Source organism: Odocoileus virginianus, chromosome 1 (assembly GCF_023699985.2).
Source record: "Odocoileus virginianus isolate 20LAN1187 ecotype Illinois chromosome 1, Ovbor_1.2, whole genome shotgun sequence".
Lineage (NCBI taxonomy): Eukaryota > Metazoa > Chordata > Mammalia > Artiodactyla > Cervidae > Odocoileus > Odocoileus virginianus.
This window is the reverse complement of record NC_069674.1, coordinates 27,517,251-27,589,339: the sequence shown is the minus strand read 5'-3', so window position 1 is coordinate 27,589,339 and position 72,089 is coordinate 27,517,251. Positions and strand designations below refer to the sequence as shown.

Here is a 72,089-nt window from a genome sequence, read left to right as displayed (position 1 = left end):
TAATGCCTTTTATGTAGCAGTCTTGCTGTGGCTAGATAAGAGAGGACTGATAGTGGCATATTTGGGGGATGGCAGACAGAAAGTAGTGTGTGGAGCTTGATCATTGCTGATGGGTAAAGGTTGATATGCTGACTTCAAAAAATAGAGTGAAGTTGTTTCTGGTATGTTTCAGAGCATACCAGAATGCTCTGAATGGTTTTAACACTTATTTCACATGTTCTCTGTTACTTAAAGAAAAAAAGAAAATATTTTCATTCCACTATTGCTTATCTTTTCCTCTATTCTTCTTAAATTATTATAGATTTTCAGTCTTGCTATTTATAAATTTAAAAATTGTTTGAGAAAATATCTTGGTTCTTCTTCAGTTATATACTTTCACTATATGTTTTAGAACCTATTTGATAATTTTATGAGAAATAGGATTATGCACCATATTTATCCTTTTCTTATATTCTTTATAAGATATATGAATTTTCTGTTTCCATTGAATTTAAACTTTCATGTGGAAGAGAATAAACATTCAAATTGGGTTTGAGAGGTAAACACTGGTTTGATCAAAAATAAATATGCCAATGATGAAAATAAAATGTTTCAATTCATATTTAATTTAAAATGCCTTTATATTTTCTTTTATTTTCATGTGTAAAAATTTCATATTTTTAAAATAAAAACTGGGCAAATTTGAGTTTAATTTTCTTCAGCTTCATCCCAGTGATGAGGTACAGAAATGATTAAAACTAGTGGCAGAAACTAACACCATATTGTAATGCAAATATCCTCCAATTGGAAAAAAAAAAGCTACTATGTATAAAATGAATAAGCAACAAAGATATATTGTACAGCACAAGAAAATATAAACTTTATTTTAAAATATTGTACAAAAAAGATCTTCACCACCCAGATAATCACGAAGGTGTGATCACTCGCAGTCACCTACAGCCGGACATCCTGAAATGTGAAGTCAGGTGGGCCTTAGGAAGCATCACTATGAACAAAGCTAGTGGAGACAATGGAATTCCAGTTGAGCTATTTCAAATTCTAAAAGATGCTGTTGTGAAACTGCTGCACTCAATATGCCAGCAAATTTCGAAAACTCAGCAGTGGCCACAGGACTGGAAAAGGTCAGTTTTCATTACAATCCCAAAGAAAGGTAATGCCAAAGAATGCTCAAACTACCACACAATTGCACTCATCTCACACACTAGTAAAGTTATGCTCAAAATTCTCCAAGCAAGGCCTCAGCAATATGTGAACCGTGAACTTCCAGATGTTCAAGCTGGTTTTAGAAAAGGCAGAGGAACCAGAGATCAAATTGCCAACATCTGCTGGATCATTGAAAAAGCAAGAGAGTTCAAGAAAAACATCTATTTCTGCTTTATTGAGTATGCCAAAGCCTTTGACTCTGTGGATCACAATAAACTGTGGAAAATTCTGAAAGAGATGGGAATGCCAGACCACCTAAGCTGCCTCTTGAGAAACCTGTATGCAGGCCAGGAAGCAACAGTTAGAACTGGACATGGAACAACAGACTGGCTCCAAATAGGAAAAGGAGTAGGTCAAAGCTGTATATTGTCACCCTGCTTATTTAACGTATATGCAGAGTACATCATGAGAAATGCTGGGCTGGAAGAAGCACAAGCTGGAATTAAGGTTGCCAGGAGAAATACCAATAACCTCAGATATGCAGATGACACCACCCTTATGGCAGAAAGTGAAAAAGAACTAAAGAGCCTCATGATGAAAGTGAAAGAAGGAGTGAAAAAGTTGGCTTAAAGCTCAACATTCAGAAAACTAAGATCATGGCGTCTGGCTCCATCACCTCATGGCAAATAGATGGGGAAACAGTGGAAACAGTGGCTGACTATTTTTCTGGGCTCCAAAATCACTGCAGATGGTGATTGCAGCCATGAAATTAAAAGACACTTACTCCTTGGAAGGAAAGTTATGACCAACCTAGATAGCATATTAAAAAGCAGAGACATTACTTTGCCAACAAAAGTCTGTCTAGTCAAGGCTATGGTTTTTCCAGTAGTTGTGTATGGATGTGAGAGTTGGACTGTGAAGAAAGCTGAATGCCGAATTGATGCTTTTGAACTGTGGTGTTGGAGAAGACTCTTGAGAGTCCCTTGGACTGCAAGGAGATCCTGAATGAGATCAATCCTGGTTGTTCATTGGAGGGACTGATGTTGAAGCTGAAACTCCAATACTTTGGCCACCTGATGTGGAGAGCTGACTCATTGGAAAAGACCCTGATGCTGGGAAAGATTGAGGGCAGGAGGAGAAGGGGACAACAGAGGATGGGATGGTTAGATGGTGTCACCAACACAATGGACATGGGTTTGGGTGGACTCCAGAAGTTGGTGATGGACAGGGAGGCCTGGCATGCTGCAATTCATGGGGTTGCAGAGTCCGACACAACTGAGTGACTCAACTGAACTGAAATCAACTTTACTTCAATTAAAAAAAAAAAGTAAAAAGAAGAAAAGGAATAATGGACTGTAAACAATAAGTAAACTTTTTAAAATTCAATTTTATTTGACTTTTTAAAATAGAATGAAAAGTGATGTCAAGCAGTTAAAAAAACTAATGAAATTTATATATTAATTTAAGACATCTATCATAACTGAAAGTCTGAAATTTAAAGTTAAATAAAGGTAAGATGTCCATTACAAAAAAAATAAATAAAAAACTCCTTATTCATTAGAAGAATACTTTCCTGAATATACTCCTTTAAAAAAAATTTAGGGAAATGTTAATTTGAAATGAGTAGAAAGGATGAGCAAATATTCAGAATCTCTTTAAAATAAGCATATTGTTATGGTTTTAAGATGACTTAACTATTAGAGGATTTATTTACTATTTGTAAATAGTCTTTCTGAATTAAGTATGTTTTATATCATTTCTGCTTACATGCATGTATAAGTAAACAAACACACAGACACATACTGCATGGAGGACTAAAAGTAACTAGAAAACATGTCAACATCCTTCAGTTTGTAACATCTCAGAGTCAAATGCTTTAATATTAAAAATGTATGAGGATTTGATGCAGATTTAAATGAAGTATCAAGCTGTATGAAACTTTATCTAGTCTTTGGCTTATTTGGCTACTAAGCCAGTGTAAGAAAAAGAAATGAAAGGGAATAAAGAGAGAGAAATGATATATTAATAGAAAGGAAAGGGAAGGAAAAAAGGGAAAAGAAATGATAGTCTAGCAAAGGAAATGAATTGGTAAAGAGAATGTAAGTCACTGAGATAAGACTAAAGATTTAGAAATTTGAGGTATATATATGTATTACATATTGGTATATTTTGTGTTGCTATATATTTTGCCTTTTATTTATATGTTTAACATGCATTGTTCATTTTTATGAATTGTATTCAATAATAAATAGGATGAAAGATTATTCATAGCATTTCTCATACCTATTTAAAATTTAGTTCTAGCAACTAAACACAAGGTGGACTTCTACATCAACTACAGAAGTACGTGAGGATAATTCCGTCTCAAAGTGTACATCTTCCAAAGTAAATAAGATGCAGTTCAGTTCTGTTTAGTCGTTCAGTGCTGTCCAACTCTTTGCGACCCCATGGACTGCAGCATGCCAGGCTTCCCTGTCCATCACCAACTCCTGGAGCTTGCTTAAACTCATGTCCATCCCATCAGTGATGCCATCAAACCATCTCATCCTCTGTCACCTCCTTCTCCTGTCTTCAGTCTTTCCCAGCAGCAGAGTCTTTTCCAATGATTCAGTTCTTTGCATCAGGTGACCAAAGTTTTGGAACTTCAGCTTCAGCATCAGTCCTTCCAGTGAATATTCAGGACTGATTTCCTTTAGAATTGACTGATTTGATCTGCAGTAGCAAATATCAAAATAAAGGCAAAGAGAGATTGTCTGCATGTAGAAAATAAGGTTACAAGTATAATGTAACCACTGTATGTTCTGTAAGGAATCCTTTATTATTGAAGTCAAATCCCCCTAAGGATTATCTCTGTGTCCCCCTAAAGTAAGAAACATAAAAGTTCATATTCTTAAGGGAACAAAGATTCTAACTTAAATTGCTGGACTTGCTTCAGTAGTTTTCTTTATATCTTTTGCATTTGTGAAAGTCAGTTCTGGTGCCTCTGAAGTAATCACACAAGGAAAAGTCTCATCTGTTTGTAGTCAGCCACAATTCAAGGAGACACTTTGTATAATCTTATTTCAGGATGGCAGAGTTTCCACATAACATATTTCAGAAAATGTCCTAAAAGGCAGCTTAGCAATAGCCACCAGCAGCAAGTCAATACAACAGTCAGCAAAGAAAGCACAAGCTGTCGGATAGAATTCTTGTTTGATAGAGAGATTTGGAAAGCTTTTGTCTTGTTTCTCTAGAGTAAACTTTTTTACTTAGTTTTATTCATTCAGGTGTCACCAGAAATGCCATGGTAAACTTTCTCAGTACTCTGAGATCAGAGAATATAACTTCAGAGAATACATAATCAAATTATATGTAGTTATTGCTAGAATAATTTTGTTTCAATATGATTATATAATTCTGAATCAGGTATCAATATATGTGATCATACAACCTTAGCTTATTATACCCTCTTAAATATAAATTCAGGCTTCCCAGTTGGTGCTAGTGGTAAAGAACCTGCCTGCCAGTGCAGGAGACGGGAGATGTGGATTCAATTCCTCCGTTGGGAAGATCCCCTGGAGGAGGGATAGGCAACCCACTCCAATATTTTTGCCTGGAGAATCCCAGGGACAGAGGAGCCTGGCGGGCTACAGTCCACAGGGATGCACAGAATCGGACATGACTGAAGTGACTTAGCATGCAAGCAATGTAAACTGATTAAATAGAAACACTGAGTAAAAATAGTAAGTCAGATAAAGAAGCCCTATAAGTAATTGGGTTCTTCAGTAAACTTGAGTTCCTAACATTTGGACAATAATAAAAATACCTTCTAAATAAATTATTTTATTTTAATTTCCTTGCATATAATTATCTACATAATGTTTAATGGTCCTATTTATGAGAGTATGCTTACTATGTTGATTTTATTTTACAAAACACATTGAAAGCATCTTTTAATTGAAATAAAGTTCTAGTTGATATTTAATATACTCTGTGGTTAAATTTAGAAGATGGAATGGAACTGTTTTATAATATTTGGTACTGGATAGCACTTACATTCAATTCAGTTCAGTTCACTTGCTCAGTACTGTCCGACTCTGTGACCCCATGGACTGCAGCATGCCAGGCTTCCCTGTACATCACCAACTCCCAGAGCCTACACAAACTCATGTCCATCACATTGGTGATGCCATCCAGCCATCTCATACCCTGTGGTCCCCTTCTCCTCCCGCCTTCAATCTTTCCCAGCATCAGGGTCTTTTCCAATGAGTCAGTGGCCAAAGTACTGGAGTTCAGCTTCAGCATCAGTCCTTCCAATGGACACCCAGGACTGATCTCCTTTAGGATGGACTGGTTGGATCTCCTTGCAGTCCAGGGGGCTCTCAAAGGTCTTCTCCAACACCACAGTTCAAAAGCATCAATTCTTCAGCGCTCAGCTTTCCTTATAGTCCAACCATCACATCCATACATGACTACTGGAAAAACCATAGCTTTGACCAAATGGACCTTTGTTGGTAAAGTAATGTCTCTGTTTTTTAATATGCTGTCTAGGTTACATTAAAGGATAATGATTTTAATTATTTTATTTATAATAGCATATATTCTCTCCTCGTGTAATTTTCTGCTTTTAGAATTTCTGATTGCACTATGATATGTTGTACTAGTCACAGAGTTTATGATGAGCTTCTATGCTATTTAGCATCCTAGGGTAAAATAATTTATCCATAATGAATAGCTAAATATTTAAATGCTATTCAACTGTCAATGGGTTTTATGCACAGCTCTGTAGTGTTGCTGTGGTTCAGGGCAATGCATCATTGCCTATTCTCTCACTGCCCAGAGTACCGTAAGATGTTAGGCTTTCAATTAATTTCATAATTTTACTGATCTCAAACAAATTTCATTTGTTAATTTTCCTGCTTAGGGTAATTGAGAAGAGTATTTGTATTAAGTTAAAATTGTTTAACTACTCTGTTCTCGAATAAAAGAAAAAAATTTTGGAACAGTTGAGATTTGTGTTTACGTCTTTAGATGATGTGGCTCCAAGAAAGAGTGGAATCAGTGGTGTGGGTGTTGGGTGGATGGGAGGGAAGAATGGTCAGTCAGCAATAGCATTGAAAATTATACACGTGTCCAATTTAAGAATATGTCAGATACAGTTATCCAGTTCGGAGTACAGAAAAATAATCACTTGTATCTTCATTTGAATGTCAGTGATTTTCCACTGAATACATTAATAGATGTTGAGCACATCTCAGGATTCTGGTGCCTTAAGTTAATAAAGCAATGACATTTTCTCAAGGTGTAGCTGTGTTCCATTGAATAACACAGGCATGCTAGATGGTGACACTTTCAGAGAAATCTACTGCATTGGTCATTTTATGTTTTTTAATACCTCAATCATGAATTCAAAGTAGCATTTTAATTGTACTGTACACCCCGTGTGTGTGCTCAGTCGCTCAGTCCTGTCTGACTCTCTTGCGACCACATGGACTGTGGCCTGCAAGTCTCCTCTGTCCATGGGATTCTCCAGGCAAGGAGAGTGGAGCTGGTTGCCATTTCCTTCTCCAGGGGGTTTTCTGGACCCAGGGATCAAACCTAGGGCTCCTGCATTGGTAGGCAGATTCTTTGCCACTGAGCCACCTGGGAATACAACTTGAGAACATTTAAAGATGTGTATATGAAGTGTTTATGATGTATATTAAGAGAGCTGGGAAGTGGCAATGTGAAGACAGTATAAAGCCTGAAAATACTCAGGGGATACTTGAGAGTTTTGTATGATATGATGAGTAGCCACTTAGGCAAGCTTGGAAGCTATCACCCTGCTTACTTACATTTAAATACTAATGAAATCCTATCAATTTAAATTCACTCTGGGATTGCAAATGTGAAAAAAAATCCCTATGTGCAGTTTAGAAAATTACTGAAATGGATTTTGAAAGAATTCCATCTTGGGGTTTTTAAGGAATCATAAAATATTCTTAGTTCTTTCCTGGTTTTGATGTAATTTATCCCTAATGAATCTCTATAGACCATGGACCATTCATAGGCGTAAAAGGGCACACACTCTCAACAGTGATTCACTTGTTATTGTTGTTTAGTTGCTCAGTCGTGTCCAACTCTTTGCGACTCCATGGACTGCAGTATGCCAGGCTACCCTGTCCTTGACCATCTCTGGGAGTTTGCTCAGACTCATGGCAATTGTGTCTGTGTTGCCATCCAACCATCTCATCCTCTGTTGCCCCCTTCTCCTCATGCCTTCAGATCCTTTGTAACATCAATGTCTTTTCCAGTGAGTTGGCTCTTCTCATCAGGTGGCCAAAGTATTGAAGCTTCAGCTTCAGCATCAGTCATTCCAATGAATATTCAAGGTTGATTTCCTTTAGGATTGACTGGTTTGATCTCTTTTCAGTTCAAGAGTCTTCTCCAGCACCACAGTTCAGAAGCATCAGTTCTTTGGTGCTCAGCCTTCCTTCTGGTCCAACTCTCACATCCGTACAGGACTACTGGAAAAACCATAGCTTTGACTGTACGGAATTTTGTTGGCAAAGTGATGTCTCTGATTTTTAATATTCTCTCTAGGTTTGTAATTCAGTGGTTTGTTTAAAATGAAGTTTCACTCACTGAATGCCAGTCTTAGCACTTCCCTCTCCCCATCACTCCATGAATATTCAGCCAAAGGCAGCAAGGTAAAACACAAGAGTTACTTCACAATCAAACAAGGGGGAAAATTATATTCTTCAACTTGTGAAATTTTAAAAGCTTAGGAGAGAAAGGGGAATTATATAAGCATATGGGGCACAAAGAAAGTTTCTAAAACAGACTACTTCTACTGCCACTGTTCTCAGCAAATAATTAACTATTACATTAAAATGGTGTTTGTAAAAATCTGTATATGATATACTATTTGATGTTTTACAAATGCTTTTTCCTGGTAAGGATATTCTTTTATGAATTAAAAATAAACTTCCTAAAATGTAAAAATTTTTACTATGGAAAATTGTATACAAAGGTAGTGAGTAAAACAAAATAATCTACCATGTAACCATATCCAGTGTAAACAATTATTGTGCAATGGACAATCCTATTGCATTGACACCCTACTCAATAAAACCTTTGGAACATTGGAAATAAAGGACTGTTATCATATAAATTTAATCCTAAATGCTTCAGTGTTTATCTCTAAAAGACACAGATTCTTTTTTCTTAACTAATACCAAATTCCTCAGAAAGTAAGAATAATCCTTTAATGTCGTTAAATATTCAGTCAGTGTTGGCAGGTCCCCAGTTGTCCTAAAGAGATTTTTGTCCTGCTTTATTGTTGGATTTTAGTGTCTTGACTTATATAAGGCTTACATATTGTTACGTCTAACTTTTTTAACATTTAGTTTCTCTCTCTCCCATTTGAGAGTAAGTTAAAACACGATGCTCCATTCCTACTTCTTAGTTCCACTTCTTAGTATCCTCTAAGAGTATACTTCCTTAGAGCCAAACAGTGTAATTTAAAAAAAAAAAAAAAGGAAGAAAGAATATCACTATTGAGAGAATACTGTGATGTAATGTATCCAAACTCAATATCAATAACAGTCTTTTCTTTATATGAATACCAAAATTTGGTTCAGAATCAAATCCAGCAGAACATACTGCATCTAGTTTTCATAGCCTTCATTCTTTTTTAATTTGGAGTATTCTTTCTTTGTCCATGATGCATTTGTAACTTGGAAAAGGACAGACTAGGTTTTACTCTTTTTTTTTTTTTGGTAAAAAATTACTGTTTTGGTTTGTGTGATGTTTCCTACTAAATAGAAAAAATTCATTCTTAGTAGAAATACAGAGATGATGTTTTATGCTTTCTTAGTGCATCATTTTGGAAAAGAAGATTTTTGAATTGTCTCCTGACTTATTATAACTTTGATCACTTGGTTAACATGGTGTCTGACATTCTTTCCATTATAGCATTACTGTTTTTCACTTTTCAATCAAAGCCTTCAAGAAAAGGCACTTGAGACTATGCAAGATGTTTCAGATCAAACATACCTCACCAGATTTATTATCATTAGTGATTCTTGTGTGAATCAATTATTATTGTGATGGTTTAAAAATGGTGTTTTTCTTGTTCTTCACTTCTTCACAAAGAGTGAAGCTTGTTGTCGTTCAGTCACTCAGTCGTATCTGACTCTGTGACCCCATGGACTGCAGCATGCTAGGCTTCCCTGTCCTTCACCATCTCCTGGAGCTTACTCAAACTCAAGTCCATCAAATCGGTGATGCCATCCAACCATCTCATCCTTTGTCATCCCCTTCTCCTCCTGCCTTCCATCTTTCCCAGCAGTGAAGTTCTCTTTGTGACCCCATGGACTATATAGTCCACAGAATTCTCCAGGCCAGAATACTGGAGTGGGTAGCCTTTCCCTTCTCCAGGGGATCTTCCCAACCCAGGGATCAAACCCAGGTCTCCAGCATTGCAGGCAGATTCCTTCCCAGCTAAGCCACAAGGGAAGCCCCAGTGAAGTTAAAGATGCTGATCATCAGTATCTTCGACATTGGTTGACATTTTATTACAAGTAAGAACTTATATTCCACATCCCTGAGTAATTTACAAACAATTTTTAGTTTTTTTGAATTTCCCTTTTCTTTATATTGAAATAGACATCTCAATATACTTAATTATTAGTAACCTTAAATACAGAGAAACTATCTCAAACCTGCTAGCCAACATGACTCAGAATCAAAAACAAAACCAATCTACTGTTGAGAGTTCAATATTTGTTTATATAATGTTTTCCTTTTTTCTTTGGTCCACAGGTGATTTGCAGTCAAAATACATTGTTCATAAGTAATTTGAGTTTCTGAAGTCTATCGTTTTTCACCTTCTTGAGGACTTTGTTCTTGCAGTTATACTTTTGTATTTGTATTTATCCATTTTACCTTGTCCATTTCCATCAGCATACAAGGTCACTTTATTTCTCTCTAATCTTAAAAATGAAAAATAGCAACAATTTTATTTCTTCCCTTCCAATTCAGATGTCTTTGTTTCTTATCACTATGGCTCATATTCTATTCAATACTACGTTAAATAAAAATTGAGAGAGTAGGCATAATTTTCTTGTTCCTGATTTTATCAGGAAAGCTTTCAGCTCTTAAACATTGAGTGTGATGTTAGCTATGGATTTGTCATATATGGTTTTTATTATGCTGACATATGCTCCTTCCATAAGAACTTTTATGGGAGTTTTTACTGTGAATGGATGCTGAATTTTATCAAATGATTTTTCTGTGTTTATTTAGATGATCATGTGATTTTTATCTTTCCTGTTGTTAGTATGGTATATTACATTAATTTGTGGATGTTTAACCATCCTTGCAACTCTGGAATAAATCCTCCTTGACTATGATGTATGATCCTTTTAATCTGGTGTTGAATTTGGTTTGCTAATATTTGTTGATGATTTTTACATTTACATTAATCAGAGCTATTAGCTTTTAATTACCTATTTTTGTAGTGTCTTTGTCTGGTTTTGATATCGGACTAATGATGGACTCATAGAATTAATTTGAGAGTATTCCTTGATTCTTCTTTTTTTACTGTATCATTATGACAGTTAAACATTACTGTATCTAAATGTCAGTGCTCACCTGAAAACCTTGCATGTAATGTTTTTTTTCCTGTTTATGTGCCAATTTGCTTCTTATTTTAGTGAACTGTAGTCTTTGATGCTTTCTTTATGAATGATCTAGGACATTATTCAAGTAAATTTTTAGGAATGAAATATTTGAAACGTATGTGTGACCATTGTTCCTCCAAATTAATGAAGTCAGTTGGATTGGGTTTGTAAGAAATTCCTCCACATCTTCCAGTACTTTATTACTCTCTTAGGAAGGCAAAAAAGTATAAGAATTCTTAGTGTCCATCACCATCTTTTTTCAGTCTGTACATTGTTTAGCAAATATCTTTCTCAGTCATGGTCAGCATTATTTCTACTTATTTTATTTCAACACTAATTGAGGCCAGTCAGTGATCCCATCTGAAATTCTGATTTAGTCATTTTAGTCAGTTTCTAATTGTTGAGTTGGAAGCATACTTGATTCTACTTTATTTTCCAAAGCTCTACCTTTACATTTTTTTTTTTAATCTTAAGTTTAAATTGGAACTGTATTTGGAGGTCTGTATTATGGTTATTTTACTTCCCATAAGCCTGCAAACAATTGATATAAAATAGGCTGTATACACACATACCAAATTGACTATTTAATTGAAATGAACACATTTTTTTTTAAAAGAGAAGAAAAACAATTCTTGTTAGAAAAAAAATCAGTCAAATATACATATTTTTTGCTTCTTCAAAAAAGTCACTTTGCAGCCTACCAGGGTTTTAATCTCAATGTAACTGAAATGGTTAGTCTATATTGTAAATAGGCATGTCTTATTTCTTTATACATCTGTATCCTTGTAGTTTTATGTTTTGGTTTTCTTTATAGCCTTATTTGTTCTAGGTCCATTATAAAGTTGTCTTACTTTGTTTTACCATTATAGAGAAATGCAGCTACTCTTCTCTACAGTTAGCTTTTTTTTTTTCCCCAATCTGCCAGCACAGAGGCTTACATTCTTCAGGAAACATTGTTAGAAGCAGATATATAATTATAAAAGAAATGCCAACAAACTCATAAATGTGTGAAGTTCCGAGATGGCCAGAAACACAAAGGTCAAAGGAATGGCCTTCAAGAAGGTTCATTTGCAAATATTGACAGGTGTCCTTTCAAAACTGATTTCTTAATTCATTCATAGAGATGAAAATAGGTGATATTCATGAGGCAACAGTATCAGTATCCAAACCATTACACCCTAGAAAAGAAAGAAATTTTCTTGGGATATGGGTATGCAAAAAAAAAAAAAAATAGAAGGTACAGGATCTGTGTCAAGAAAATATTTAAACTCTGTAAGCCTCTTTTTTTGTAATTAATACATAGGTCAAAAATGAGATAATGTGAAACCATTAAACAGATACACATTAGAACAGTTGATAGAATGCAGTCAACAAGCAAATATTTTCACTTAACTTTTAATCTTCAACACATCAAGCCTGGACTCAGGCACTATTTTGAACATTTCAGATTTGTATATATTATAGATGTTTGATAAAAACCTAGATGATAGGATACACTGATCTGTAATATTAATTTTAGATAACCTTGAATTTCTCCACTTAATGTTAGAGGATCTAATTTTGAGAATTTTGGAGAAAGAAAAAATACTTTCAAAAATGCAATAATTTAAAATTCCTGAAGAAATGTTATGGAAGAATCGTCGTTTTAATGAAACTCAGTTGCTTTTAATATTTGAAATCATTTGTTTGATGCTTCCATAAGCCATTTACTAAACACTTAAGCAAATTTGACCTTAGAAAGAAGGGCTATAAGATTGGAAATAAGGGAACAGTTTTAAAGACATCAACAATATATTAGAAAGATTTTATTAAAATCAAATTTTAAACATTCAAATATCTGTATCCCAAACACCTGAACACACATGTTGCTTTTAACTCTCAGATACTGGAGATGGTTGCTAGATATTTATTTAAAAGAATTCAAAGGTAAAAATATGGCTGAATGAATGTCAGCCTGTAACTTGAATGCTGCTGGCCATGCCACATCTAATTCTAATTCTCTCTTTCAGGGAGAGAGCTGAGTACTGTGAAGCAGGTTCATCAGTGTCCATCTTTGATGTTTGCAATATGATATAGTATCGATTAAGAAATCCTCATGTCAGGCCACAGGAGGGGAAAAGAGAGCTTCTGACTCAAGTCCAGGACAAATACATATTTAAATGAAGCACCTAGAAGTCTGAGCTGAGAATTAATTTTAAACCCAAAATGAAACAAACTTAGAAAACGCCACTGTGTTTTTATGGTTTTCTTTGCCAGGCATGTGAATTAGAGGAATTGTTGTTTAAGTATCATTGTCCTCAACTTTCTCAAAGAATGAAGCTTCAGGTTCCTAGTCCAACTGGAGGGCTTGTCCCCCAGTGTCTCCTGAGTTTTATAAACCATGTGACTAGCTCTCATGAGACGCACTTATGAGTCCTGCCAGTGACCTGGGAAGGGGATTAAGTCTGTGCCACGGCTTCCCTGATGGCTCAATGAGTAAAGAATCCTCTTGCAGTGCAAGAGACATAGCAGACCTAAATTCAATCCCTGGATAAAAAGATTTCTTGGAGGATGAAATGGCTACCCACTCCAGTATTCTTGCCTGAAAAAAAATCCCATGATCATAGGGATCTGGCAGGCTGCAGCTCATGAGGTTGCAAAGAGTTGGACACAACTGAGTGACTAAACACACAACACAGTAACATAGAAAGGTGGCCCAGCTTTGCATGTTGGGTGGGGTTGAGGTGTGGTTGCAGGATGGATATGCGCATTTGACCTGATGGCCTGGGGAAGACAATGGCAGACTACTCAACCCCCCTCAGACACTGGCTGCTATACTCTGGCCTTTGACAATGTTATTGTTTTTATTATTACATTACATAAAGTGAAATCTGGAAACTTAAATTCTAGATTTTACTTTATGTTAAATTTCTAACTTTTCCATTACAACAATAAAATAAGATAAACCTAGCATGCCCATATAAACACATTTATGTATTATTCAATAGAAATTCAAAGTACACTCTTCTTTTGAAGCTCAAAAGCTTTATCAGCTTTGTTTTTTAGAAAGGAACTTAAGGTTTCCAGATTGTTAAAATAGTTTGAGAGCAGCCTAAACATCACCTTGGAGATTTTAACACCATGTCATAGCAAGAAATGAAAAGTAGAGTGCTTAGTGAAGAGGCATACGTCCTGTCAACTCAGAAAGTGCTTCTTCTGAAACACCAGGCTTCAAGGAAGCATTTCCAAATGGGTTTGAGGAAAAAAATCTTCCTGGGAATGTACTTGGGTAAATAAGCAAAGGCTATTTCAGTCAAAATCTTCTCTGAGAAATGTTCCTTTTTTCCACTCTCTCAAAGAGATTTTTTTAATGCACCTTCCCTATTTGCATTTTTAGATACAAGAAAGAAAATAGGAGTAAATTGACATACCTAGTTTGAAAAGAAGTTGCAAACACATAGTGACATCTCAAGTTAGATTTTGAAGAAGAAAAATGCAGGTTTAATTGTTTACCAAGGTCTTCCAGATTAGGTGCTTTTATTTTAATTTGGAGAGTTCCAGAATGAATTTTATACTCTTTTATCGAATGAAATTCCTATGTGTAAAAATATGAAATACATTTGTCCTAGTCAATGATTAACTTTCTTAATCTTTTTAAGTTATGGCTCATAAATTATAGCTTTTTGTTGATGAAATTGTGCTACAATCCCTATGTTAACATTTTCATAAGGCAACTTTGTCTACCCGTCTCCCAATTCTACCATCTTTTGGAAACTGTAGACAATAAAATTACAAACAAATTAATATGAAATATTATACCAGGCAAAAGTGTGTGCTGCAAATAGAATACAGCAGGATAAAGGCTGAGAAAGGGTTGGGCTGGGGGTGTGAATGTGCTTCATTAGTTATGGTGTCAGAGAAGACTTTTACGATTTTGGTGGCTGTTATAGACTGAATGTGGGTGCCCCCCCCAAAATTCATTGAAATCTAATCCACAGTGTGATAGGATAGGAGGTGGGGGTCTTTCGGTGGTAATTAGGTCATGAAGATCGAACTTTCATAAGCAGGATTAGGACCCTTAGGGGGCAATTAGGTCATGAAGACGAAGCTCTCATAAATAGAATTAGTACCCTTAGAAAGGGGCTTCAGTGGTAAAGAATCCACCTGCAGTTGCAGGAGACACAAGAGATGAGGGTTCGACTTCTGGGTCAGGATGATCCCCTGGAGAAAGAAATGGCAATTGACTCAGCATTCTTGCCTGGGAAGTCCCATGGAGAGAGGAGCCGGGTGGACAGTCCATTGTGTTGCAAAGAGTCAGACACTGCTTAGCAACTGAGCGCAGCGCAGAGCACCCTTAAACAAGGGACCGCAGTGAGCTCCTTGTTCACCTCTGTCTCATGAAGACATAGTGAAAAGCCTGCTGAAAGAACCAGGAGGCAGATCCTCACCACACTCCGCAGCTGCTGTTGCCTTGATCTTAGGCTTCAAAAAGTCTCCAGGACTGTGAGAAATAAGTTTCTGTTGTGTACTAATCGCCTACTCTGTGGTAATTTTGTTACAGCAATCCAAATGAACTAAGACAGTGGTATTTTTATATCTGTTACAAATATTTTCTCCCACTCTGCTTTTTTTCTTTCACTTTATCAGGAACTTTTATATAAATATACATTATCATTTGGATATTGTTTAAAAATCTGTATCAGCTTTTATAGATTTGTTGTAAAGAATTTCTATGCCTCAATGCTGTTTTGAAAAATGTAAACCATACATATATTCTACTCTTTATATTTACATTTTTTGTGAATGGTAAAAAGAGATGGAACTTTATTTTTTTTAGAATAGATCATTTTTTCCAGCTTATTTTTTAATTAGTCCACATTTCCCCACATATTTTAAATTCTAACTTAACCATATTAATTCCTATTTGCACATCCATCAGTAATATATTCAGTTTTTCAAACTGAGAATGAGGAATGGGAAGATATTGAATATGAAAAGTAGCCCAAAGTTTTCTGGATCCTGTTGTTGTTTGAGGCCATGCAGTGTCATCAAAACTCTTTATTAAGTAGGGTCTTTCTTAAGGTGTACCTATGAGGCTTATAAATACTGAAAAAAAAATGTTTTCTATTACTTAAATATGGAGCAATTTGACCATTAGAGCAAAGTATTTGTCTATGGTTTACTTTGTAATTATAAAATAAGATATTCCCATTTTTATTATATTTATTAGTATGTGGGAGTTAGTCTGATTATGTAGTGTAAGTCATTGCTAGTAATTACTCCCCTCAGCCCTACCTTCCACAAAAACAAAAGAATGATATTTCTGTACAACTAATAATATCTGTTCATTTAATTCAGTAGTAATCACTACTCTATATATAAAGTAGAGTTGAGTATTATAATGTCTCTTTTAAAATTAAGATTTGGGAAAAATGACATTTGTAGAGCCAATATGTTCCTTTAAAAAAATATCTTCCTAGTTGACAACGTAAATTTTGTAATTAACATATACTTTTTGTCCTTTGTACACAAGAAAGCACTGAACCAAATGAGTAGTCTAATTTTAAAAACTGTATTTGACTCATAGCTGGATACCCCCTTAATTCACACTCATATTCCCCATGATAATAAATTCTTTTGCTCTGGTGTTTTTGCTCTATTGCATGTATTCTAAGGGAACTGCCTCAATTTTTCTGTGAAACAAATCTAAATAAAGTTATATTTATGATATATAAATATATCATACACAAAGCTTAAATACAAATAGCACAATAGAAATAACTATGAATTATATTACCATGAAGTATATTAATGGTAAAAGAAATAAAATGAAGCCAAGGATAAAATACATGCCATAAGGTTCTACACACTTTTTAGAATGGGACCACAAATTTGCTCTGAACTTTCTGAGAATCACTAGCAAGGGAAAAATCTTCTCAGTTATATTACTCAGAGTGCCCAGAGTTAAGATGAAGTTTGGGAAGTCTATCCCCATTTCTAAGACCTCAGTAAATCTTATCCCAGGAATCCTCCTAAGGACCATACACTGTGATGTATAGAATACTTATCAATATGTCTACAGTAAACAACTCTAATTTCTCCTCTTTGGAAAATAACCACAGAGCAGAGATTTAACATTGCTAATTCAGGAAATTCTGTATGTTACACAGTAAGCTAATTCTATGTTAAACAGTAAGTAAATATGTGTGCTAAGTCACTTCAGTCATGTCCAACTCTTTGCAACCCTATGGATGATAGCCTGCCAGGCTCCTCTGTCCTTGAGATTCTCCAGGCAACAATACTGGAGTGGGTTGCCATGCCCTCTTCCAGGAATAGTGGGTGGGGTTAATTCCCTATTTTAAAGGCTGAGGAGTCAAATGAAGATTTATGCCTGAATGGCAGGCTGCTCTACCTATGGGTAATTAAAAGTGGATGACATAAATATACATACAAATGCATATTAATTAATTCAGGTCTTAGGAATAAGCACAGCATTCTCTTCAGAGAGGTTTTAGTGAGTTTACATGTGCATTGCCTTGCACAGTGGGAGCACATGCAGTATATTATCACTCCACATAGTAGAGCAAGAAGTTTTATAATAAGGTTTAGATATGATTTGAACTGAACAAGACACTTAAATTTCTCTAAAAGAAAAATGGAATTGATAGCACTTAACCTGCAGGAATACTATAAAAAATAAGTGCAGTGGGTATGTGAGAGACACTGTATATGTAACTTGGGTACACTACAGAAACTGTAAATTCTCTGCAGTGCATATATTCTGTATATAGTGATAATATTGACAAATTATTATATGATTGCAAAGTTCTGCTTAATTTCTCAGTTTCTGTATTACAATGCATATTTATTATGCTTTAAAACTGCAACTTGGGCTGTAATGCCCTTTCACCAGGCATTGTAAGATGTATAATAAAACTACAAAAATGCAGTCATTCATAGAATTCACATATCAGTATAACACCATTTAAGAAGCAAATATGCCTTACTGTCCCCTTGCCTGAGTAGGCATTCGTATGAGTGTATACTTTGCACAGTAAGTATTTAAAAATTTTCTCCAAAGTATAACTATCTTGGACATAATATAGGGAATGAAATGATGTGAATGAAGAGGCACCTGTATATAAGATCTTTGAACTATGACCATATCACCAGTAACCCAGCATACATGAATTTTGAGATGTTTTCATAGAATCTGTTTTATTTTATTTTTTTAGAGTTCAAGTTACTCGCACTTTATTTATTAATTAAATTTTTAAGGGAGTATAGTTGATATACAGTGCTGTATTCATTTCAGATGTACAGCAAAGTGAATCCATTATATATACATATACATACATATATACATATGTACATACATATATGTGTGTATATCACTCTTTTTTAGATTCTTTTCCCATATAGGCCATTACAGAGTATTGAGTAGAGGTCCCTGTGCTATACAGTAGGTTTTTATGTTTTGACCCAAACACTTCTTCCTCATGACTAATAGAACATATTGGCAAGTTCTCTAAGTTTGAATATGCTCTCTGTGTCCAAGGAAACAGGAATTAAAATGGCATCAAATGAGATAGTATATACTACTATCTTAGTTTGATTAAAAGTGTATTCTAATCAACTTATATAATCAGGAGAAGGATAAATATAACTTAAGTAGAGCTCTGCCAGGAAAACAAAAATACTACTACATTTATTTTTATGGGAATTATGTAATTTACCATCATTTGCTTTAAAAGAATCTGTATTCCTTAATACTCAACAATATCCAAAGTTCAGTAAACATTATATTTAAGTATTCAGTGTGAACTTAATGACAAAATTAATTCAAAATAAATTCAATATTATTGTTCTGATATAGAAATTTTCTGCTGTATTCCTACTTATATAAGTTCTATGTCATTTCTAGTTTTATTTCAAATGTTAGTATTTTATGAAAGGAGTTCTCTAGAATCATTTTTGATACAGTTCAAGAATCCTTATGTTTATATGTAATGCAACTTATCAGGAAAGTAAAAGATATTTGAAATTTTCAATTTGGAAGAAAAATAGGGCCCAGCTTTTTTTAAGAATACAGTTTTTTTTTTAAATTTTCCTTCTTTTACAACTTAATAAACTCAATTTTAAAACAGCTTTATACAGTTTGCCCTTTAATTTCAGGGGTTCTGCATCTGTGGATTCAACCAACAACGTATCAAAAGTATTTGAAAAAATTGCAAAAAGTTCCAAAAAGCAGAATTTGCCTCATACCAGTAACTGTTTACATAGCATTTGCTTTGTATTTACAACTATTTACATGGCATTTCCACTGTGTTCAGAATTATAATTAATCTACAGATGATTTAAAGTATATAGGAGGGTGTGCATAGGTTATATGCAAATACTGTGCCATTTTATATAAGGGACTTAAGTACCCATGGGTTTTATTATCTGCTGGGGGTTGAAGGGACAACTGTATCTATTATCTCTTCCACAATAAACATTGTTTAATCTGGTTTTAATCTTCTATAGATATGAGGAACTCAACTAGCAAAGCCAGTAATCCTTACTCAGAACATAAATGGATAAAGATATTTGTTTAAAGCTTAGAAATTTTCTAATTATTTCAGTGTGGTTTTCATGTTAACTTTTTTTTTCCCAAGAAAGATAAATACCAAGTGAAATTGCATGGAGGATTATCAACATTCTGTTGTCCAAGTCTGAAGTGATCACAGAGAATTCGTGAATTGGAATTGGAAGAAGAGAAAAGAATGCTGACAGTCTCACATTGGTCACTAGGAGAGTCTCAGGAAGGAAGATTTTGTCTCAGCTTGAGTTGATTAGAAACAAGTATTGTTCCAATAAAGTACGACAGTGTTAGTGGCTCAGTTGTGTCTGACGTTTTGCATCCCCGTGGACTGTGGCCCACCAGGCTCCTCTGTCCAAGGAATTCTCCAGGCCAGAATAATGGAGTTGGTTGCCATTCCCTTCCCCAGGGGATCTTTCCAACCCAGTGATTAAACCCGGAGTCTTCTGCATTGCAGGCGGATTCCTTACTGTCTGAGCCACTTTTTACTGTGTTTCAATTGTGTGTGTGTGTGTGTGTGTGTGTCTATTTAAAGTAGTACTTAGTTTACCTTTGTCTCAACTAAAATCAACTCTGTAATCCACTGTCAGACCAAATTCTGATGCATTGCTTTCAGTCTGCCAGGCCCTTAGACAAGAATGTGCAATGTCTCCCAAATAAGCATTTTAACAGGTTGAACTGATATTTATATCATATAGTTTAATTAGGTGAGACTCCTCAGTGTCCACTAACAAACTTCTATTTCATTTAAGTAATATTTACTAAGTGAATGATATATTCCAGGAATATAAAATGGAGCAGGTCATATAAAGTTATATTAATATATTAAAGAATATGTACACTATCCTAACTTCACTAAGAATCTGTTGATTTTTTTCTTGAGGAAAGTAATGAAGTTTTCATTTTAGAATGATCTTTCTGATTGAATAGGAAAAATGATTTGAAGAAGGATGAGTCCAGTTAAAGTTGGTTTTTATCAAATCATTCATTATTCATCTCATCTCATCTACAGTGTCCAATTTTCTGTTAAATCTATTCCTGGGGTTTTTAATTTAATATATGATAACTTTAGGGTATCTATGCAGTTCTTTTTTTATAGATTTCAATTCTGTATAGAATATCTTCATCTTCATATTTATTTGAGCCATTTTCCTTTTTTTATTTACTATATTAATGCACTTATTTTGCAATCTTTGTATGAAAATTCCTACATCTGGATTATGTGTGTCTCCTTTTGTTTTTCTCTTTGTCAGTCAAATTTTCTTGCCTCTTTGTAAGTGTAATATTTTTTTGGACACTAGATATATGTAAATAAAAGGGCCATAAGACCATATGATTCCATCTTCTTACAAATCAGATAGTCTCTTTCCTCTGTTTCACAAATTAAACTGTGTCAGGTGTGGACTGCAATTTACAAGTTCACATTTTATCTCTATTCATCCCTTTTCTCTGAATATAGTCTTCTTAGAATTGTGAGTGTGTATCTGATTAGGATCTTATTTGTAGCCTTAAGACATTGTAGCTTTTTTTTTTTAATCTGTTGTCCAGCCTAGATGCCCAGCCTCCCATTCAATGTACTGGGAATCATTGGTGGCTCAGTGTTAAAGAATCTGCCTGCCAATGCAGGAGACCACCTGCAATGCGGGAGAAATGGCTTCTCTCCTTGGGTCGGGAAGATCCCTTAGAGAAGGAAATTATAAACTGCTCCAGTATTCTTGCCTGGGAAATTCCATTGACAGACTTAGTCTGGCAGTTCTATGGCCATGAGGTCACTAAGTCAGCCACAACTTAGTGACTAAACCCCGTGACCATCCAGTGTAGCTTCAGAGCATAGCTTGTGCCTTAACTGGATAACTGGCCATGTGCTTGAAGTCCAGCCCTTTCTCCCAGCAGGTCTTTTTACTCAAATACCATGAGAAATGGTAATCTTCCAGATTTCACTTCCAAATCTTTGCCTTTAAAGATTTTAATGTAACTCGATGGTCTATACAACCTCAGGACCCAGCAAATATATAAATATATGTATACATATATGAATATATATGTGTGTGTGTGTATATATGAATATATGCGTATATTTAGCTTTCCTGGTGACTGAGGCAGTAAAGAATCTGCCTGCCAAGCAAGAGACCTGAGTTTGATCCCTGGGTCTGGAAGATCTCTTAGAAAACAGAATGGCTACCCGCTCCAGTATTCTTGCCTAGAGAATTCCATGGACAGAGGAGCCTGGCAGGCTCTAGTTCATGGGTCGCAAAGAGTCAGATATAACAAAGAAACTAACGTTTCACACTTTGGGTACACCAGCCATACATTTGGTGATTCCCAGTTCCCAAGGCTCTTCACCTCATTTTCTCTCTTTCACAAAGAAGTTTGGGATTCTCTCTTTATCCCAGCAGAGGCTTTCTATTGTTAGTCCATGTGTGTGTGTTCATTTGACTCACTCTGCAGCCCCATGGGTTGTAGCCTGCCATGCCAAGAATGAACATGCACCCCCGAGAAGGGACGTCTTGGATGGCAACTGTCAGCATTATCATTCACCTCAGAAAGTCTTGTCCAGCAAAAGAAAATGCAAACCTAAGTCATCCTTCTCATTTGGAGGATAGGATACTAGAAGTCACAGCATGTAGAATATCATGATTGCCTACATTACCAGCAGTGATAATATAAGATGAAGTATAGATGAAGAAAAAGATACTGGGTGATCAAGGAGTATTGATATTTAGTTGCTCTGGTGAAAATGGTGATTACAAAGATAGTGGCAGGTAGTGGTCACTTTTGACAGCATTGGAAAATTTATTTTGGGAAAAGAAAAATCAAAGCCTAGAATTCCTAACTAATATCTTAGTTGGACAAAAGGCAGTTTTCATTTCATATTTGAAGAAGTTTATATCTCTTTTAGCTTCAGGTCAGATAGGGCCTAGGATTGAGGCTAAAATAGAATTCTACACAGATTTAAAATAAAATAGAAGTGCTTTATGAACTGCTATGGGGTGACTTACAAAATGCCAAAATATGTTTTTTATAGAATAAGAAAACCATGATAAAATACATGGCTACATGTGTATTTGTATTGAGTGCATATGTATAATATGCCATCATTTGCTTGAGTAAGACTAAGATTGCATATATATTTTCTTATTTTTGTAAAAAAGATAAATAATGTACCAAAAATTACTCAAATTGTATGTATGATGGATGAAACTGATATGAACTGAATAGGGCAGGAAGTTGGAGAAGGAAATGGCAACCCACTCCAGTACTCTTGCCTGGAAAATCCCATGGAGGGAGGAGCCTGGTGGGCTACAGTCCATGGGGTCATGAAGAGTCGGACATGACTGAGCAACTTCACTTTCACTTTTTACTTTCATGCATTGGAGAAGGAAATGGCAACCCACTCCTGTGTTTTTGCCTGGAGAATCCCAAGGACGGGGCAGACTGGTGGGCTGCCGTCTATGGGGCCGCACAGAGTCAGACACGACTGAAGGGACTTAGCAGCAGCAGCAGCAGGGCAGGAAGTATGGTTTCTCTGCCCACACCTTTTATTTTGCATATTTAAATAATAAACAATTCAATGAAGATTAAAAATAAGTACTTAGATGTGACTATCCCAGTCCTGTACAGCTGAGAAGAGAAAGAGTGGTAGCAGGGCAAAAATTATTTAATGGGCAGAAAGCAGACAATAATCCCAATAAGGAAACAAGGAGACCAACAGGAGAAAGTCAGAAAGGAATAGGACATTAGCAGAGTTCTGTGATAGAAATCAAGGGGGATGAGATGTTTTCCATTCAGTTCTACAGGGAGGGAAAATAATAAACAGTAGGATGATCCATTGGATTTGACAGTTAGGGGAAAGGATTAGACCAAAAAAAAAAAAAAAAGCTGGAAAGGAATTGGGGTGGGGAAAAAGGAAAAGAAAAAACTGTAAATCAAAGAAGGAGCTCAAGATGTCCCTCAAAGACAAATATTTCATGATCATTTTGCCCAGGGCTCACTCCAGAGTTAACATATTTGATGAACTGGTTTAATTCAGTTCTTCAGTGTCAATACAGATAAAGGAGGCAAATATAAAACAAAATAAAACAAAACAGGAAAGAAAGCAAGCAAGAAATCCCCAGATGGTTGTTTAAATTAGTCTCTTAACAACAGGGTTTGTTTTAGTTTTTCTTTGTTTCTCTGTGTTCAAATCTGAGTCTTTTGCAGGAAATCATGTATTGGGCTAGAGCAATTCTCCGAAGGCCCCCGACACTGGAAATCCTTTCAGGATGTTTAGTCATTTTCCCATGCATGCATGCTTTGCCTCTGAGCCCATTGTTTGAAATGTCTGTTGCTCTTCAGGTCACAGAGGAGGGAAATTGTTCAAAATGACCATGCTGGCTTAGCCCGTGGAGAAGGAAGTCAACATACAAGAAGTTCAATTACTGAATTTAAAACAGAAAAATGTATTTCTAAAGTCACAGTTATGTTCAACTAGAATGTATCCACAACTAAAAAATGGCATTTTTCTGTTTTAAATTTACAGTCATTGCTATCCTACTGCTCTCCCTGGGGCTAAGCCAGTGCTGCCAGTTGCATTGCGCTGCTGGAACAGAATGGTCATGGTGACTTCACATGGGCTTGCCTGAAGTAGAGCCAGATCTGTTAAAAGAAAAAGCTTTTTATATATGAACCCCCAAGTAAAGTGATGATGAGGATATGGAAATAGGTGATAGATAGAAAGATGGATACACATACACAGGTAGATGATCAGACAGAACAGAGAGGAAATTAATGCTGTTCGAAACTGCAGATGGTGATTGCAGCCATGAAATTAAAAGATGCTTACTCCTTGGAAGGAAAGTTATGACCAACCTAGACAGCATATTAAAAAGCAGAGACAGTAATGTCTTTGCCAACAAAGGTCCGTCTAGTCAAGGCTAAGGTTTTTCCAGTAGTCATGTATAGATGTGAGAGTTGAACTATAAAGAAAGCTGAGTGCAAAAGAATTGATGCTTTTGAACTGTGGTGTTGGAGAAGACTCTTGAGAGTCCCTTGGACTGCAAGGAGATCCAACCAGTCCATCCTAAAGGAAATCAGTCCTGGGTGTTCATTGGAAGGAGTGATGCTGAAGCTGAAACTCCAGTACTTTGGCCACCTGATACGAAGAGCTGACTCATTTGAAAAGACCCTGATGCTGGGAAAGATTGAGAGCGAGAGGAAAAGGGGATGACAGAGAATGAGATGGTTAGATGGCATCACCAACTCGATGGATGTGGGTTTGGGTAGACTCCAGGAGTTGGTGATGGACAGGGAGGCCTGGAGTGCTGCGGTTCATGGGGTCGCAAAGAGTCGGACACGACTGAGCGACTGAACTGAACTGAATTGAACTGAAACTGTCATAAGAGTGGAAATTATGTTTTTGTTCACCACAGAATCAGGAGTATCTCTTAATAGAGGGGATAAAATCTAACACTGAAAGCAAAAAAGTCATATTCCCTTTGGAGCTTGAGTTTTGGCCCCACACTCATGACATTTTGAGAAGCAAAGAAATTTTTAGTTCCTAATGTCACTTTGTCAAACAGTTTTATCGTTCCAGGTCTAATCCTTTTTAGCATTGTTAAAGATCTTACCAGAGTCTCAGTTATGTTCAAAAAAAAAACCAAAACAAAACAACACAAAAGGAATATAAGTACAAAAGAGAGATTTTGGTTCAATCTGGCCTGAATATTAGTCATTCTGTACTAGTCTTATGTGGTTTGAGTGCTCATGTGACTTTTCTCATAAATTGAGCCACTTTTGAGGAAGGATAAACTGGAGGGAACACATGCTAAAATGTTGATTTCCTCTGTATTTTTCTTTTGAAACTGCCAATTTTATTTCTATTTATCTTTTCAGGTCTACAAAAATATTGAGTCTGCTTGCTATTGGGTTTCTATCTGCAAAATTAAGAGGTACATCTCAGTAGTTTCCTGGCTCCCCACTCCTTGGGATGAGTCTAAGATATTATCTCTTTTCCTCTTTCAGTTGTGTTCTGGCCTCTGCCATTGCCTAAGTCAGGACCACCAGAGTAAATTGTTATCTGACTCCAATTAGGGTAATTAATAACTACCAAAGGACTGCCTACAATAGTTTGGGCACAAACTGCAAGGAACAGTGAAGTATCCAGGACTGGTAATGATAGACTGTTACCAGTAACAAATCTAAATGGAGGAGGAGACAGACTGATAAATAGTATCTAAAAAGGCTTAAAGTGGTGTTGCTAACACTCTGAAATTTGAATAGATGAAGACCTACCTAAACCCAGCAGAATCATATAGAAAGGGCCAACTTGAGAGGAGCCCTGACCTTCACTGAAAGGATGTAGCCAACCTATGGAGGGCAAAAGAGAAAATATCATGACAGTGTACATCCCAGTATCACTCAGTAATGATGCTACTTCCCTCTAATCTCCTCATAGGACTCACCACTGGCTGAATCTAAACAAACCAGAAAACATGGGCGCCTTTTTGTATAACCCATATGAGTCAGTTCTCTTAAGACACAGAGCAGGAACCCTACTCCTGCTTTCTGTGGAGAGAGACTCTGAGAGATAAATGGAAGATAATTGCAATAGTCTGTGGCTTTTCGCCTTCAGCAGCCACTCTGTCCTTTGTATAGTAAAGCATTTGTGTCTCAGACACAGAAGACCCACAAATTACCGTCAAGATATGACATCATCTCAGGGTGGTAGAAAATGTATTATACTCCAAAATTAAAATCTACAGCTTTAGTCACACATAGCATTTTCTTCTATTAAAAAGTTGTGTCCTCTGGTTGAAGACAGTATTATAAGAGATGTCATGCTGTGTATAAAGCATTCAGCAAGTGAAAAAGATAATAGTACAGACAAAACCACTACAAAAGGGGAAAGCAAATCCAAACCTGGAATATATGTGTGTTCTAGTAACAATAAAGAGCCATGTGCTGTGAAAGGAAGGGTCCACCATGGTGAACCAACCACTGGGAAGCCTACTGACTTCCCTAGAGAATGGTGACATACTAGAGATCAGCATCTGCCTCTGTGATTGGCAGGTTGGGTACTCAAGCCGTCACTTCTTTCACATTAGGTGACCAAACAGATTTACCGCCAAAGTTGTGTCATCTGAGAAAATGTCCCTTTAGAATATAAGGATGAGGTCACTGCTAAGTGAGGCAGCAGTGCGAAAGCCATCAACCTCAGTTAGAAAACCGTGAAGGTTCTTCTATACTTAGGCTATTGTTTTTTTCTCTTAAGTTAATTGGCCATGGTTTGTGATGGACAGGGAGGCCTGGCATGCTGCGATTCATGGGGTCGCAAAGAGTCAGACATGACTGGGCGACTGAACTGACTGACTGACTGACTGTGATAGAAGTCGTGAATTTGTTAACTCTAGGAGAGTCTGTGCTCAGATTTTCAGTTGGGATTTTCCAGCATCTCCTACAGTATAATTCTCTGCCTAGAACTTCCAATATGACCCTCTGGGGAGTCATATGATCTGAATAGTAGGGTATCTTGTAAGACTACAGCCTGGACCTGCTGCAGAAATTTGCGCCCTAAGTCTCAATCATGGTTGTATTCCATAGGGATTATCTTTAATACAAGATGGGCAGATAGGAGCAGTCAAGTGTAGAATATGCCGCTCTAAAATCTGAGGGGTCTCACAGAGCACTGTGCCTCCTGCTCTTCACAGGTGGTGTGAAGTGAAGCAAGGTTGTTCTTGTTTTAATAGGACTATCCCTAAATGCTCCATTGCACTGCATCCTTAGAAACTGCACCAATAGGGTAGGCCTTAAGTTATTGAGGGTTTATATACCACATTTCTGGAAGCGTATATAATAGTAAGGCTGCTGGTATTCTTACTGCTTATTAGATCCAGTGTAAGTGAAAATCCCCTAGATTTTCAGTGTAATGTATCAGCAAGATTAATATTATGAAGGATATCAAGATGACCGTGACAACAGAGAGAAAAGCAGAGCAGTAAAGGTGTACTCTTGTCCTCACTACATAGTTACAAACTGCTGATTTGGCTCACTTATGGGAATGTAACCAATAGCATTTGGCAGGCCTGTAGCTGTCTATCAGGTGCCAGAAGTAAGATTATTTTCCCCAGAAAAATACTCTATCCAGTACGGCGGCAGCTGCAATTGGCATTACCATCTCATTAAGTTTATGGAAACCTCCTATCACCTCCCCAAGCACATTACATGTTGTGTATGCCAAGCAGGTGATACAAATTGAGAATGTGTAGGACTTGCATCCTTGCATCTCTTAGATATTTGATGGCAGTTCTGTGCCCTGTAAGCAATCCCTAATGGCTGATGGTAAAGAAGCTGAAATGCAAGAGACCGAGGTTTGATCCCTGGAAGATCAAAGAAGGTCCCCTGGAGAAGGGAATGGCAACCCACTCTAGTATTCTTGCCTGGAAAATTCCATGGACAGAGGAGCCTGGCAGGCTGCAGTCCATGGGATCACAAAGAGCTGGACATGATTGAATGACTTACACTGTACTCTATATTGGGCCTAGTGAAGCTAGATGGTTCTTGATTCACTATTTTTATAGGAGTTGGTGGCATTTCCAGGACTTTTAGTTTCTCCTTCCTATCATAATGGCTCTCACTTCACAAGCTAGGAAACAATTCAAGAAATCTGTTCTTTAGTATCTATTTCCCCATCCAGTCCAAAATAGCCACAGGTTGGGTACAGAATGGCACTGTCTTCTCTTAAAGTTAGACGTTTTTTCTTTACAGATAGAAACTGTGGTGAACACAGCCCAAAGTGACCACCAGTGAGCCATGCCCTTATGTTATTCCCTCCCCTTGAATGGTGGTGGACTTTGCAATTTGCTTCCAACCAACCAGTTGAATATGGCAAAGGTGATAGGCTACTACTGTCATTGTTATCTCATGCTTTATGGCAAAGGAGAAGGGATTTTACAGATGTTATTAAAATCCCTAATGATTTATTGACTTACATTACCCCTAAAAAAAGATTATCTAGAATGGGTTTGTTCTGAGTGAACCATTTACAAAAGAGCACACGCCTTCCTGAAAGAAGACTGTGTGTTGTTATCTGGTGTCTCTCTTCAGTTTGGCCATGGATTCTGCAGCCACCATAAAATGAGTTTTGCCAACAATCTAAGGGAGATTGGAAGTGAATCCGTCCCCAGTTGAGCACCCTCTTGAGAATGCAACCAAGCCAGAACGTTGATTTCAACCTTGTGAAACCCTGAGTACAGAGCTGAGAACTCAGCTAATCCTCATCCAGATGTCTAACCTATAGAAGATGTGAGTTCATTAACAGATATTTTTTAGGCCTGTTAGTGGTCATTTGTTTCACAGCATGGACAACATATATAAAAACTCTTACTATGGTCCTAAGAGCAGCATTTCTTAACTTAAACACTCTGAGATGTTGGGCCAAGATAATTCTTTCTTTTTAGGGATTGTCTGCGTAAGGTGTTTAGAAGCATCTCTGGCCAGTAGTCATTTGGTGCTACACCAGTAGCACCCACCTTCCCAGTTGTCACAATCAAAAATGTCTCTAGACACTGTCAGATGTCCCCTGATGGGGGGACCAACATCACCCAGAGTCAGAACTCCTGTCATGGAGGCAACAAGGAGTGGCAGGGATTGGTCCCTAACAGAATCAGCATGTTTTTGTGAGGATGTGCAGCACACATCAGAAGTACCATTAAAAGGATTTTGTTAGATGAGAGAATGGGTTTCCTCCATAACAAATAAGTGTCAGAGAAATTTACAATTTCAAAAATGTTCATATCACCCTTATCTTTTCCACAGGTCTCTAGCCTTGAGAACCTACTCTCTCTCCAACAATACCCTTCAGTCAGGCTTAGAAGACTTCTGGTCTTCCTAACCTATCAGACTTTATAGAGAATTTGGGGAAATTAAAAACAGTAATGCCACAATCGACATCTTTCTTGAATTTTTTTAATGTAAATTTCATATCAAATTTCACTGACTTCTGAAAACTCATATTGACACTGATCAACCAGAAATAATTGTTTTTACTACTTCCAAACTGTAACAAAATATCACAAACACTTTACATTTTAACATGTTGCCTGAGAAGTGGATTATCTGGGAATAACCTGAGTTATACTACATGTAACCTGAAAAATGAGTCAGCTGTCACCGGGGGTCCACTTCTCCATGCGTGTACCCAGACTCTCTTCTTCCGTTGTCTAGTGCCTTCCTTCTCCTTGCAGGAGGTGCTGTTCCTGAGGCCACCTTCCTATCAGTCCCAAAATACTCCAGGTGATGGGCAGACATCTTTCCTAGACATCAGCTCAACAGCTGGAACGACAATTCAGACTACTTGATACCCAGTCAGCTGCTTATCCCACTGCTGAAAAAATTAAGAAGGTAAGGGTTGTAGAATATTCCATTTTACTGTTTAAAATGAAACATGTCACTGCATATCCAGCAATTCCCTTGATTCTGCTTGCTTCTCCATGAGATTAATGAAAGGATGGGGAGTGTAAAAAAATGTACCTTCTCTTCTTGTTGAACACTTGTACATTTCCCCTGATAAAATCCTTTTGTTAGTTCATGCCTTGTGTTGTGGAATTGGCCTGATGTGGAACTGGACTGACAGGTGGTGACCGCAGAGGGATCTACTTTATTTAGGTATATGTCCAAAATAATTCCCAGTACTTTTTAACCAGATAGAAGCAAATAAATCCCTCTTTATTCAGATTGGAAAATATGATTTCAGTTCAACAGATTCTCAATGTATATATTTTCAGTGATCAAACTTCAAGCAAATTCTTATGACTTTTATTCAGTTGAAAGTTCTTCAGTGATAATGTATAAAGTATTAACAAAGAAAAAAACATAGTATATTATACTAATGTATGCTACATAGATTATATGTGTATATGTACTACATTACATAATACATTTTACTCAGAAGATACTTTTATAGAAACCTTAAAAGACTAAGCTGTGGAGACATCTTAATTTTGCTGGCATATTATTTACAAATCAGAAATATAATTGCCTTTTTACAGTTTCTAACCTTAAGCAACTTAAAAATAAATTGTTCTTTATTCAGTGATGGAAAACAAGCACTAATAAATGAATTGCACAAGTATTACAGATTGAAAAAAAAGCAAATATGGTTCTTGCAATGTCAAATCTATTCTGTGCCTTTGTATAAATAGCCAGAGGCAGGGTTGAATATCTTACTTGCATTTGAAATCAGCCAGCAATTTCAGATGTTATTCCTTCCCTGCTACCACGGCATTTATGTATATCTAAATATAAACTTTGTATCTTTAATCTAGTAGGAAACACAAGGTTCTCACGAACTATAGCAGTGTTTCACAACTTAATGTATGATTATCTCCTTTAAAGCATGACTTATAAATAGAAAAAAGTAAAGAGGTAAATCAGAACTACCCTACAAAACAACTTCGTAATTCCTATCATAACCCTAAACCTTAGGTTCCTTAAAATTGCACTACTAAATTACTATTATTTCTTTCTCAATATATACCAAGTATTTACCCTGTATGCCTACACAGAAGTCTTATTATACAGTTTGTATACAGCTATTATTTCATATGGTCTATCAATTAAGGAATGAATGAACATCGGTGACAATATGTTTATGTTTGTAAAAGTATTTTGGGTATCTGCTACATTTTTGTCTCCTCCACCTCTTTTCTCTGGACACTGGCCTTCCTGAATGAGTCCTGAAGTATTTGACTCATACTAGACAATAAGAGGACTATATTTGCTGTATGTGGTGTGCATGAATTGGGAATCTTTTGAGGTGATTGATGGAAGAGATGGGAAATAAGTCTGTCTCTTCCCTTTTGAGCAGGCAAACTGTAATGGTCATGTAAAGCCCGAATGACTGAAGAATTATTTCCGGCCAGGGGCGGAGATCTCACTAGGGACTGAAGCCAAATAACTGAAAGCAGAGGTGAAATATGAGTAAGAAACAAGTGACACCATTTCATAACTGAAGGAGTCAATGCTTTTCGTTTGTTTTACTGTGGTTTTAAAAGTCGTTTTGAGCTGTGAAGTTTGGAACTGAAAGATTTCTGATTAATATTAACTGCCCTGTATAATTTAGTATAAATTTCATCCCTACAGATCATAATTACATTTTGGCCTAGTCCACTTTTTTAAGAGATAAAGAGTACAATAGTTAGGTTCCTAATAGGAAATACATTTGGCATTCTCAGTGGATAAATTGAAAGTAATTATTGAAGAGACTACTCATAGACGTGTGGCAGGGTGTGAGGAACCAGTAAACTGTGATGGATCTGAATAATATAGTTCACAATATTTTAATAGTTAACATATGCTTAATGTATACGCAAACTATTTGTATTTTTGGATATTACCTCTCATTAGTGGAAATTCTATGGAAAAAATACATAATTATAAGGATATATGCTTAGAAACAAGAAAAAACACAATTACATTATATATGTTTTCTAAACATATAAAATATATTAGATTCACATTTTAATCATTTTAAGGGCACTACTTTTGCATTATTAGAATAACTTGATTGGCTTCCTTTGCTTCATTCCCTCAATTCTCTTAATCTAATAATAACAAAAACTAATGAATATGCAAAAATTTAGTTCAGTGTATTGAAGAGTTGCTGTTTTACAGCTGCTGTTGTGTTAATGTCAGAGTGGACTCACTGCAGCTCCGTGTACAGTTAGTCCTGAGTTCTAGGTCAAAATTAGGACTGGATAATATTAGAGTTAATTGAACACTGGGAGACTGTCTTATTTTAATATTTATTAATGTGAAGTTCAGATGGCTTAAGAAACCTGTTTAAGAGCACATAGCTCCAGGAGTAAATCCAGGACCATACACCAGATGTGAATTAGGAGTGTGTTTTTGAATGCTTGTTGGAGACTTTACAAAAAAAAAAAAAGTATATATATATATATATATAGCTATTATAATGCAAACTGACTGGTCCCTATTGTTAACAATAGGGTAAGAATCATTTGGTTATTGTCATTTCTCTTGTACATTTTATCACTTGTATTAGCCTCAGCGTGCTAGTTTTAAGAATGTGCCATGTGTAGTGCAAATCCAGGATCCCTCTAGTACTTATGATGGTGGCTTGTGCTTCATAAATATTGAATAAGAAGCTATACTTCACATCAATGTAAGCCTTCCCCAAGTTCAGAAGTCTTGACTGTAACTGTTGGTTCCATTTTTACCATAAGTCTCTATCACTGCTGCTGCCGCTCTATCACTAAATCACAGCTATTAAACCTTAAAGTTGACTCTCCCCAGTCAACTACCCAGTGGCCTCTTCCCTAAATGAGGACACCTTCCCATGTTGGTAATAATTTCTCTTGTTAGGACATTGATTACTTACGACTCTGAACCATGATTTCCTAGCTGATAGTAGTGAGTATATATTTTTAATGACAAGGGAAATATAGCTATGTTTATGAGACAGACTTCATTCACAGTAGTTATAAAATGAGATTGTCTATTTCAAAATGATAGCTAAAAATTTTGGTCAAGTCAGTGTGGAATTCAGATTGCTAAAAATTCTGAAATGATTGCTAGAACAAAACTTCACCTTTCCTATAAAAAACACTTTGGAAGTTGGGGAACTAACATTCTCCATTAACACAGTCATATTTATGTAGTAGGAAATTGGGTTGCATTAAACTTTCTTCTTCCATGAAAGGAGAATAGAAATTCAATTAGACTTGTAAAACAGAGATCTATTTCCTACTTTTGCTAGATTCTGGAGAGCAGAGGATCCCCTAGAGAAGATTCATTATGAAAATATTTTTGGAAAAAGCTTCTCAGTCATGATGAGGAAATTGTTGAATTATCATCTAAACTGCATAGGATAAAGATGCAAAAGCAAAACAGATATTATAGCACACAAAAATAGTTTAGTGAGTGTTGGGACATCAGGAAATGTTTCAAGCAAAGATAAGCCTGAAGCTGTTATAATTTGAACTTGGTTTGGTTTAAGATATCTTGGATGCAAAAATAGTTATTGATATTCCTTTTAGTGCCCTTAGAACAACCATGCACTTTATAGCTGTTTTTTTAATTTGAGGATTATTTAGCCATTATCAGTGGAAAATAGATTAAGCAACACTTATTTAAGCAATGGGCTTCCCTTGTGGCTCAGCTGATAAAGAATCCGCCTGCAATGAGGGACATCTGGGTTTCATTCCTGGGTTGGGAAGATCTCCTGGAGAAGGGAAAGGCTACCCACCTCAGTATTCTGGCCTAGAGAGTTCCATGGACTGTATATTCCACGGCTATATAGTTCATGGGGTCTCAAAGAGTTGGATTCAACTGAGTGACTTTCATTTTCACTTTATTTAAGAATAAAGAGCTAAGTGTGTGTCTATATATATATATATATATTACCACTAAACATAGCTTGAAGGATTTTGACCCAAAGCACTTCCTAAGTCCTGAAAGTGGTAATATGAAAGAATAGCTTCTGGACTAGTTGTATTTAATGAACTATTCCAGCAGGTATCATATTTTGGCTCTTAGATTAAAATCAGAATGATTTTATGTCACTGAGAGAATAAGATTTTAAGAGCCCATGGAACATGCCCAAGGACATCTACTGTGGTATCTATTTCTGTCAAGTGGGGAAATCCACCTAATTGGTTTATATTGCAGCATATTAAAAAAAAATAAAAACAAAAAAACGAGCAAATGACTAAGTTAGCTGGCTTCTGTGAAGAGAAGCTAATGTAAGTCTCTAAATAAGGAATATCTTTGCTTAGAGGATTGAAACCTTGTTTATCTCTAATGGCAACACTCAGCTAAGAATTAAGGATGCTTTCCAATTCCATTTTAGGAGGTGGATAGAGCTGTGACTGATGCATTTGATTCTCTCCATAATGTTTCTAATAAACATGACATGCTCAAAAGCAGCTGAACCCGAGCCTGCCACTGAAGCTAGGGAACAAAGCATGTGATTCCATCATTCTTAAAAGGCATGGTAACTTTTGTAAAACTCTAGAGCCCTCAATAGGGTTTCATTTCATATTCTTTTCTGTTTGTACTGGTCTCAGCTTGAAGCAGTTCCAAAAAAACATTAGAACTGTGAGATTCAGGAAACCTTTGGATCCAATAATTACCATTTCCTTCATTATACATTAATTCAGGATGGTTTCCCTTTTGTTTCTTAAGCATAAATGGTTCTGTATTTTTTTTCTGAAATAGTTGGAATATGCTTTTATTCAGGGTGATCTGCAGCTGCTTGAGCAAACAGTTCATTTTTTTTTTCCTTGAATAAATGTGGAAGGACGTTATTTGGGAGTGAGAAGACAAATAGGGGTGGGTAATTTCCAAATAATCTTCTGTTCAAGAATGTCATGTATTATTTAAACATATTTCTAGAAAATAGGTATGCAGGACTCCACTTTTCACATAATGTTCCCAGAAGGTCAAAATAATATAATAAAACATGTGTACACATACACACAGTGTTTATGAGGACAATAGAACAAAATCCTGCACAATTGCAGGTCATATTTTATCATGGTAATTTTTCACCAAAAATACAATTTATAATTTAAGATTTAAGCAGTCAACTGACATGCCTGATTGTATAGTATAACCTGTTATTGTGCTCTGTGTGAAGTAATTGGGAAAGGATATGAAGTAGAAAGGCACAATGCTTGCTCTTGAGCAGGATTACAATCCAGTGTGTGAGAAAGATAAGCAGACACAATCATAACACAATGGGGCGAATGCTGTAGTGGAGACACAGGGCAGAGTGAAGCTGGCATTCCAAGAGACAAGTGGATCATAGTTAAACTAAACCTTGCAGAACTTGTAAGGATTCCTTTATCCAACAAGAAGAGGTATTTTAGATAAAACTGCCAGTACATGCAAAGTTCTATAGACCTGAGAAAAATGAGCATGCAAGTAACAGAAGGACATTCCTTTAAAAAGAAAACCCAAATACTATTGTGAACAGACCACACAAGATAATAATGATGAGAGAACCACAGAAAGGTAAATAGATCAGATGGCCTCAAAAGGTTCAGGATCTATATGCTAGGAGATTGTATCAAGGATGCTAAGCATATTTTAAGGAATATTCTGTGTCCTGAATTTTCTATAATTGTGCCTCCTATTGTATTTAATTATTAGGAGCAACTTATACAAAGTTGGAATAATATTACCTATTGAATTCGCATGTTAAACAATTTTGGGCACCTATAATCTGACAAGTCATAAGTATAGCATACATACCAGTAAACAGTCATATATCTTCATATCTGTAAACTTAGGTATAATAAAGTGGGTGTCCCTATATAATCAGCACCTATGTTTTAAAAAGAATATTGCTGACACCCCAAAAAGTCCACCTCTGTTCCCTTCCAGGCACTATTCTTACCTAAAAAACAACCATTATCCTAACTTGTTTTTAGGATAACTTGAGAGATTAGGGTTGTCTGTTTTTGAATCATAGAGTACAACTCTTTTATATCTGATTTATTTGCTTAATTAAATATTAATATAATTTATCCCTGTTATTGAATATAGCAGTGGTTTATTCATGTTCATTTTTTGTATTGAATTCCATAGTATAAGTAAATATTTGAAATATGTTAATCTTCTTCACTGTGGACTGACGTTTAGGTTGTTTCCAACTGGAAGCTGGATGAAAGCTCTGCTATGAATATTCTTGCTTATGAATGTTAGTGAATATAACTAACACTTCCACTGGGTATAACTATAGCTAACAGTGGAATTGCTGGGTTATAAAATAGCTACATATCATACTGATTGTATTGTTCTCAGATTTAAAAATTCACTTCTGGATGACACGCATCACTTTATGGACACACTGAAGCAATATTAAGTGACTGCATGGCAGAATGCTATTTCTAAGATTTTTCCTAAAACATAAGCAAGGTGCCTCCATGTTCACACCTTCAGTAATCAAGACCAATTCTGATAGAATTCTGACTTTCATCTAATGTGAGAAGTATTCTTAGATTCTCTGTTCCATTCTTATAGTGACAGATACTGGAATATGTTAATTAGCTTGACTGCAGTGATCATTTCATAGTGTATACATATATCAAAATATCAAGTTGTACAATTTAAATATATCTAATTTTGCTATGCCAATGATATTGCTCAATAAAACTGTTTTAAAACAAAAAAAAAAGTCTCATCAAATCCTAACATTTTCCTACCATATGAATGGCTGAATTATCTAAGTCAGAGAGTTGTCATTCTCTGCTTAATGAGTTCCAGGTATGGGTCCCCTCAAGCTCTCTCAGTAGAACTTCCAGGCTTTCATTTCTCTTATCTTCTCATATGGTTTTCCTAACATTTCACCTAATTGATTCTGACTATAATGTGAAATTTCATAGTTGTAGTTATATTTGCATAAAAATGTCTTCTTTTACTTGTATCCACCAATTAAGTCAGCCCATTGTATTTTAAATGTTTTCCTTCCTTTATTCTAGATAGGTCTTTCCTCATAATATGTGCTCTTTCCTCATAATATGTGCATTCCATTCACTTGGTCATTTTACTTTTTAGTGTTTGGGAATCATCATCATTATCTTTTCTGAATTAATGAGAACATTTTTATCTAATTCTATAACCCGTAGGTTTTCTCTAGAACTTGATAAAAGTCTGTTACACCAGGAGTTTAAAAAATGCAATTCTAGTAAAAAGAGCAGTACTCATACTCAACACTCCCTCTGTCATTCCCCATAATCTGACTTAGGTTTTGTCATCATCAGTGTTTAGCTAAGCTCTCAACATTCATTCTTCTCATTTTCAGTAGAGGTCAAACTTCCAACTCATCTAAATTGAATTTAACTCTTCAAAATGATTAATTTTGATAAATGGACTGTATATCTGAACACCAATGCTTTATTTCCAAGTCTGATGACTTTGAACAAAGATACTGAAAATGATTATGCAAGGGTCAGGAGTCAAAATGCTCTGCGTGTGGTCTCAAATGATCCTCACTCATCAAGCCCTACACTTTTTACCAATGTTAAAAAAAAAATAAATAAAGTTCCAATTATTCTCTGTTCCTGAATTCAAGACACAGTTCAAGGAGCTCTAGACAAGTTTCCCATAACCAGGTCTCTGGACATTTAGGCTAGTTCCGTCTTGACAATCTTCATACCCCATGTCAAAAACATTACACCTGCTACCTTCTCATGTAAGCTCAACTTCACACCAACCAAAAACACCTGTGATGCTCAGGACTGTTGTTAGGGGAACTCTATCTCTGCACACCCCAACACAACAAGAATCCCCACTATTTGACCCTCATTCTCTAATTTTAATCTATATAAGTCTGTGTTGGGAGTGAGCAAATAACCTTTACATCATACCCCACCATAATTCCCTCCTTTATTTCTATAAATAGCACTATCACCATGATGGTTACATGTTTTACTTAATTGTTTTTCTCCCTTCACTTAAATGTAAGCTCTAGAAGGGCAATATTTTTGTCTCTTTTATTCACTGATATATCCCAATTGCCATGGTGCCAGATACTCTGTAGGTAAATGTATGTTAAAGGAATATATAAATATAAGTTAATTAACAATAATCATTTAAATATGTACAAATATATGAAAGACTCATAAGGCTCAGTTATTTATATTGTCCATGCACATTACATATTAACAAATAATCAGACCTATTGATTTCCCTGTATTAATTTGTTTTACAGCAATACCAATACAGCTATGATGTCTTTAAGAACTAAATTATTGCATGTATCAGCAAAAAAAAAAAAAAATGAATATATGTATGCCCAAAATATATGAATATCAAAGTAATTCTTTACCTAAATGCAAATATATCACAATATATTAATAGTAATTATTTTTTTCCATAGAACAAGCTGTCTCACCTCATATTAGGAACACTTAAGCCTCCTGTTAACATTGCTTGCATTTTACTTCTTGGTTAAAAAAAAAAAATAAAGTGCCAGCTTTATCACAGTCAAGAGTTCTGCCTTTTTTCTGGGAATTTTTTTTTTTTTTTTCATTTTAAAATGCCTCCATAACTGGGAATATTTCTGCTTGGGCAATGCTAGTTGATAGAACCATCCCAGACTTGCTGTCTTAGATCCTCATATTGAAAGAAAAAGAGCAGTCGGAGAAGATGAGATGGAGAGGGAGGGAAGGAAGGAGAGAAGAGGAGAAGGAGAAGGAGGCGGGGGGGGGGGAGACAAGGGAAGAGGGGGGATAAGGAGAGGCTTTGGTTGGGTGATTAGAGCCAGATTATAGGAGGCCTGAAGAGTAAAGTAAATAAACTTTAAAGAATAAGATAATAAAAGAATAAATGTTAAAGAATGATAGAAGAAATCTGGCAGTTTTTACTGAAATAAATAGAGTGCTGTTTATCAGAAGAACACAAAGAGAAGCCTGGATTTACTGGAGACCCAGCAGGTGAAGGAGACGGTAGAATAAGATGGGTGAAAGAGAACAGAAATGAGTGGATAGAAAGTGGAAGAAATGTGGAATGTAAAGCTGACTAGATAACATGGAGAACCACATAATTCACATTAAGCCTTTTTGAAACACTACTGAATGGTATGAGGTGAAGTCGCTCAGTCGTGTCCGCCTCTTTGCGACCCCATGGACTGTAGCCTCCAAGGTTCCTCCCTCCATGGCCTTTTCCAGGCAACAGTACTGGAGTGGGTTGGCCTTGCCTCTCCAGGGGATCTTCCGGACCCAGGGATCAAACCCGGGTCTTCCGCATTGTAGGCAGATGCTTTACCGTCTGAGTCACCAGGCAAGTCCACTAAATGGTGTAGTGAAAATGTAAAACAATCTGATGTGTGTTTTCTTAAGAGTATCTGACAGTAGGGAGATGATGGATAGGAGAATGCAAATATATACTAGGAGATGAGTTTTGAGATTCTGGAAGTAAGAAGCCTTATATGACCATAATAAAATAATATCAAAAATAATAGTCATCCTGCTATACTGTGATTTAGTCACATTGTCATGGTTTTATCATTGCTTTCATATGCTAAAACTCAAGAATAAACTGATCCTAAGTAACTATATTGTAAACATTTATATTTTTAAGTTTGTTGCCAGCTCTCTAACACCAGGGTATAAAAATACCAATTCCCAATTTCCAAACAAATCTCTTTGGCAGAGTGAAAGCATAGTACATATGCTAGAAATTCAATTGCTCTGCCTTTATTTTTTGCAAGAGGACAGTAAAAAATATCAGTATGAATATCCTTGGAATTATTATTCATTGTCTTCATTCAGGTGAATAATACACCATTTTTAAAGGACACGGTGCATATTTTATGATAGCATTTTATAAGCTTTCACAGGGCAAAACTGTTTTATTATTTATTAGTTTTATCCACCCCTTCACAAATTCTGGATAGCATTCTTCTTCACCTCTTTAAGCGCTACCCTTTTCCTATTTCCCTCATGTGTCAAGAAAACAACAAGAAAAACAAACTTGCATTCAATGCAATGACCACTTATGCAACTGATCTCATGTGCAAGGTGATGTGATAAATTAGAAGCCCTTTATTTATTCCTGGCTTGACTGTAACATACAGGCAAAATGCCAGTGTGTAAGTTTGGGGTCAGAATGTGACAAGAGTTGGACTGTGATGCAAAGTGCTTTGAGATTACTTAAAGAAGATATGTATTATATTTATTGTGAGGAATGTGATAAAACTTTCTGGAAGAGAGGGCATTTCCATTTATCTTAAAAACCGCATCAACTTGGGAAAGCCAGATTACTACATCATGAAAACAAATTGTTTCCTCTCTTAGTGGAGAGGACAATAAAAAATAAAAACAAAGGCAAAAATAGGGAAATGTTAAGCATGGGGAGAATACTGAAAGCAGCTCCATGGGGGTTAGAAAAAGAAAACCTATGGCTTTTCGCAATACAATGATTTGGAAATATAATATTCCCAAATATTTTAGAAACTCGATTTTGCAGTATCTTCAAACTGAAGTCTGTATAATTTCTAAGATGAAAAATTTCCAAGTTCATTTTAGTTTATAAAATCATCAAAACATTTTTCAAGGAAAAAAAAAGTGCAAATGTGAGTAAAACCAAGGAAAGTGAAGTTGCCCTATTTGTTATAGAGGTAGAAGAAATACTAATAGAATTGCTAGAACTACATCTGTGATTAGATGTAGTAGTGGGGATACAGGAGAAAAGTATAGATGGAATGAGTTTTAAATTTTGAACCAAGTTGTAAGCTGCAATTTGGAAGGACTGACTTTGTATGCATGGTGGGTATGTATGTAAGAAGAATGAATTTAACCTCAGTTGTGTTGTGTTTGAAGTTCCTAAGGCCAGGGAGGGAGAAAGTCTATCTCAGGAAGGAACAATGTCTCAGGAGAGATATTTTGGGGAGAGTTATGTAAAAAAGCACTTACCAAGCTAGCACTTGGTATTGTGTTTTATTCATTGTAGCCTTTCTACTAGACATGTAGTGGTACTGTTATCTCCTTTTGATTTGAATTTCAGTTTTCTTATTGAATAATTGGGTTGAACATCTTTCCTGAACATATTTGTCGTCTGCATATCTTCTTTGATGAAGTTAACAATTCATATTTTTACCCATTTTTAAAATTGAATGGTTTGTTTCCTTATTGTTAGACTAAAGAAAAGTTCAATCTTTATTTAGTGGATTTTGCATTTGCACACATAAATGAGAACTTTTTGTATAACCCAAGGTCATTGAGGTTCGTTTGCTCCTATGTTCTATTTAAATGTTTAATAATTTTATATTACACCTTTGGATATGTAATTCATTTTCTTTTGGAAAGGTGTGAAGAACAGATCAAGATTTCAAGTGCATGTCCAGTTGTTCAAATGTCATTCACTTAACACTATTCATTCTCCACTGACTTTCCTTTGCCACTTTTCAAAAATCAACTGGTGATATTTGTGTGGTTCTATTTCTAGAATGAATTTTTTCTCACTAATCTTTGTTATAATACCACAAAGTCCTTGCTATTATAACTATAAAATATTCTTTAAAATCATATAGCACAAGCCCTCTCAATTTTGTTTTTCATTATCAAAATAGTTTTGGCTGTTATTTTCATTCTCATATATTTTAGAGTAGCTTCTTCATATTCATAAAAAGAGGACTGCCGAAGTGATTTTGAGAGGATTATTTATGATTTATTTGGTAATATGGTAATGTATTTTAATAAAATAAATTTAGTTGCTTTCCATATGTCAAATCGGTTTTTTTTCTCCCTCAGTTCTTGTCTTGCTGCAGCAAAGAATTGAAATGACAGACCAGTTACAACTCAAGCAAGCAGGATTTATTAAGCAGCAGACCATAAACCCTGGGGATGTGGAAGGGGACCAGTTCCTATAGGAGTGGTCCCAACATGTCTTGGTTTCCTCTTCTGTACTTTTTGTCTCTTCCCATTGGTGGTCCCTGGGTCTGTTTTGGCTATTCCCCATGCAGAACAGGGCTTGCACGAGAGACCAGTCCAGGAAAGAAACATGTTTCCAGTCAGTGAAAGGAGTGTGTTAGGTGTCTTTTCCCACCAAAGGTTCTCACACCAGGCCACAGTTTCCCTTTTCCTAGGCTTTTTCCTTGCCTTTGCCCTTAGCGAAGTTCTAGTCGTCGCTTCCTCTGACCACGATCTTGGAGCCTGTTTCACTATTCTAACTACATAACACATATATTTCTATTTTATGAAAATATTGTGTAACATGACAGTTATCTGTTCCTTAAAATTTTTAGTAAACCATTTGCCTTTAAGTCTTGCCCTGGAGGAAATGTTTTGGTTGTAATTGTGGTAGGTCTTCCAATTCATGAGATTGGTAATATCTTCTTTGATAGTAAACATTTGATTCTTTTTATCTGCATTTTGTGTCTTTAGCATAAAGATATTCATTATTCATATGTTTTATTAGTTTTATGCATTAGTATTGCAGTATTTTATAGATGTGCATTTTCTACTTGTAGTTTGTTTTAACTAGTATATGTCGCAAATTTAATTTTACTATATGTATTTCTCTGTCCTACCATTAGAACATAAGCATTTGAAAGCATGAATTTTATATGACTTTTTTCAAAACCATTTTGTGTACTGTATTTATATCCTAATATTTGGCAAAGACTAGATGTTCACACATTTATGAGAGAAGGGAAGAAAGAAAGAAAAAAGAAAGCAAGGAAATTTGTGTTTCAATGATAATATATCTTCAGTCAGCAATGTGATTAATATTCTGTTCTCTAAATTACATGTAAATATTACCTACTAAAAGCCAAGTTAAAGTTCAGTCAGTTTAAGCAATTAATTAAAATTATGGTATCTAATAATATAACAATATTTGAATATCACAGATAGCCATATTCTAAGACATCAAAAAAATCTTAGGAAAAATGCCATACACATTTTTGAGAACAATACTCAATGCAGTAAGAATGTGAAATGAGAATAATAATCTTTCTTTTCTCAATTAGGATAAAAATATGGCAGAATGAATTGAGTTGTTAATAAAATATAATGCATTATTAATTCCTCAATGAAGGGTTATTTAACATTATTGTAAAAAAATCTATGTCAAATTGACTGATTCACATGAACATTACACACACATATTACATATATAGTGTTTGTGAATGTAACTATGAAATTCTAACTGTATAAATGTTGTTTATTAACCATTCAGTTCAGTTCAATTCAGTCGCTCAGTCGTATCCAATTATTTGTGACCCCATGAATCGCAGCATGCCAGGCCTCCCTGTCCATCACCAACTCCCAAGTTTACTCAAACTCATGTCCTTCAAGTCAGTGATGCCATTGAACCATCTCATCTGTAGTCCCCTTCTCCTCCTGTCCCCAATCCCTCCCAGCATCAGGGTCTTTTCCAATGAGTCAACTCTTCACATGAGGTGGCCATAGTACTGGAGTTTCAGCTTCAGCATCAGTCCTTCCAATGGACACCCAGGACTGATCTCCTTTAGGATGGACTGGTTGGATCTCCTTGCAGTCCAAGGGATTCTCAAGAGTCTTCTCCAACACCACAGTTCAAAAGCATCAATTTTTCAGTGCTCAGCTTTCTTCACAGTCCAACTCTCACATTCATACATGACCAATTAATCATTAGTGATTAGTTATTATGAACATATTATTTTTGTAAATTTATCTTATAAATCATAGGTTCATACTACCACTCCATTTCATGATTACTTAAAATGTGGAAATATTCTGACAATGAAAAACTATTTCCCATCTTATATGATAGTGATATGTACCTTGCATCCAGTTTCATATCATCTCCATTCCTGCCTGATTAGCCTTTATCATAAAAGATAAAACCTACTATCTGTTATTAAAGAACAGTTTTTCCTTAATGCAGAGTCACCATAATCACCATAATTAAGAATCATCATTATTCTTACCATCAGAAGCACAGTAATCACCTTAATGCATGAACACAAATGACATTTAGTTAAATCATTTTGAGGATTTGTAGGATTGAATCAACCTAACATTTTTTAAAACTTTGAACATTGGATCTGTATAAGTGGAAATATTTTATATTTGGAAACAGCACAGCTAGAATTTTATTTCTTTGGTTATAGGCTCTATCTTTCTGTTAGTGAAAACAGTAAAAAAAAATAAAATAAAATGCATTGAATGTTTTCGAGCATTTATACAACAGAATAGTGTATAAAACCTCCACCTAAAGGAAATATGATCAAAATTGGAAAGGAGCAGAGAATTATTGCTATAAAATGAATCTGGAACTTTCTAAGTTTAACTTTTTCTATGTTAATATTTGGTCTTATCTAGATGGCAGGTAGCACAAATGTTTATAATTGGGAAAAAACTGAAATTGACCATCTCTAGAATTTTAGTGGAATTCCTTTGTGAAGTGTTAAAATTCACATTTAAGAATCCTTTCATTGCGATTTTTAGATGAAAAGTTCTGGGTGACTTTGCTATTTCCTCTTGGGTCCAGATGGAATCGTATGCACTTTTTAAAACCATCTGTCATGCAGCACCTTAATCTTCTTATATCAACTACAGGAGAATAAGAACATCTGACTTTGTAGAGATAAAGTTAACATGACAGGATGTCAACCAGACTCTTTCATATGGTGCTTCCAACATTTTGTTGAGTCACTTTGAGATCTTTTCCCTTGGCTGTTTTATGGGCTTAAGAAAGCAGAGAACATAATGCCTATTTTAGAAGCTGGTAAATGTCATTGCTTTCTTGCCAATATATGTATTTTTTAATTCATCAAATTCTCCAGAAGGTCAACCTGAACAGAATTTTCCCTCCTTGGAAGTGACATTGCATAAATTGTGTTTATTTAAGCATCACAAACTATAAAGCTTACTACAAATAATGTACTGATATTAAGTATGGATGTTTTCTTTGAAAAGAAACATAGGCAAGACTAAGTGTTGAAGAGGTAGATTATAGTCATTTTTTCATCCTTTACTTAAAGGATGTGTCATTTAGGGTCTGCAAAGAAAATAGGTAATACAATAGAGCAATTGAGGGCACTTTGATGAAGGGACAAATTTATTTATAAAGACTAGAGTAGAAGACAATGCAAAAGTAGCAAGAGCTGAGAAGGTTCACCACTCTAGTCCCAATTATACCAAGAGAGAGATAGGCATCTAGAATGCAGGGAGAAGTAGAGCTGAATTAAATGGGCCTTTTGACCCTAAAAGGGATCTGTGGCTTTAGGGATAGAAAAATAGCTACTTTCAGTTTAAACCTATCAGGAGAGGAACTAAGGGCAAATATGCTCTTGACCTCCCCTTTCCCCCATTTCTTATGGCTAAAATGACACATACCCTATAGGACATGAAGCCTAATTAATGCAAGATGAGATAAGTCACTTCTTGAAGCATATTAAATTATAAGAAATAATAGGGAGTGGATTGCAGTGAGAATTAGAAAATATCTAGCACAATAATTTATTTTAGGTGTTGACTAAAACATTATTAGAAGGGAATGGCAACCCACGCCAGTAATCTTGCCTGGAGAATTCCATGGACAGAGTAGCCTTGTGGGTTATAGTCCATGGGATCACAAAGAGTTCGGCATGACTGAGTGACTAAACAACAACAACAAATAATTCAGTCTAAAAGTAGAGAGTTATGTTTTATTTGACAGTAATTTTTATGATATCAGGCCTGGGAGTCAGCATCTCAAGTAACCCTGAGAGAACTGCTTCAAGAGGGTAATGGGAGAAGTCAGATTATATAGAAGATTGCCACAAAGGGCAAGTAGTTTGAATGTCAAAATACTATTTTTAATTAAAGAAAATCAGATATGCCAAGTTAAGGAATTTAGCACTCTTCTACATATGGGAAGAAACAAGAGTTGGTATGCACCTCAGATGTCTGGGGCCAGTATCCTGTGTTTTCACATCCTGAGTTTCCACAGGGTTCACTGTAGAGAGTGGCTGCAGTCTGGTGGCTGCTGGATGGCAAGTGTTCTTTTCTTCATGAGTTCCTCTGGGCACATCTGCTCATGTTGGAGGGCTGCAAGCCTTGATTATTGTGACATCCTTTGTTTACAGATATGAAAAGCAGTATTTCATTTGTCACAGGCATTATATTCCCTTTTTTATCATCTTTATACTCACCAAAATATTGAGGACAGACTGTGAGGATTTACACAATCAGCTAACAACTGGAATACAGAAAAACTTTAATCTTATGGAAATTTGCCAAGAATAGCCGTCAACTCATTTGAGGATACTGCTACTGAAATTTTTAAACAAAACATATGTGTTCATTAGGTTTATCCTGGAACACAAATATGCTCTGTATTTTGATGATACAGGAGATGTAAGACATGATACCTATCCTTAAGAAACTTATTATCAGATTCAAGGAAAAGAACAAACATACATCTAAAGTAACTAAGGATACAAAAACAAATACAGAACAGTCTTTTTCTGTCTAGCCTGCTTTATTATAAATATGAAGAAGAGAATAATATAGCAGTAGGAAAAACTTGCTGTAACATCTATATCTCTAACTGAACTTAGACCATGTAGAAAAGACAAGACATTCAAGAAAAAAAAAAAAAGTAAGCATTAAGTATATTATTTAAAAAAAGTGAAAGTGTTAGTTATGCAATTGTGTCTGACTTTTTGCAACCCCAAGGACTGTGACCCCCCAGGCTCCTCTGTTCGTGGAATTCTCCAGCCAAGAGTAATGGAGGGGTAGTCATTCCCTTCTCCAGGGGGTCTTCCTGACCCAGAGATTGGACCTGAGTCTCCTGCATTACATGCATATTATTTACCATTTGAGCCTCCAGAGGATTAGAAATTGGCGTAGACTGAATCAAATCCGTTGAGGAATTTTGGAAAAATAGCATTTGTGTAAGTTGTTTTGGGTCATATATCACGGGAAAATAGCAGATTTATATTTTTTATTGCTACTTACCTAGAAATATTTATCTCTTGATGGCACATATAAAAAGCCTAATAAATATTAATGAAGAAGGAAGCCAAAAGAAAATTTGTCAAAGTAGAGAAAAATACTATTTCCCTGACCATGGAAGTTCTACATGAAAGCAAATACATCACAAAACTAATGCAAACATTATTTTTTATAAGTTTACTTCATTCCCAGGAGATCTTTATCTGAGCCTATGTCAAGTATTCAAAGATATCCTTCAGGAAAATCTAAATTAAGCAATGAAAATCCATATGACTACCTCACTTGACTATCTATCATCAAGTCTCTCTTCTTGATAAAGTAGTGAATCAGTTATGCTGTGTCAGATAGTGATTCTGCATAAATGAGAATTATTTTCTTATGTCCAGACTGACCCTGCAGCTATGGAAGTACCCATTTATGTATTAACCAAAATTTCCATTAAAGGAATCCAGAAATCTGTAATCCCCAAATCTTAAATATAAGTCTGCTTCATGATTTAATTTTAACCTTTAGTGAGGTTTTGTTTTCGTTCGGTTGCTCAGTCGTGTCCGACTCTTTGTGACCCCATGGACTGCAGCACACCAGGCTTCCCTGTCCTTCACCAGCTCCCAGAGCTTGCTCAAACTTATGTCCATCGAGTCAGTGATGCCATCCAACCATCTCATCCTCTGTTATCCCCTTGCCCTCCTGGCCTCAATCATTGCCAGCATCAGAGTCTTTTCTAATGAGTCAGCTGTTCGCATCAGGTGGCCAAAGTATTGGAGTTTCAGCTTCAGCATCAGTACTTCCAATGAATGTTCAGGATTTATTTCCTTTAGGATAGACTGATTTGCAGTCCAAGGGACTCTCAAGAGTCTTCTCCAACACCACAGCACAAAAGCATCAATTCTTCAGTGCTCATCCTCCTTTCTGGTCTGACTCACATCTTCAGCATTTATTGGGTCTGGTAAGCAATGTCATTCAAGAGTCCATGTGCTCCATCGCTACACCATGTCAGTTGCAGCAAAGGTTATAGATAAGCCTTAGAGGATTGAATTACACATGTGATGCAACTTAGAGCATCTAAACTATCCTTAATTTCTAATATGTTAGAAATTAAAATCATATTAAGATGGCAAGGTTCCCCATCAATAGAAACATACAGATTGATGGATTATAATGAAGACATGCCCATCCCCATTGGAAAGAACTGCCAGGATCTCTCCCCACCATCAGGCCTTTATTTTTCTTTGATTTTAGCGAGTTTTAGTACTGACATTAACCTCTGTGAAAGACCCACAAGAAATGAACCTTCAGTCTAGAAAGTAACTGTCAGGAGAAGATGTTCTTTTGTACTTCATGTAATAGCTGTTTATATTAGCCTTTATTATCTTCTACTGCTTTAATGGAAGCATTTCTGATGAATCAGACACTTATGTTTGTATATTTGTCTTGATTACAAAATCTATGCTTTCGACTGAAAGCGGAGATCATCCCACAGATTCTCAGAAGTAAAATAGTAGTCTTAAAATATTCAGAAGAAACAGAGAGATTTCATCCTGAGCATATACAAAGATTGTACAGAATGTAGAGCTGTATTTAAATTCTGACGTTTAATTTTGTGAGGTATAATTATTTCATAATAATCAACAATAATTTACACCTTTTCTTCTGGGAAAGTGATAGTCCAGATAAACTGGTTATATAGTTCTGAAATACTAAACTCGAATTGTGAGTTTCAAATAAGCTGATAAAACAAATTTTTAAAGTTAAAAAAAAAAAAATAAAGAAAACTGTTTCAGTCCACAAGTTGACAGGCACAGGATAACTGATAATACCAATATTTACAGAGACCACAGATTACTCCACATTCCAGTTCTTCAGTGAAATGTATGAAGCCTGGAAGGCTTTTCAAGAAGGTCTGCTTTTCTTGTATTATTTTTTTCTCCCTTGTCTTCAGAGAAAAATATGTGAAAAAGGGATAATGAATAAAAATTAAGGCAGAAACTCCTGGGAAAATAAGTCATGGGAGAGATCCCACAGGGTACATTCAAATATAATTAGGCTTCTAGCTTTAGTTTTGTGGTAGGATTTTATGCATTATCTGAAATCTATTCTTGAGCAAGTTGATAATGGCTTTGATTGGAATAGTTTAGTAAATTCTACTATAACTGTATTTTCCTTCCAGTTATTTCTCTTTTAGTCTGTCATGATAATGACACATTTGTTCCTTATTTTGAGCAACTTAAAAAAAAAAAGTTGAAAACATTTCTGAACCTAAGGAGACTTTCCTAGTGGAATGTTTCATTGAGGAGAATAATCATTTAATTATACAAATATTGATTGCATTTTGTTTTGCTATTTTTAGGTTTTGGAAGAAAAATTCTCTTGATACAAGACACAAAAGAAAGCCTTTAATAAAACAAATACACACAAAATCCTCCAAATTACAACCAGAAAAACAGTATTAGCAGTGTTGACTTCAGAAGAATCTAATCAATGATTCATTTTACTCTCAGCAAAGAACTCTACTTACATAGCCTGTGTCTAATGATTTTAAGCTCATCCCTTCTTTAGTTTCACTGCATAATTGTGTAGCAAAGTCAGAAGTGCTATGAAGAACTGAACTCTGCTTACTACCATTGGTCTGAAATACATTGTACACTTAGCCCCCTGTTTCTGGCTCTTTCACATACAGTGAAAATCATATCTTTTTCAGAAATCATAAGATAAAAGATCTTCTTTAACATCCAATAATCCAATAATAGTAAGACAGAAACAACAACATGAAACAGATAAACATTTTACTGATGAGTCATTGTGCAGTGAAAGAGGAAGTAAATTAACACTCAACCTGTTCCATTGCTAAACATTCACGATGAGGATTTAACATCTGGACTAAGGAAACCAGATGGTTACAGAGAGAAAATTAGGCAACTTTAAGTCTTCAGAAAACTAAGAGCTCCCAAGTAGGGGGAAAATAATCAAGGTTGATTGAGCTTGTTGTTCATTCACTAAGTTGTGTCTGACTCTTTGTGACGCCATGGACTGCAGCACACCAGGCTCCCCTGTTCTTTGCTGTCTCCCAGAGTTTGCTCAAATTCATGTCCATTGAATGGTGATGCTGTCTAACCATCTCATCCTCTGCCACCTCCTTCTCCTTATGCCTTCTGTCTTTCCCAGTGTCAGAGTCTTTGCCAATGAGTTTTCTCTTTGCATCAGCTCTTTGCATCAGAGCATCAGCCTCAGCATCAGTCCTTTCAATGAATATTCAGGATTGACTGGTTTCATCTCCTTGCAGTCCAAGGGACTCTCAAGAGCCTTTTCCAACACTGCAGTACAAAAGCAGCAAGTGTTTTCTCCAGCACCACAGTTCGAAGGCATCGATTCTATACTGCTCGGCTTTCTTTATGGTCCTACTCTGATACATATACATGGCTACTGGAAAAACTGTAGCTTTGTAATAAATTCACCTAAAACTATGAAGAGTCACAGTTTTCTTTTATAAGGACAACTAACATTATGGGTGACATCAAGAGGCATATGAATCACATTATATGGAAAGAGTTGGCCATTTTATTTTCTGTATTAATGGTAGATTACCAAATTGTAAACTCCATAAAGTTTGCCACCTTCTAACCCTCGACTAGCAGAGTATATCCCACAAAGCCACTTTTAAGTACATACTTGATCAATGCAAGAATGAATGAATACACTGATAGAAATACTTGCATTTACAGATTTTTAAAAGTACATATTATTCTCACAATCACTATGTTCATGTTACAAGAGAACCAAACTATTAATCATCTTCCATTTGTCAAAGGTATAGAAATTTTTTCTCACTTCATATTTCAGTAGAAACTTTATTTCTTCAGTTCTTCTATACATTTATCTCTTTTCAAAATCTATACATGTCCAAAAAGTGTTCTGTAATTCTCAAGTTGTTCAAAGTATTCATCCCTCAAGTTGCCTAATGCCAATCTTCAGAAGTAAAAAGTGAGAACCTGCATTGATATCAGTGAAATATTGTTCAATGTAGGGCTAAGTGTAGAAGTAGAGGCAAAGACACATCCCTCCCATGCTGAAATTCTCAAAGGAGGAGGAGAATCTCCAGGATCTTCCTGCATGCAGCCTCATTGCCATATACTTAAATAAATATTTAACTTTATCACAACCTGGCTACCTAATGATATCTTCTTTAAAAGGCAAGTTATTTTGTATGTAAAAAGACTTTCTTCCATAATTTTAAATGGAGAATCCAGTAATAATGCATTTATAGTAATGCTTGCACCAACAGTATGATGATAAAGACCACTGTTGAGTTTAGCAATCCTAGGGGAAATATGTAAGTGATCTGTTTGGCTTTATTGGAAGATTAAAAGGATTTTGCTTTGTTTTCCTCAATTGTTTTTTGTTCAGGACCCTCAGCAGATATCCAGTTGTCAGAAATGTGTGCATAAATTATTTGACCCTGAGAAATATTTTTATTTCATATTACCCTCAGTTGTTATAAATCATATAATTTAATTTCACTTATTTTTAATATTTCCTAAAAATGCAAAAAAAAAATCCTGTTATTTGCTTGCTAATAAGGGAGCAAGAATCTTTAAAATGTCAAGAGATGTAGTAAACCATGGTGATTCTGGCATAATTTAGACTATTAACATTCATATACTGGAATGCCCATAATATGTCTTTGAAAAAGTTTGTAAATAAAGTAATAAAATTCATATCTGGCTGGTATTCCACCTCTGTTATGATTTATAGTAAGCATTGACTAATATGTGTCTCTCAAAGTCTTACCTCAGATCTGGTTTAAGCAAGTAGAATGTGCCTTGAACAGTGTAAAGAAAAGCATTAAAAAAAAAAAAATACGGCTTGCCTAATAATTACATTTTATGGGCTAAATTTCAATAAATACCTTAATAATAGCAATTCCTTCCACACATATGAGACTGCTTTTCAATCATTTCAGAGCCCCAAACTACATAATAATAAACATGACTCACCTTTCTAATGTAAACATTCCATTAAGATGTCTGATATTGCTGATCCTATCACTATCATAGGATCAAACCTGGGTCTCCCACATTGCAGGCAGATTCTTTACTATCTGAGCCACCAAGATCCCTGTAATATGTAGACCAATGTTTTAATCTTGCAATAACAGGTATTCAGCTAGAATGCATAGCTGTGGTTGTTAAAGCTAGTTCTATAATATTACATATAATGACAATTTTTTGTAATGGTTCTTTTATTAGTTTGCTAGAGCTATCATTGCAAAGAACCACAGATGAGGCTCCTTGAACAACAAAAATTTGTTGTCACAATTCTGAAGGCTAGAAGTCCAATATCACGTTGTCAGCAGAGTTGGTTCCTTTAAAGGGCGATGAGGAAAGGAGCTGTTTCAGGCCTCTCTTCTTGGCTTGTTAATTGTCATCTCTGTGTCTATTTGTGTTGTCTTCTCTCTTGATGTGTCACAGCCTCTGCTGGCTCAGATGATACGGGATCTGCCTACAGTGCAGAAGACCTGAGTTTGATCCCTGGATCAGGAAGATCCCCTGGAGAAGGGAACGGCTACCCACTCCAGTATTCTTGCCTAGAGAATCCCATGGACAGAGGAGCCTAGCAGGCTGCAGTCCTTGGGATTGCAATGAGTCAAACACAGCTGTGTGACTAACACTTTCACTTTGAGCTTTCCAGGTGGTGCTAGTGGTAAATAGCCTGCCTGACAATGCAGGAGACTTAAACGAGTATGAGTTCAATCCCTGGGAAGATCCCCTGGAGAAGGGAAGGGCAACCTATTCAAGTATTCTTGTCTGGAGAACCCTATACACAGAGGAACCTGGTAGCCTACAGTCCATAGGGTTGCAAAGAGTTGGACACAATCAAAGCAACATCACACACGCACACGTGTCTAAATTACTCCTTTTTATAAGGACATCCTCAGAGAAGGCAATGGCCACCCATTCCAGTACTCTTGCAGGGAAAATCCCATGGACGGAGGAGCCTAGTAGGCTGCAGTCCATGGGGTCGCCAAGAGTCAGACACGACTGAGCGACTTCACTTTCACTTTTCACTTTCATGCATTGGAGAAGGAAATGGCAACCCACTCCAGTGTTCTTGCCTGGAGAATCCCAGGGATGGGGGAGCCTGGGGCTCTGTCTATGGGGTCACACAGAGTCGGACACGACTGAAGTGACTCAGCAGCAGCAGCAGCACAAGGACGTCCTAGGTGGTGCTAGTGGTAAAGAAACTATCTGCCAATATAGGAGATGTGGATGTGACTGGTGATAGAAGCAAGGTCCAATGCTGTAAAGAGCAATATTGCATAGGAACCTGGAATGTTAGGTCCATGGATCAAGGCAAATTGGAAGTGGTCAAACAGGAGATGGCAAGAGTGAATGTTAACATTCTAGGAATCAGCGAACTAAAATGAACTGGAATGGGTGAATTTAACTCAGATGACCATTATATCTACTACTGTGGGCAAGAATCCCTTAGAAGAAATGGAATAGGCATCATGGTCAACAAAAGAGTCCGAAATGCAGTACTTGGATGCAATCTCAAAAATGACAGAATGAACTCTGTTCGTTTTCAAGGCAGACCATTCAATATAATGGTAATCCAAGCCTATGCCCCAACCAGTAATGCTGAAGAAGCTGAAGTTGAACGGTTCTATGAAGACCTACAAGACCTTTTAGAACTAACACCGAAAATGATGTCCTTTCCATTATGGGGACTGGGATGCAGAAGTAGGAAGTCAAGAAACACCTGGAATAACTCAAAGGCAAATTTGGCCTTGGAGTACAGAATGAAGCAGGACAAAGGCTAATAGAGTTTTGCCAAGAGAACACACCAGTCATAGCAAACACTCTCTTCCAACAACACAAGAGAAAACTCTACACATGGACATCACCAGATGGTCAACACCAAAATCAGATTAATTATATACTTTGCAGCCAAAGATGGGGAAGGTCTATACAGTTAGCAAAAACAAGATCAGGAGTTGACTGTGGCTCAGATCATGAGCTCCTTATTGCCAAATTCAGACTTAAACTGAAGAAAGTAGGGAAAATCACTAGACCATTCAGGTATGACCTAAATCAAATCCCTTATGACTATACAGTGGAAGTGAGAAATAGATTTAAGGGACTAGATCTGATAGACACAGAGCCTGATGAGCTATGGATGGAGGTTCATGACATTGTACAGGAGATAGCGATCAAGATCATCCCCGTGGAAAAGAAATGCAAAAAAGGCAAAGTGGTTGTCTGAGGAGGCCTTACAAATAGCTGTGTGGGTGTGAAAAGAAGAGAAGCGAAAAGCAAAGGAGAAAAGGAAAGATATAACCATTTGAATGCAGAGTTCCAAAGAATAGCCAGGAGAGATAAGAAAGCCTTCCTCAGTGATTTATTTAAAGAAATAGAGGAAAACAACAGAATGGGAAAGACTAGAGATCTCTTCAAGAAAATTAGAGATACCAAGGGAACATTTCATGCAAAGATGGGTTCAATAAAGGACAGAAATGGTATGGACCTAACAGAAGCAGAAGATATTAAGAATAGGTGGCAAGAATACACAGAAAAACTGTACAAAAAAGATCTTCATGACCCAGATAATCACAGTGGTGTGATCACTGGCCTAGAGCCAGACATCCTGGAATGTGAAGTCACATAGGCCTTAGAAAGCATTACTACCAGCAAAGCTAGTGGAGGTGATGGCTTTCCAGCTAAGCTAATTCAAATCCTGAAAGATGATGCTGTGAAAGTGCTGCACTCAATATGCCAGCAAATTTGGAAAACTCAGCAGTGGCCACAGGGCTGGAAAAGGTCAGTTTTCATTCCAACCCCTAAAAAAGGCAATCCCAAAGAATGTTCAAACTACCGCACAATTGCAGTCATCTCACACTCTAGTAAAGTAATGCTAAAAATTCTCCAAGCCAGGCTTCAGCAATACGTGAACCGAGAACTTCCAGATGTTCAAGCTGGTTTTAGAAAAGGCAGAGGAACCAGAGATCAAATTGCCAACATCACTGGCTCATCAAAAAAGCAAGAGAGTTCCAGAAAACCATCTATTTCTGCTTTATTGACTATGCCAAAGCCTCTTACTGTGTGGATCACAATAAACTGTGGAAAATTCTGAAAGAGATGGGAATATCAGACCACCTGACCTGCCTCTTGAGAAATCTGTATGCAGGTCAGGAAGCAACAGTTAGAACTGGACATGGAACAATAGACTAGTTCCAAATAGGAAAAGGAGTAGATCAAAGCTGTATATTGTCACCCTGCTTATTTAACATATATGCAGAGTACATCATGAGAAACGCTGGGCTGGAGGAAGCACAAGCTGGAATCAAGATTGCTGGGAGAAATAGCTATTCAGGAGGATATGACATTCAAATTCAATCATTTAAACCGCTGCTTAAACAAAACTCATGTATTTTCAATTACTGGTAGAATGCATAAAAGAAGACTGATCTAGATACTGATCTAGCTGAAGAAGGTAGTATAACTTACCAGTTTGAGAACATGAGCTTTGAGTAAAACAAATGTTTTCTCCACCCTCTCCTATTTTATCTTAGGCCAGTTACTTAACCTTTGAAGTCTCAGCTTTCTCAGGCATAAAAAGTGAATAAAACTAATTAAATCATTAAATGATGAGCATTAAATGAGATAGCATCTAAGGCATCTAGCAAATATTATGCCCCATTGTGAATTCTCAGTAAGTTGCTGTTACTTATATAAACTTGGATAAAATGCTGAATTTCTGACCAGGATATCCCTAATGTGCAAAACTGGCATCTGACATCTTAGGTTTTCATTACACTAAAAGTTTATAATTTTTTTAAATTTATGAAGCAGTCTTAGGCACTATAAAACTCAGTGAAAATTATAAATTTTTTCTCATTCAAACAATATCATTAAATTCTTTCTTTAAATATACACTATTTATCTTTTGGTGACTAACATTTCACTTAGTGTAATGCGCTCAGGGTTCATCCATATACAGGATTTTCTTTCTTTTATATGTGTACTGTAAATAATATTTCACAGTCTGTATATAACACATTTTGATTATTCATCCATCCATCAGAGGACACTTGGGTTGCTTCTGTCTCTTGACTATTGTGAATAATAATGCTGTAACCATAGTTATACAGATATCTCTCTGAGGTTCTGTCAGATGATTAAGTTGGTAAATTTTATGTTTTTTCCACAATTCAAAATAAAAAAAGAGATATAGCCTGCATTAAGATGTATTCTCTAACTCTGTGCATGCTTTGTTCAAAATAGTCAAAAGTCTGTTCATCAAAAACTAAGTTTGTGAACATAAGGAACTCACCAATGAATTTTTCTACATACTTAAAAATATTTTAAAAATTAAAATTTAAGAAATATTATTTTATACTTTTTCTTAATATTTAATTCCAGAAACTCAATATTCTAGGATGATTCCTTACATTTAAAATATCGGTCAAAATTTATGCTTTAAAATATAATACGATAGTCAAACATTGTTGTAGCTCTCTCTTGATCAGCACTATGACATGTTGGAGATAAGGACTTGAGAGAAATATTGCTACTTTATTGTTTAAGTTTTGATATTTATAGGTACACAACTTTTGAATGATGAAAGTGTCTAAAATTAAATAAATTCTGCTATCCAAAGTGTTATTTATGAAAAGTGAAATACCCACGGGTTGATGTAAGGGGTTATTTTCTTTTTTAAAGTTCTTTATTGAAGATTTTTTTTTTTTCTTGATTCCATAGTAAGGTTGAATGTATATGTGAGAATTAAGTTCAATTATCAGTATATAATATAACAGCAAAACCTGTAGGACATTAAAGAAATTTTAATAAAAAGATGGTCCATTTCTCCTAGAAATCAGCTCTCTGTAGAATAAATGTAAAAGCCTCACTGGGTTAAAAACCCAGGAAATCTGGGTTTTTACCTTTGTTTCAGTTCAGTTCAGTTCAGTTGCTCAGTTGTGTCTGACTCTTTGTGACCCCATGGACTGCAGCAGGTCAGACTTCCCTATCCATCATCAATTCCTGGAGTTTACCCAAACCCACTTCCATTGAATCGGTTATGCCATCCAACCACCTCATTCTCTGTCGTCCCCTTCTCCTCCTGCCTTCAATCTTTTCCAGCATCAGGGTCTTTTCAAATGAGTCAGCTTTTCACATGAGATGCCAAAGTATTGAAGTTTCAGCTTTAGCATCAGTCCTTCCGATGAACACTCAGGACTGATCTCCTTTAGGATGGATTGGTTGGATCTCTTCGCAGTCCAAGGGGCTCTCAAGAGTCCTCCAACACCACAGTTCAAAAGCATCAATTCTTCGGCCCTCAGCTTTCTTTATAGTCCAACTCTCACATCCATACATGACCACTGGAAAAACCGTAGCCTTGACTAGACAGACCTTTGTTGACAGAGTAATGTCTCTGCTTTTTAATATGCTGTCTAGGTTGGTCATAACCTTCCTTCCAAGGAGTAAGCGGCTTCTAATTTTATGACTGCAGTCACCATCTGCGGTGATTTTGGAGCCCCAAAATATAAAGTCTGCCACTGTTTCCCCATCTATTTCCCATGAAGTGATGTTTAGCCAGCCGTTAAAATACATTGTGATGGACAACAAATCACATATAGCCCTGAGCTTCAGTTTCACCTTTTGTTGTCATATTTCACCAAAAGGATTGATAATCAGAATAAGAAATTGAAAAGAATTTTTAAACTTAAAATTTTAGAAATTGTTAGGGAAAATGAAGCTCATACGATGTTTTATTTCATGGTTCATTTGATTATATTTTCCTTGTTGAGTAAGATATTCCATTAAGTAATGAGTCACTAAACCATTTAAGAGAGTGGTGAATTAATTTTTCATAATGTCCTATGATTCTGGTACTTCTACAGTTAAGTTCATCATTAGCAAATTCTAAGTTAGTCAAAAGCATAAACCAGAACAACTGTAATTTACTGTAATTAGAATAATGCTTGAACATTGTGGACCCTCTCTAAGTGTTTGCTGGACCAATATTAATTAGAAATATGAAGCACTTTTACAGTTTGAAAATATATGTCTTTGTGAGAAAATAATTATGCAGCTGTTTTGCTTTAGTAGACATAGCAGTGATGTAATATAGTGTTCTAGAGAAAGCACAGGATTCAGTGTCACATAGACCTATTTGACTCTTATTACTTCCCCAGACCTGTAAGAGGAACAAATGATTTACTTCTAAATTCTCACTTACTGATGCACTAAAATGTATACTAAATTATATATAAAAGTAGAAAGGGTTGTAGATGTAGTGTTATTAAAGCTACATATTGAAATCTGGCATAAGTTTTTTACAGCAATTGAAGAAAAATACTATGAAGATCATGGATATGTTAATTTGAATTTTATCAGTGAACAGGATGTTTTCCACAGAAAATTTTTGATAATACTGATAATCTGATATTCTCATGTATTAGAAATGAAATTTAATGTGAATGGCAAATATGTTTCAGGTAAATTTTAGCCTGCTAAAAAGTCCGAAACTAGAATAGATCTTTTTTCCTATTTAAGCAATTCTTGAGAAAGAAGAACAAACTAGAGACATCATGCTCTTTGATTTTAAACTATATTGCAAAGTTATAGCAATAAAAAGAGTACAATATTGGTATTGAAAACAGACTCATGAAGAATGGAAGTCATTCATATGTAGGAGTCTTACTGTCCCTGGTAAAATGTGATTGATCACTGAACTTTGTAATACTTGCATTTGAGTGATGGATTTTGTTGTATTCCTCTAAATAGTGTTGGATTTTGCTTGGAATGCAGTTGAGTTATTCAAATCAATTGAATCTGAATACAATTGCTTGCTTTATGATTTGTTAGTATGAATACAGGTCAGCTGTTATTATGGACATAATTAAGCCCCATTATTAATAACTTTCTCAAGTCTTGAGTGATCTGTGGGTTAGGAGGTCTTTCTGTTCTACTGATGGGAAAATAAATTCTCTTATCCCTGTGTGAGATCCAGGAATTGATAAGTCTTCAAGTGATTTTCTTTATGCCCTTGTGTAATTTGTTTTTATATATAGCCATATTTATACTCAGCTAAAACTTGAAGGACCCCCTTTGAATATTTGTTAACTCCTTTTTTTCTCTAATATTATGTCCCCCCTTGCTCTATCTGTATTAGCTTCCCCCTGAATTATGATATTGATCCCTTCAACAGATTAAGATCTCTGGATTCTATCTGCATTTCCCTCCCTGTACAAGCTCACCTCCTTTGTTTCCTTTACTCACAGATCACAGACCTGCTTTAGCTATTGTCACACATATGAAAGTCATTATTTCTCACCTTCTGTTCAGTTTTCTGGTGTTTGAAAGCATTGGGAATAATTCAGTCTTTGGTATCCATCATGGTTGGAAGCAAAAGTCCTAGCATTAAATCTGCTATTCATTTCCTTTTCTGTTTTTGTATATCACCATTTATTATCGTAGGTAATCAGTTCTTTGTGATGATTACTGTGCTACCAAGCCTATTTACTCCAGATAACTATAAATAGATATGGTCCTGATACCTTTTTTTGTCTATGGTAAAATTCTGAAATAGAAAGTGGAGCCATTTACTGTCAAGTGAAACATTTCCTATGACTGTCTATTTATGTAATTGGCTGTCACAAACTGACATAAGCCAATTTTTCATTTTGTAAATGACAGGTCCTTTTGGTAAATATCAGGAGGCTTTGATGATTGGAGGCAGGTGGGATCTGAATGTAATTAAATGTGAATGCTGCTACTAGGTTGTGCATCACAATGAAAGCAAGTGTATAGTTTGCAGTTCTGCCAAGAGATCAGGGAAACACAGTCTTGCATTTTGTCTGCAATTCAAGGTAATCTCTCTTCATTTGACTTCAAAATCACACACTAAAACCTTGAACAATGTGACAATGTTTTTATATTAGGAACAACATTATAGTTGAACTATTAATAGATGACAAATCCTTGTGTGAAGTGGAGGCATTATAGACTAATGTGGTCTAGATCCCAGGTGCTAACATAGTAGAACCCTGAGGTTACCCACCACAATACACCAATCTTGGATCTCCTCAAACCCCACATGTGGCAGGGTCTGGAAGATCAGAGGTCGCTATCTTGTCGTTCAGTCACTAAGTCATTCATGACTGGCACTTGCTATCCTATGGACTGCGGCACTTCAGGCTTCCCTGTCCTTCACAATCTCCCAGAGTTTGTTCAAATTTATGTGCATTGAGTTGGTGATGCTATCTAATCATCTCATCCGCTGCCACCCCCTTCTCCTTTTGCTTTCAGTCTTTCCCAATATCAGGATCTTTTCCAGTGAGTTGGCTCTTCACATTAGGTAGCCAAAGTATTGGAGCTTCAGCTTCAGCATCAGTCCTTCCAATGACTGTTCAGGGTTGATTTCTTTTAGGATTGATTGGTGGCTTTCATGGTGCCTCAGATGGTAAAGAATCCACCTGCAATGTGGGAGACCTGGGTTTGATCCCTGTGTTGGAAAGATCCCCTGAAGGAAGGGCATGGCAACCCACTTGAGTATGCTTGCCTGGAGAATCTCCAGGGACAGAGGAGCCTAGAGGGCTACAGTCCACGGGGTCGCAAAGAGTTGGCCATGACTGAGAGCCTAAGCAAAACACAGGATAGACTACTTTGATCTCCTCTCACTTTAAGGGACCCTCACAAGTCTTCTCCAGCACCACAATTTGAAATCACCAGCTCTTTCACGCTCAGCCTTCTTTATGTTCCAGCTCTCACATCCATACAAGATGACTGGAAAAACCATAGTTTTGACTGTACAGACCTTCATTGATAAAATGAAGTCTCTGCTTTTTAATATGCTGACTAGGTTTGTCATAGCTTTCCTTCCAAGGAGCAAGTGTCCTTTAATTTCATCGCTGCAGTCACCATCCTCAATGATTTTTGAACCCAAGAAAATAAAATATGTCACTGCTTCCACTTTTTCCTCTTCCACTTGCCACAAAGTAACGGGACCAGACACCATGATCACATTTTCTCTAATGTTGAGTTTTAAGCCAGCTTTTTCACTCTCCTCTTATACCCTCATCAAGATGCTCTTTAATTCCTCTTCACTTTCTGCCATTAGGGTAGTGTCATCTTCATATCTGAGGTTGTTGATGTTTCTCCCTGCAGTCTTGATTCGAGCTTGTGCTTCATCCAGGCTGGCATTTCACATGATGTACTCTACATAAAAGTTATGTAAGTAGGATGACAATATGCAGCCTTGACATTATCCTTTCCCAATTCTGAACAAGTTCATTGTTTCATGTCTGGTTCTAACTGGGGCTTCTTGATCTGCATGCACGTCTCTCAAGAGACAGGTAACGTGGTCTGGTATTCCCATCTCTTTAAGAATTTTCCACAGTTTGTTGTGATCCACCAAGTCAAAGGTTTTAGCACAGTCAATAAAGCAGAAGTAGATGTTTTTCTAGCATTCTCTTGCTTTTTCTGTGATCCAAAAGATGTTGGCAATTTGGTCTATGGTTCGTCTGCCTCTTCTTGATGCAATTTTTATATTTGGAAGTTTTTGGTTCGTATATTGACAAAGGCTAGCTTGAAGGATTTTGATCATAACCTTACTTGCATTAGTGCAATTGTATGGTTTGAATAATCTTTAGCATTGCCCTTCTTTGGGATTGGAATGAAAACTGACCTTTTCGAGTTCTGTGGCCACTGCTGAGTTTTCCAAATTTGCTTGCATGTTGAGTGCAGCACTTTAACAGCAATGTGTTTAGGATTTTAAATAGCTCAGCTGGAATTCCATCACCTACAGTAGTTTTGTACATAGTAATGCTTCCTAAGGCTCACTTGACCTTCAAGTTCTTGGATGTCTAACTCTAGGTGATTAACTGCATCACTGTGGTTATCTGAGTCATTAAGACTTTTTTTTTGTCTAGTTTTCTTTGTATTCTTGCCACTTCCTGTTAGTCTCTTCTGCTTCTGTTAGGTCTTTACCATTTCGATCCTTTATTGTGCCCATTCTCACATGAAATGTTCCCTTGATATCTTTAATTTTCTTGACGAGATTTCTACTCTTTCTCATTCTATTGTTTTCCTATATTTCTTTGCATTGTTTACTTAAGAATGCTTCCTTATTTCTTCTTGCTATTCTTTAGAACTCTGCTTTCAATTGGGTATGTGTTTTCCCCTTTTCCTTGCTTTTCGCTTCTCTTCTTTTCTCAGCCTTTAGTATAACCTCTTCAGACAACCACTTTGCCTTCTTACATTTCTTTCTTCGGTCAGCACCTTCCATACAATGTTACAAACCTCTGTCCATAGTTCTTCAGAAAGATATCCCTTTCATCATAAGGGATTAGAATGCAAAAGTAGGAAGTCAAGAGATACCTGGAGTAACCAGGAAATTTGGCCTTGGAGTATAAAATGGAGGAAGGCAAAAGCTAACAATTTTGTCAAGAGAATACAAGGTCATAGCAAACACCCTCTTCCAACAACACAAGTGATGACTGTATATGTAGGCATCATCAGATGGTCAATACGGAAATCAGATTGATTACATTCTTTGCAGCCAAAGATGGCTCTACACAGTCAGCAAAAACAAGACTGGGAGCTGACTGTGGCTCAGATTATGAGCTCCTTATTGCAGAATTCAGGGTTAAATTGAAGAAAGTAGGGAAAACCACTAGGCCATTCAGGTATGACCTACATCAAACCCCTTATTATTATACGGAAGCCACAAGGATATCCCATATTCCACCATGGGTACATTCTTTCCAAGTCACTAGGATCTCCCATATTCCACCATGGGGTACATTCTTTCCAAGTCACTAGGATCTCCCATATTCCACCATGGAGTACATTCTTTCCAACAATGATAGAATTACAGGATCCTGAGATTTTGTTTAGTTTCCGTGACACCCAGAAGCAGTGTGGGTCTTAGGGACCATCAGGATCACTCCTGAGTGCAGAGGGCCCGTCTGCATCCCTGGGGCAGGTACCAAGCTCTGCTGGGCCTCCACCCCTTACACTACCCCTTGTGGCAGATCTAGACTTTGTGAGGCCGTGGGACAGTGGGAAAAAGGGACTTGGTAGTTTTCCAAGGAATCTGTCCTTATTGAGATCTGGGGCTGAGAGAGCAGGAGTCCCGGCCATCCCAATTCAAGCCCTAGATGAGAAATGGGATGGTTCCTTCCTTGTGCATGGACTAGGCCTCTGAACAGAAGCCTCTGTTCCTGGAGGCACTGTTTCTGGGAGGATGAGTGGGAGCCTGATAGCCAGCCACCCCTGTTAATAGCTGCCTGTCTGCAGCAGGGATAGTACCAACAGAGCCTTAACTATCCCCTGGGAAGGATGCAGAATTCCAGGCTAGAGCCTGTATTGCCGTTCCCAGCAACCCCCTATTTTGCTCCTGTGACACCCACCTACTGACTCCCCTGGTTCTTAAAAGTTGGGGCACTATAGCAGCCTCTGCAGACTTAAGCCCCAGCTGCTTCACTCAGCGACAAGGTAATTGATACACACCAGGCCACCCCTACCAACTTCCACTCTGAGAACTGCTCTCTCTCCAGGTACCAAGAAGATCAGCAAGTATTTAAATATAGCCTAAAATTGAGATGTAGCAAAGATGTAGCCTAAAACGAGAAAAAGGTTGCAAGGCATACATTTAGCTCCATCAACAAAAGTGTGCCCCCCAAAATATCCTCTTCGCCCATCAAGAAGGAACTGCACTATTTTCATCATGTGTTCTAAATCTTTGGGTCTCTCTCAGTTCTTTCATGGAAGGAAAATCATACTTTAACAATAACTCAGTAAATTAAAATGATTATTTGAACTAATTAGATAAGGATTCCAAACATGTCTCCAGATACCACCAAGTACTCCTGGAATTGGGGACCAATGACCCCTAATTGTGGCTTCCCTAGTGGCTCAGTGGTAAAGAATCCACCTGCAACGCAGGAGCTGCAGGAGATGCGGGTTTGATCCCTGGGTTGGGAAAGCCCCCTGGACGAAGGCATGGCAACCCACTCCAGTATTCTTGCCTGTAGAATCCCATGGCCAGAGGAGCCTGGCGGGCTATGGTCCTTAGGGTCACAAAGAGTTCATATGATTGAAGCAACTTAGCACAATCCCTAATTGAAAGCCACTGAAATAGAGCTACATATTAATTTTATTTTTAATAAAAGAAGTTAACCCAGGATAGTCACACCAATCTTAAAAACTAAAAACAAAATTAGAAGATTTGCCCTTCCTGATTTCAAAACTGACTGCAAAGCCTCATTAATTGAATAAAACAGCGTGGTGCTGGCATAAGACCAAACCAATGGAATAGACTGAGAATCCAGAAATAAACCCCCCCAGCAACAGTCAATTACTCTTTGACTAGAGCACCAGGATAATTCAGTGGAGAAGGAAAAATCTCTTCAACAGATGTGTCTGGAAAAGCTGGATTACTCATATGCAAAAGAATGAAGCTGGACCTCCCACCACATACAAACATGAACTAAGTACAGGTTAATGACCTAAGTGTAATAGCAAGACCTATAAAACCCTTGACAGAAAACATGAGGGGAAATCACCATAACATTGGATTAGGTAGTAGTTTTTTTTTTTTTTTGTTTTGTTTTTAATTCAATTCCTCATTTTACTTTAGAAAATAAAGGTTCACTGGTAACAACTGCCTAGCAGATCAACAGTACCTCTTTAGACTTAGGTTGTTTTGTACACCAAGACAAGCATTCCCGGTTCGTGTCCATGTTTTTGAGACTGCAACCACCTGAGATGCCTACTGCCAGTTTTTCATCCCCAGAAAGTAAAGAATGTTGAGGAGCTGTGGCTGGAAGCAGGTGTCTCCCATGGTTTTGCCCTTTGATGCCAAGGTGCAGGTAGCCATCAGTTGTGATGCTGATGCTCCGGAAGGAAACATCAGAGGGCTGGGAAGTAAGTGGAGAGCCACACTGCTGGGAAAGAGCAAGACTTGGGCTTGTTTTCTCCATTACAGTAGGAAACCTTCACCTCCCAAGCAAGAAAAGACACGAAGTGGCACACATTCTGAGTGGCTGTTACTTACCTAATCTTACACTCAACAATTGCTTTTAAGTCCTGTGTTGAGTTTCCAGATACTGAGCGAGTAGACGATGAGACACATCATCTCTGATAAATTCTGTGTAGGAAACTCTGCATTGCAAGATGAATCAGGGACACAAAAGAACATCAACAGAGAAAACTCAAACTACCAGAGAGCCTTCTTTGATACGTATTTCCATTTTCAGATCACATCTAATCACTATGTCAAAAGAAAATGATGAGAAATTCACTGACTGATCTTTGTTATCATTTTGATTCTGGCCTTAGCAAAGATTCTAATTTTTCCAGCTTTATTGAGGCAGTTGACACATGAATGTATATATTTAAAGCGTAAAAGCCTGGAGTGCTACAGTCACAGGGTTCCAAAGAGTCAGGCATAACTGAGCAACTAAACAACAAAAATGTGGGCCAAAAAAGTGGTCCTGGTTGTCTCTCTCCTCTGCTTCTTGGTCTCCCATTTCATATCTTTGTGTGCTTGAAGTTGTTCCATAGGTTTAAAGTTCATCTTTCTCCGTTCTTTTTTGTCCAACATTTCAAAACTGCCTCGGGCTGAGGCAAAGATGAAAATATGAGACTTACCTTTCTTGCTCCCTTTTCCTTCCGAATTCACTGCCTGTTGCCCGATGACTGAAAACTGTCATTTCATCATTTCACATATATTGTCCTATTTTCTGTATGTGGATAATGAGAGGATAATTCTCACGGCAGTTAATAATATTTAGATCCTTTTTTTTTCTTTTTACCATATGAATATTATATGTTTTTTGTTTCTTTATTCCAAAACATGGTAGCTACATTATTTCACTCTGAGTAAAAAATTGGGTTCTGCTGTTTATACATATAAGAAAAAGAAACTTCTACATTTAAAACAAGTGCATAACCAAACAGTCACCAAAATAAGGGTTTTGTATGTAATTTAAGTGAATTTTTAACTGTCTTCTTTATGGAAAATTAAGAGTGTAAATATTATATAAAGGCAAAATATGGCAGCTGTGAAATGTTGATTTAAATTTCATTTCAGTTCTTCAAGTGAAAAACACATACAAAGAATAACGTGTACAAATGGGATGTTTTTCCTAATGATTTGTGATCCTGTGGCCTCATTGACTTTCCTACTATCTGATGTTACCACTCTCTCACATAACCCACCTCCGATAATAATGTGAGTAATAATTATATCCCACTGGCTTCCTTTGCAATGCTTTCATGTGGCTAGTCTTTTATTGTTATTTCTTGCTGAGCTTTTTTTTCCAGCATTTTAAATTCCCCACTGCCTTAATTTAAAGTTACTGAAGCATATAAGCAAAAATATCACTTTCTTTGAAAATAGCTTTTTCAGGCTAGTAAAAACTCCAAATCTCTCACGCATTTTAGGGAAGAAAACCCAAACTAATTCAATAGTATTAGCATAAATCTTCCAGTAAAAGACTTGTTCATAGAATACACAGCAGTTTGGAGGACTACCCAGAGCTTTGGAAAACTAAGCTCTATATAGGTATTACCTTATATTGTGGATAAAATATTACTGCATAGAGCAGCTAGAATGGCTTAAAATATTTACGCAGCAAAGAGAAAAAAAGTAGTGTAGATTTTACCACCATCCAATTTGAAATCCACCTTTGGGGATTTATATACTTACATTCTTCTTAAAATAAGCAAACAAAATACTGTCTGTAAGGACAAATCACAAGAGGTAATAAGTCCCCTTGAAGATATTCCTTTAAAAAAGACAACTTACAAAGGAATTATACTCAAGACCCAGAGATTGTTTCCTAAATAGTTATTTGGTTATCATAATGGAAAACAAGCAGACATATGTAATAATTACACTCATCTCTAAAATGTTACATTCAAGCAATAGTAATATTTAAGCATTATGTCTTCATAATGTCGTCATTGACTGTAACTCACATATCATAAAGCTCACCTTTTTAAAGTATGCAATTCATTATTTTTTATATAATCAGCAAGTTGTACATCATCACTGCCATTTAAATTTAAAATATTAACCCCTCTCCCCCCAAAAATGCCATATCTTTTAGCAGTCATACTCCACTTTCCCCTCACCCATAGCCTCTGGAAATGACTAATCGTCTTTCTCTCCCTATGGGTTTTCTTATTCTGGACATTTCATGTAAGTGGAATCAAACAGAATATGGCCTTCATCTCTACTAATACTTTCTGCCACAAAGTCTATGATATGAATGAAGTCTGGTGTTAATATAGTCACGCCAACCCTCTTCTGTTTACTGATAGTGTGGTATATCCTTAGCCATCTTTTATGCACAATCTAAATGTCTTTGAATCTAAAGTGCGTCTCTGGAAAAGAGTATATAGTTGTATAATGGTTTTTAATTGTTCTCCCATTCTCCAGCTTTTACTTGAAGTGTTTACTCCATTTACATTTAATTACTGAAAAGATGGTATTTATTTTAACCATTTCCTATATGTTCTCTGTGTGCCTTACATCATTTTTTCTCTATTCTTCCTTTACTGTTGTTGACTTAAAAAAATGCACATGAGAATTGTGACTTAAGTCTTGTTTGAGGCAAAATTAGGACTGCGGCCTGGGAGACGGCACCTTAGATAGTTCTGAGAAATTGCTCCAAAAAGGAAGGGGGAACAGACAGTATATTTGTGATTTTGGTAAAGGGGGAATATATGCAATCAAGCACACATTTTTTGTAGAAAATTTCTGCTGGTCTCATGAAGCTTCTACTAGTCATGAGAAACAATTGTCACCATGAAAGATTTTAGTGCTTTTCTAGATATGAGGAGATATAAGAATTAGGCTCATAAAATCAGTTCCTGAGGATATCTAACTATCTGAAGACCTGTTCTGCCAATTTTGCCCTGAGTACACAGGGCCTCACTTCTGCTCTTGATCCTGAACTCCTTCAAGGGGTGTTGTAGGTCAGCAGCTGCCCCTGATTTAATCCTTGAAGAAGTAGATGGCAAGCACCATGGCAAGTACCAATTTGCAGTTGACACTGTCTTCCTTTGTTAGGCTCAGAGATATTTTATAATACATCTGTATGAAAAGGAATTAATTTTACCAGAGAGGTCTGGCTCTCTGCCCTTAGTTCCTTGGATATAGTATCTAAGCCCTTGGAATGACTGGCCTGATAAGAGTATATTTGTTTATGTGGAGACTTTGAGTTGCAGAAGACAGTAACAATGTGATTTATTGTGAGGATTTGGGTCATGAAGTATCAGCTTGACTTCTGGAGGGACTGGAGGCAAAGATCAGCCACACATGTGGTCAGTCATATCTACATGACAAAGCACTAATAAAAACTCTGGACACCCAGCCTCTGGTGATCATTTTTGGTTTGCATTGACCCATGCATATTGTCTGCCACACGTTGTTGCTAAGAGTCAACACTCTATGACTGCTGGGAGAGAAAAACTGGGAGCTCTATATTTGGAAAATTCCTGGACTCTTCCCCATGGGTCTCTTCCCTTAGTTAATTTTAATCTGTATCCTTGTTGTAATAGACTGTATTGTTTTTCAGTTGCTAAGTTGTGCCTGACTCTGTGACCCCATGCACTGCAGCACACCAGGCTCCTCTGTCCTCCACTATCTCCCAGAGTTTGCTCAAATTCATGTCCACTGAGCTGGTGATGCTGTCTAACCATCTCATCCTTTGCTTCCCCCTTCTCCTTTTCCCTTCAATGTTTCCCAGATTCAGGGTCTTTTCCAGTGAATTAGCTCTTCACATTAGGTAGCCAAAATTTTGGAGCTTCAGCTTCAGCATCAGTCCTTCCAATGAATATTCAGGATTGATTTCCTTTAGGATTGACTGTCTTGATCACCTTGCTATCATAGGGATGCTCAAGAGTCTTCTCCAGCACCACTGTTCAAAAGCATCATTTCTGCAGTGTTCAACTTTCTTTATGGCTAATAAACTGTAGCAGTGAGTATTACTGCTTTTGGTGAGTTATTTGAGGGCTTATAGTGAATTATCAAGCTGAAAGTAGTCTTGTGGACTCCTGAATTTGCAACTTGTGTTAGAAGTGGATTAGTCTTATCGCCAATTTCCTATCTTTACAATGCCATTTTAATTTCCATGTTTCCTTTACTATACTGTTGTTACTTAATTACCTACATGTAATCCCTTTATTCAGTCGATCAGTCATGTCCGACTCTTTGTAACCCTGTGGACTGCAGCATGCCAGATTTCCCTGTCCTTCACCATCTGCTGGAGTTTGCTCAAGCTCATCTCCACTGAGTTGGTGATCCTATAATAATCAGTATTTTAATTTAAAGCAATCTAGCTTGAATTAACATCAACTTAGTTTCCATAGTATAAACAGTGTTCCTCCAATATAGCTCTTCTTCCTTCTTTCATGCTATTATTGCCATATAAATTATGTCTTTATACATTTTTTGTTCAGTCTCTAAGTGATGTCTGACTCTTTGTGACCATGTGAACTACAGCATGACAGGCTTCCTTGTCCTTCAGTATCTCCTGGAGTTTGCTCAAAATCGTGCACTGAGTTGGTGATATCATCCAACCATCTCGCTCTCTGTTGCTCTTTTCTCCTTTATACATTATAAAACCATTAATACAGTTTTATATTTATTAGTTTATATAGTTGTCTTTATATCAAAGAGAATTGTAAATATAATGTTCATACTTTTTTAATAGTTATCTTTACCAGTGCTTTTTTAGTGTAGAGTTAAACCATGGTCTCGTTTTCTCCCCGCGCCCCCCCCCTTTTTTTTCTTTCTTAATTCAGGCTGAAGGACTTTCATTATTTATTATAGAAAATTTCTACTAGTGATGATTTCTCTTATTTTTTGCTGGTCTGAAAATAATTTAACTTCTTGTTCATATATGAGAAATAGTTTTGTTATATATAGAATTCTTAGTTGACAGTCTTATTTTTTCCTTTAGCACTTTGACTCTGCCCTACTATGCCTCTGGTCATCATGATTTCTGAAAAGAATCCAACCATTAATCTCATTGAAAGTCCCTCATTTGATGAATCACTATCTCCTGTTACTTTCAAGATTCTGTTTTTACAGTTCAACTCTGATGCAACACAGTGTATAATTCTTTGAGACTAAGATTTGTAAATGGGAAGATTAATTATATTCACTAAATTTGTGACTTTATTGGCCATAATTTCTTCAAATAAACTTTCTGCATCTTTATCATCTCTCTTTTGAGATTCCCATTGCACATAGATTGGCATACTTGATTGTGTTTCTCAGGCCTCTGAAACTTTGTCTGTCTGTATCTTTTCTTATTTCTCTGTTCAGCTAGATAACCTTAATAAATATATGTTCATGTTAGCTGTGTCTTTCTTTGGCCAATTCAAGCCTGCTGTTAAATTTCTCTAGTGGTTTTTACCACACTTATTCTACATTTAAACTCAATAATTTCTGTATTATTCTGTTTAACTTTTTATGTCTTTATTGCTATTCTCTATTTATTAAAGCATTATTATCATACCCCTTTAATTTTCTGGATATACTTCCTTTAGTTATTTGAACATTTTATAATAGCTTATTAAACTCTTTCTAAAGTTCTACATCTGAGATTCCTCAGAAACAGCTTTGTTTGCTTTTATCCCCCCTTATGTAAAGGCCACACTTTCTGTTTCTTTATGTGTTTCATGCTGTTTGTTGTTGTTGAACACTGGACATTTTAAATAATCGAATGGGGCATCCATAGAAATCGTATTTTACCTAATTTTTTTAAGTTTGTGATTATTGTTGGCTCTTGTTGTCACTGTAGTAGTTTGTTGATGATAATTACTTGTTTAGCACAATTCCTGGACTAATTCTTTATCATCTCTATATTATTTGTCAAATTCAGCCACTGAAGTCTATGCTTAATTGACTTAGTGGTCAGATAGTGATCAGACAAGGATATCTTTAAATACTTTGAACCAGTAAGTCTCTTAGTCTTCACCTAGGAATTCTGCAGGCTGTGAGGAATGCTTTTAATGTTCCAGGAAGAAGTTTACAGCTCTAACTCTTCTGTTTTCAAAAACCCTCAAGGTCAGACACAGGTGAAAATTTAGGCCCTTCTCAATGTTTTCCTGTACATTCACATAGGCTGGCACATATATGTGACCTTTGGGTTCTCAAGACTATATCAGAGCTTTTACAAGCTACCTATGGAAATTTCTCATTTTAGACAGAGTGTCTTAGTTTAAAAAGGCTAAGAATGTTAGCCCCAGTGGGTAATATATCAGTGAACAATGATGTTAAACCACTGCTGCTGATTGTTTTCAGGAAGTTACTGAGAGAAAAGGCAGTTCAAACAGACATGAAACAAAGGTTATCTCTAAGTTAGATCAAGTAAAACAATAATCTGACAATGGAACTTCTTAAGGAATTGCCAGCCATGTCAAATGATGACAGTTCTCTCCAAACCTATCTTGCCATTTATGATGACTGCTAAGTTTCTGGTTTTCATAATTACCTTTCTAACAAAACTGTTGACTTTCAAGGCTATCATTGAGCTGAGAAATATGGGAATAGGATAATTAAAATGCTCCAAAAAATATTTTTTTAAGTAAGGTTTAGTCATTCTCTGGATTGTTTCAAGCTTTTGGTTAATTTTCATAATTCTAGAAAGTGTTGGTTTTGACAATTGTTGTCAGTGGTGTTGTTTTTATGGAGAAATGTACTTTCAGAGGTCCTGTCTCCATCTTTTAACTAACTTTGCATATGAAATAATTTGAACTAAATCTGAAAACTGAGATTTACATCAAACATTTTGGTACAGACTGGGAAAGATTAAAATAACAGCAAAAAATTAGAGAAAAGTTAGATATTAAGGGCTTATTTTTGTTTTTATTGCCAACTTCAAAATGATTTAAATTTTAAAAAATGAGTTTTAAGTATGAGGGAGAGAGTGGGAGCAAGAGAGACAGAGAGCGAGTGTGTGTGTGTGTGTTTAATGCATCAGACATCGGACCTTGTAAAACAGGTCCTGAAGAAAGATAAAATTAATATTTTTTATTAGTTCATTATCCTGAACCTTTCAGAGGTTAATGTGATGTGTTTTAAAAGAATCTATTTTGTGTCATGCTGATATTGACCCATATAACATCTGCTAGTCTAATAGAAATACACAGTGGCTGATTCCCTGTAGTATCCCAACTGTGAGCAGAGCAGTAGAATTTCAATAGTCAAGTGACAGCCAGATGCAACCTCAGAGGAATGAGATCAGGTAAAGTATAGGATAATTTCCTTATGTTGGTCTGAAAAGCTTAATTA

At 36.3% G+C, this 72,089-nt stretch overlaps 1 long non-coding RNA gene across 2 annotated transcripts; it reads left to right on the top strand.

Annotated features, from left to right (window-relative positions):
• Positions 1-15,113: 15,113 nt before the first annotated feature.
• On the top strand, positions 15,114-50,702 carry LOC110127190 (uncharacterized). Of its 2 annotated transcripts, XR_002310698.2 has the most exons (5): positions 15,114-15,269; positions 25,219-25,274; positions 28,429-28,626; positions 29,568-29,724; positions 49,123-50,702. It is a non-coding gene; the product is annotated as an uncharacterized lncRNA (long non-coding RNA). The 2 variants fall into 2 exon arrangements; XR_002310697.2 differs by lacking the exon at positions 28,429-28,626.
• Positions 50,703-72,089: the final 21,387 nt, after the last annotated feature.